This window comes from Camelina sativa, chromosome 3, assembly GCF_030686135.1.
Source record: "Camelina sativa cultivar CO46 ecotype springtype chromosome 3, ASM3068613v1".
NCBI lineage: Eukaryota > Viridiplantae > Streptophyta > Magnoliopsida > Brassicales > Brassicaceae > Camelina > Camelina sativa.
The window spans coordinates 28,129,341-28,198,270 of NC_141882.1; the positions used below are offsets into that span (position 1 = coordinate 28,129,341).

Consider the following 68,930-nt stretch of genomic DNA (forward strand, 5'->3'; position numbering starts at 1 on the left):
TAAAATCAATACTTAACAATATTAGAAACCATTGTAAAAACTAATCAAAAAATATCAAAAAATTATAAAATGTATAAAAACTAAACAAATTCATCAAATCCAATAAAACCCAAGTCTAACAAATCTAACACACATCTATTACAAACAAATTCATCAAATCAATAACAGTCAAATGGAACAAACTTTCAAACTTAATTAATCTATCTTATTCCTAAGAAATCTTAGAGAACTAAGCAAATCTATAAAAAGATAAAAAGAGAACTTATCTTCTTGAAGTTGGAGAGAGTGGTAGGAAAGACTTGCCAGATTGGAAGGAAGTAATTGTTGGAGGTAATACATAGTTGGAGAGAGGATTTGAGAAAGATTTTGAGAAAAATAAAAAAAAAATATGCAGAGAAGAAGATGAGAAAAATAAAAACAATCTGTGGAGAAGAAGATGAAGTGCGTTGGTAATATCGACAGTACCGACAGAATAACCGACAGATAGCTCGTCAGTTATGACTAAAAATTTTCATTTCCCGCGTCTCAAAATTTTTTCTGTATATGGCTCGCGGACGAAAATTTCAATATCCGTCGGTTTTCCGTCGGTAATTTCCGCCAGATTACTGACGGATATCAAAATTTTGTCAATATTACATTCATCGGTTTTTTGTTAGTTATTTTACGGATTACTGATAAATTACTGACAGATTTAAGATTAAAACACTTAACTTCATAATTTTTATTAACAATATGCATATACTATATATTATATACTAACCATGAAGTTGTCAAAAAAAAAAAGATATATATATATATATATATATATACTAACCATGAAATTATTTGTGAAAATAAACATCTATATGATTAAATTAGAGAAAAAATAATTTCAAAGACAAATAGCAAATACTTACCTATAAGATGTAATACCACACCATAAGTACTTTAAGTAAAAAACCTATTTTCTATCAAAAACACAAATTTTACACTATCTACATGTAACCGTCAGTGATCCGTCGATCATTTCTGACGGATTACCGACGGATAAAAAAAGCAGACGGATCACTGACGGATAGAAAAAAAAATCAGACCAAATTTTGACACACCCGACGAAAAGTTAATATCCATCAGTTTTTGTCTGTTATTTCTGACGGATTGCCGACAAATTAAAAAAACACCGACTAAAATTTGACACACGCGAAGAATTAGATATTCGTCAGTAATCCATCAGAAAAACTAACGGATTACCGACGGATTTTGTCCGTCAGTAATTTTCTGACTAATAACCAACAAACTAATCTTCCGTCAAATATTCGTTGGTAAACCGTCGGTAATTACCGACAAATTAGTGCTGTCAATAAATCTGTCAGTTATCGACTTGTTTTCTTGTAGTGTCTTGTTGTGTGCTTGACGGTCCCAAAAATACTACTGTCTTGCTGTGTGCTTGACAGAAACTTCAATATCTCATCTAAAAGACCTTTATTAAGGCTTGGACAATGTCCTGAGAAAGTTCCGTATCTCGGCTAATTTGATGGAGGATAAAAAGTTATTAAAAGGGAAATCTATGTCCGATTAAATGCTCACTGAGCTAAGTCTTGATGTGTGCTTGACGGTCCCAAAAATACTATTGTCTTGTTGTGTGCTTGACAGAAACTTCAATATCTCTGCTAAAAGACCTTCATTAAGGCTTGGACAATGTCCTGAGAAAGTTTAGTATCTCTGCTAATTTGATGGAGGATAAAAAGTTATTAAAAGGGAAATCTATGTCCCATTAAATGCTCACAAGTTAAGTCTTGATGTGTGCTTGACGGTCCCAAAAATACTATTGTCTTATTGTGTGCTTGACAGAAACTTCAATATCTCTGCTAAAAGACCTTCATTAAGGTTTGGACAATAACCTGAGAAAGTTCAATATCTCTGCTAATTTGATGGAGGATAAAAAGTTATTAAAAGGGAAATCTCTGTCCGATTAAATGCTCACTGAGCTAAGTCTTGTTGTGTGCTTGACGGTCCCAAAAATACTAGTGTCTTGCTGTGTGCTTGACAGAAACTTCAATATCTCTGCTAAAGGACCTTTATTAAGGCTTGGACAATGTCCTGAGAAAGTTCAGTATCTCTGCTAATTGGATGGAGGATAAAAAGTTCTTATTAGGGAAAGTAATAAGGGAATGTTCTGTCCGCTGTGCTGGGACAGTTTGACAAAAACTTCAATAACTCTGCTTGGAAAATGTCCTGAGAAAGTTCATTCTCTCTGCTAATTTGATGGAGAATAAAAAGTTCTGATAAGGGAAAGTAATATGGGAATGTTCTCTCAGATTTAAAGATGTCCTTCTGTGTTGGGACAGCTTGACAGAAAATTCAGTATCTCTGCTAAGGCCTTTATTAAGGCTTGGACAATGTTCTGAGAAAATTCAATCTCTCTGTTAGTTTGATGGAGAATAAAAAGTTCTTATAAGGGAATGTTCTGTCCGATTAAAAGATGTCTTGCTGTGCTGGGACAGTTTGACAAAAACTTCAATATCTCTGCTAAGACCTTTATTAAGGCAAGGACAAAGTCCTGAAAAAAATTCAATCTCTCTTCTAATTTGATGGAGAATAAATATATCTAGTAAAAAGATGTCTTGCTGTGCTGGAAAGCTTGACAAAAACTTCAATATCTCTGCTAAGACCTTTATTAAGGCATGAACAATGTCCTGAGAAAATAAGTTCTTATAAGGGAATGTTCTGTCCGATTAAAAGATGTCTTGTTGTGCTGGGACAGTTTGACAAAAACTTCAATATCTTTGCTAAGACCTTTATTAAGGCATGGGTAATGTCCTGAGAAAATTCAATAGCTCTGCTAATTTGATGGAGAATAAAAAGTTCTAATAAAAAGATGTCTTGCTGTGCATGGACAGCTTGACAGAAACTTCAATATCTCTGTTAAGACCTCCTTAAGGCTGGGACTAATGGTGTCCTGAGAACATTCAATCTCTCTGCTTAAACTATAAGATTCAATATTCTGCAAATTTAGCGGAGAATAAAAGTCCTTAATAGGGCTTGTTTAATGGCTCAACTAAGGAGATTTCTGCACAACCTCTATACAGTACTTTGTAAGTTCCTTTTTACTTTTATATACATCTCTTATAAATCTTATATTATTAGAAGAGTAAATTAGTCTTTACTTGCCTTATTGTGCTCTAACCACATCTTTTTGGTGATTCGTTCTTAACCGGGAAATATAGGTATTGCAGAAGATCCAAGGTGAAGACTGCATCTTTCCCTTCTTTTGATTAGGTAATTGTCTTCCCTCTTTTAACACAAGGTATGATCTTCACTTACCATTTGCATAATCAAATTTTGAAATTGTTAATGTCGGTCTTCACATATACACTATCTTTTGCTTAACGAATATATGATTTTATTTGCAGAAAACATATTGAAGTTGTGTCGTGTATGTGGGTATAATACTGAACTTTGAAAGTCAAGCATGTAAGTATTTGATTCTTGCAAGTTTTATTTAAGTCAATGACTCTTGATTCTACATCTGATTAGTTTTCAAATAAGGCATATTTGGTGGTGGTTGTGTGTACATCATTATTCATTACATGAATGATCTAGTCTTAGCAATATGTTCGTTTTCTCTTTTAATATTATAGTGTTATAACTTAATCAAGGTTGTGTGATTCATATAATGTTATGTAGATGCAAAGTTCAGAATTTATGATTTTCAACATTCTGTGATTTCTTTTGTCTTACCATACTCATTTAAGGTATATTTTAAACTTGCAGGAACAGAGGAACTATCGTCTATTGGTTATTATCTCTCCAAGTCCATGCCACGGTAAACTTCTGACTTTGTCATCCAGTTATTGTCTAAATAAAACCTCATTCACTTCTTTTAAACCAAAGGTATACCCTATAAACATCTCGTACAGTTTTAGAGACTTTGATATTTTTAAGCACACAGCTTTACTCTTTGATTCTTTTATCAGAGCAATGGGTTGAGCTTCTGTGGTGCACGTCGTCTTCAAAACTCCTCTTTCCAATTAGATCAGCTAGGTATCAGGTATGCATTCTTTTAAAAGTTTTGGAATTGTTGGCTTCAATTTCTCTCTCTTTTGGCTTTCACTTTGAGTACTTGTCTGACTTGCATGTGTTTTAAGTTTGTGACAGGTCGCATGAGGTTCCCACATTTTTAGTGCTAACACCGATACAAACTCATTACATGAACACATACACATATACACAAACGTAACTTCTATGTTCACGGTGAAACAAACATATACGCATGACACGCACACATACGCTAAAACGTAACAATAATTTTTGTGCTCACAAACACGAACGCTAATATTAATTAAGAAGTTTTAAAAGTTTTAAAATGGAAGATTTGATGTCTCACTTTCTCTTCTTGTTCTATATAAACACAAGTCGCACACTATTCTCTAAAGTCTTCTTCTTCTTCTTCTCTTATTCTTATTGTCTTAAGCCTCAAAACTCTTTTTTTTTACTTTTCTAAATGAGACAAAAGGGTCACAGACATGGACGAACAGTATCGCCCTGTGCCGGGTGTAAGCTTCTCCGGCGGAAGTGTGTGAAAGATTGCGTCTTTGCTCCATATTTTCCCTCTAAAGAACCTTAAAAATTTGCCATTGTCCACAAAATTTTTGGTGCTAGTAATGTCAATAAGATGTTGCAGGAGAATATTCACTTCTCTAGCCAATTTTTTTTATAAAAAAATTAAGGTGTAAAAGGCTTGTGAATTCTGATTATGATCTCTTCTTGATTCAATTGTATCATTGTGTGATGTTAACCCGCAATTTTGTTATTATAGTCGTGTAAGCTATAGGGAGAAAGGGGGTTGTATAATCTTCTTACCTAAATGTTCAAGTTGTTAAATTATGTAGTTTGTTTTTGATTTTTGCAATTTAACGTTTTAAACGATTAGGGTTTTTCGATCTTTTCAGTGTGATGACATTGCTTTTTTAAAAAAAAATTGTTATTTTTGGAAAATATCGAAACCGCGTGTAAGAATATTGTAGGAAGTCTCTTTCAAGTTTGATATAAAAAGTCTACATTGCACGTTAACGTGATATAAAATGTCACGTTAAAATGCCGAATCGTGACATTTATATCTTATAATTTGTTATCTTATGACAAAGTATGACGCGGTGAATAATTGATCCATGTCTAAAAGCGACTTCTTACTATTTTCCACTATTGAATATTACTATGATATCATTGACAAAATCATTACAAACAATTAATGAAACAACAAATTCAAACATACGTAAAATTATTATTATTTGATTGTCACTAAAACTTCCAAAAAAATAAAAGAGTGAAAGTAAATATTACAAATATCCTAATTAAGTTTATTAATTCAACGATCGTAGGAGCTATCGGAGAACCAACGAGGGGACGCCCTGAATTCTTTGGTGTAGGCCAACGCGAGGGTGCTAGATCCAGTGTACGGATGTGGAGGGACAATTTCTTCATTACAAAGGCAACTCGAGGCTCTCCAAACTCAGCTCGCTTTTGCTCAGGCCGAGTTGACTCATATAAGGACGCTCTGCCGTATTGACACCAAACCTTCTTCGTACACAGCGAGCACTGTTACTTTCCCGACGAACAAAGACTTCTCGAGTGACGTCGACATGGCTTTTGTGTATGAGGATGGTTCCGGAGACTCCCTTTCGTCGTGCTAGCTTTTCAATTAAGTACTATATCTTTGCATTAGTTATAAATAAATAAATTATAAGATGTGTATATGAACATCAAGGTGGATTTGATAACCCTAAAGTTTGAGTGGGCTCGGTTTGCACGGGTCTGTGTGGAGGTGGACTTGCGACGACCCTTGAAGGGTACGGTGTTGGTAAATGGGGAGCGATAGTATGTATCATTCGAAGGTTTAGCCACCATCTGTTCTAAGTGTGGATTGTATGGACATTTAATCCACACATGTCCTCTCACGCTGACGGTCCAGGAACGACGGTTGGTTGCAGTGTCGGAGACGGTGGGTGTAGATTCTAGTGATAACAGGATGAACGATGATGGTTGCACGGCGGTTCGGCAACGCGGGAGAGTCGCTAAACCTGGGGTGGTTCAGAAGAACCGAGATGGGAATCAAGGACGTAATCTTCGGGACATCCCGATTAGGAAGATTTTTGATAATATTACCACCTCTAATAAATTTGGTACTTTGGAGACTGATATGGGATCATGTAAAGAAGGAAGGATCGGAGATTCAATGGATAGTAATAAGAAAAATGGTAGATCCTAATAAGGGGAAGGTTGTTGTACAAGCAAAGGAGAATATCTTTGGGGATAATTTTGAACAAGTATCGGGCAAATTTAAATGTGTTTTTCAGGAAAAACAGGTGGAGAAAAAAAGGATTGAGGTCTAATGGGCCTAAGCCCAAACAGAAACCGATTCGACCTTCAAGGGGTCTGGTTTATGGGCCGAGTAAGGATGATGTCGAATTATCTGCCTCAGGAAACGATTACGCATCAAGGATCAGGGAGCTTGTCGACCAGGCGGTGTGTTTTTGACTGACGGTGAGACAGCGACGGTGCAGATTCATGGGCGATCTGTCGAGAGTGTTGAAATGGTTCATCCTCGTCATCTGGCTGGTGTTACAGAGAACCAGGATATTATTGTGGAGACTGTTCTGTCAGCGGTATGGCGGAGAGTGGGAGCGCATAACAGACTGAACTGGTAGTTCGTGCTATTCTTTTAACCATGATAATGAATTGTTTGCTTTGGAATTTCCAGGGGGCAGATAAACCAAACTTTTGCCGATCAATTAGATATGTTCTGAAGAAATTTACAATCGATGTTCTTGCTCTGTTTGAGACACATGTCGGGGGGGGGGGGGGGGGGGGTAGAGCACAACGTATTTGCCATAGTTGTGGTTGTTATGGATGTCATGAATTGGTGCGGTGGCGATAGTTAACTCGTCGGACCAATTTATTCATGCTAAGCTTGTTGTCGTCGCAGTGGTCTTTGGAGTTTGCTTAGGGATGAAATACAGGGTATTACTGAACCACTTATTGTAGGTGGAGATTTCAATACAATTGTACAGATTGATGAGCGTGACAGTGTTAATGGCAGGTTCTCAGCGAACTCACTTGCTTTCGGTGACTGGATCAATGAGTTGTTTCTCATTGATATGGGTTTTAAGAGTAGTCGGTTTACTTGGCGACGAGGGCGCCTGAGGGATAATTATGTGGCCAAACGACTGGATAGAGTGCTTTGTTCTGCATCCACACGGTTGAATGGCAAGAAGCTTCCGTGACTCGCCTACCCTTCTTGCCCTATGATCATACACCGCTATATATCCATCTGAGCCCAGAGATTCAGGCTGATCCAAGTAGGAGCTTTTTTGTTTTGAGGCGGCTTGGCTGCAACATTCAAGTTTTAAAGAGTTTCCGATAAATTCTTGGAACCGTGAGCTTTCTACTCCGCAGGCGTTGGATGGACTGCGAGTAACATTAAAGCGTTGGAATAAAGAAGTCTTTGGGGATCCAACAGAGGAAAGAGAAACTTGTGAATGAGATCAAGGTAGTGCAGGATCTTATGGAGGTAAGTCAGACTGATGATCTTTTAAGTAAGAAGGAGAGCTTGATAAAGGATTTTGATGCAGTGTTGGAGCAGGAAGAAATGCTATGGTTCCAGAAATCAAGAGAGAAATGGGTGGTCTTTGGGGATCGTAACACGCAGTATTGTCATTCCTCGACTGTTATTTGAAAACGGAGGAATAAAGTTGAAATGTTGAAAGATAACAACGTAGGTGGGTCTCTGATATGGTATAATTGGAGAACTTGGCAAAGAGTTATTATAATCGCCTTTACTCTTTGGAGGATGTGGAAGATGTAGATGAGGTTCTACCTCTTCTGGGATTTCCTTGTCTTGCTCGCGGTGAGTTAACCGATCTTAGTTTGTCGTTTGTTTGCATGGATGTGGAGATGTCAATCAGGAGCATGGGTAGGTGTAAAGCCCCAGGGCCTGATGGGTTTCACCCATCTTTTATCAAGATTGTTGGGACACGGTGGGAGAATCTGTGACTCTTTTGGTCCTTCAGTTTTTGAGACAAGACAGCTTCTGAGTGGTTTAAATGATGTACTAGTCCCTGTGATTCCGAAGGTGGAGAAGCCTGAGACAATAACTCAATTCTGACCTATAAGTTTTTGCAATGTTCTATTTAAAATAATCACGAAGATGATGGTCATGCGTTTAAAGAAGGTGATATCAAACTTGATTGGTGCATCTCAATCCAGCTTTATTCCTGGCAGATTGAGTACGGACAATATTGTTGTTGTTCAATAAGTTGTCCACTCAATGAGGCGTAAAAAGGGTAGGAAGGGGTGGATTTTGTTGAAACTTGATCTCGAGAAAGCCTATGATCGTATTCGGTGGGACTTTCTTTAAGAAACGCTGAGAGCAGTACGACTTCTGGAAGAGTGGATAAGGAGGATCATGCAGTGTGTAACGGGCCCTTCGATGACTGTGTTGTGGAATGGTGAGAAGACAAGTGAGTTTAAGCCTTCTCGAGGTCTTCACCAAGGAGACCCTCTATCTCCCTATTTATTTGTGCTTTGTATGGAGAGGTTGTGTCACCAAATTGATAGAGCCGTGGGTGCTAAAGAGTGGAATCCTATCAAACTATCATAGAGAGGGCCTCAACTTTCCCATATATGCTTTGCTAATGATCTCATTCTCTTTGCTGAAGCTTCTGTCACTCAGATTTTGGTGATCCGTGGAGTGCCGGAGAAATTCTGCTCTGCATCGGGACAGAAAATAAGTTTAGAAAAGTCTAAAATCTTCTTCTCTGGTAATGTGAACCGTGATTTGGAGAGACTGATAACAGATGTGAGTGGAATAAAGTCAACACGAGACCTGAGGAAGTATCTTGGTATGCCATTTTTACATAAAAGGATTAATAAATATACCTTTGGGGAGACTTTGGCCAGAGTGTCATCGAGGTTAGCGGGTTGGAGGGTACACGTCTTAAGTCTTGCTGGACGGGTGACGTTAACTAAAGCGGTTCTGTCCTCAATTCCAGTTCATGCTATGAGCACAATTGCTCTACCAAATTTTGTCATGGATGGTTTAGAGAAGGTTTCGCGTTCTTTTTTGTGGGGAGGGACTCCTGAGAAGCGTAAACTGCATTTGCTGGGTTGGGAGAAGGTTTGTAGACTGAAGTATGAAGGGGGTTTGGGGATCCATTCTGCACGGGTGATGAATAAAGCACTGTTGGCTAAAGTAGGTTGGAGATTGTTGAGTGATCACACTAGTTTGTGGGCGAGAGTGTTGCAGAGCAAGTATAAAGTTGCTGATATTTGGGATCCCTCTTGGCTCATTCCTAAGAACATGTGGTCCTCTACCTGGAGGAGTGTGGCCTCATGTGTCGCCGAAGTGATTCGTCCGAGAATGAGTTGAGTACTGGGTGATGGGAACAGTATTCGCTTTTGGTATGACAAATGGTTGTTGAATATACCGCTTCGCGACTGTGCTACGGTTGTGCTTCCGCCTGGTTTTGAATCCTTGAGGGTGTTAGACATGTGGCATAGTAGTAAAGGATGGAACTGGAGCGGTATTTATCCATATGTTCTAGAGCATATCATATTACACTTGAAAGTTGTGGTAGTTGACAATGTCAATGGGGGCATGATAGGATCTCTTGGAGTGAGGATCTAAATGGGCAATTCTCAGTTCGAACGGCGTATCACTTTCTTATGCGGGATGATACGCCAAGACAGAACTTGAAGCTTATGTATGATCGTTTATGGGGGGGTTGTGGCTACTGAAAGGATAAAAAAAATTATTTGGCTGAAAATGCATAGGTGGTAATGACGAACGTGGAGCGTAGACGATGACACCTTTGTGAGAGTGGACTTTGCCAGGTTTGTAAGAATGGTGAAGAGTCCCTACTTCATGTACTATGAGACTGTCCTGCTATACAAAATGTTCTTTTGGTAGTCCATGGGCCACGTAGTTTGTGATGGCGGTGTGGTAGGGTTGGAAATGGAGATGTGGCAATGTCTTTGGGGTGCAAGGTAAGTGTCGGGATAGGGTGCAGTTTCTAAAGGATCAGGCACATGAGATCTTTAAAGCGCATAATAAAATGCGGATTGTTGGAGCAGACGTACGCAGGGAGGATAGACTGATCTCTCGGCACAAACTGAGTGTGGGTTGGGTGAAGTTAAATATTGATGGTGCATCAAGAGGGAATCCTGGTCAGGCAACGGCAGGAGGGGTTCTATGGGATAGTGATGGTGTATGGTGCGGGGGTTTTGCTTTCAATATTGGTATATGTCCGGCGTTGTTAGCAGAATTGTGGGGAGTATACTATGGATTGTGTATGGCTTGGGAATCTAATATGCGATGCGTGGAGTTGGAGGTGGACTCGGAGATGGTTGTTCGTTTTCTCACGACAGGGATAAGTGATTCTCATCCGCTGTCCTTCCTAGTATATTTGTGCTATGGCTTTATTTCAAGGGACTAGAGTCCGTATTACTCTTATCTATAGGGAAGCTATCCGTCTTGCAGATGGTTTAGTCAAGTACAAGTAGCCAACTATGTTTTTTCTTTACCGTTGGATTTTCAGTTTTTTGATGTTTGTTCAGTATGTATTAACGATGAGCTATTAGCGGATGAGACTGGAACTGCGTTTCCACATCGTGTTCGGTGGTAACTCTAGTTTTATTTTTGAATAAATTTAAGGAAACTCAGTCTCCTCTCTTCTACTAAAAAAAATAATAATATTAGTTAAAAAAAACAAGAGATACAGATGGTGATAGAACAACAAAATATATATATATATATATATATATTACAAAATAATAGAATAACTCGAAATTTTATATAGATTCAAATCAATTCAAAAATCAAATATATAAATCTCTCATCAAATAATATATTTATTGTCTATTAACTAATCCAATTAGAGCATCCTTGACATAAGTTCAATGCAATACCAAAAAGCTTTAAAAGATGTTATTGAAGAAAATCCATGTTTTGAGATTTTTTTATACTAAAGACGCACATATATAGTCACAATCAAAGATATTAAGATACATTTACATGGATAATTAGAGGTAAGCTGACACAGACCAACAAATTTAAATTATTTAAATAAATAAATAACTATAATTATTGTAAAATATCTATCCTCTGACAAAATATTGCAAGTATTGTTGAAGTATGCTATCAAAGATTGTGACATCCAAATAACCTGCTCTTCAACTACTGAAATGAAGTACATAATGCATGCCAGCTTGGAAAGTGTTCAAGACCTCTTTATTCATGGTTTAGTTGGTTTTACCCTTTTAAACATTTTTTTTTTCTCAATCTTCGTATCGTTACAACAACTTGCAGAAATTTGTTAAAATAAAGAATTAATTAGAACATTTGAGTGTGATGGAGGTGATGAGTTCACTAACAATGTTTTTCTAAACCATCATGAAACATGTTGATCTCTTGTCCACACACTTCTAATTAAAATATTATTGCAAACGAGGAAAATCATCATCTTACTTAACTAAGCTTATCCATAATGTTTGTAAGTAAACTTCAACACTATTTCTGGTTGTAATTTCCTCAATAATATATATGTTGTCCACTACAACAACTTCAGCTTCATCTATCAATCGATTCAATCCTTATGACATCTTATTTGGGAAACCTTAAAGATGTTTGGTTGTACGTGTTAATCTCTTATCAGGCCCTATATAGAAATGACTAAAATATATTTAAGAAATGACTAAAATATATTTTCTTAGATCTGTTGGCAATATTGTATTGGACTTGCGTCGACATACTGATACAGTGATACTCTTAAGAAAATATCAAAAAGTCCACGTGGTTAGAATTTTCTTGCAACTAAATTAGTATGTGTAGTGTATATATGTATGTTTGTCATCACTTATCACATTTTAAAATTGTAACTTAAAAGAGTATTGCCACATAAAGCAACTCTCATATTTCTTTTTTATGATATTAATCTTGAAAGCAATGTTTGTTCTTTAGGTCATCTCCATTAACATAAATTTCTTAGAATAGAGAGAGAAAAATCTATATATATAAAATTGTTTGAGTTTCTTAAATATGGTTAAAAGTTTTTTGAATAAGAGTTTTTAGAAACTTTGGAGAGAGTTATTGCACTATCTAAGAAATTCATAAAATTAAATAATAATAATTGGATAATTTTCATTGTAAGAAACTTAGGGGGAGGTATTGGTTTAGGATTTAGAAAGAATTTTAATGACTTTATGTTCTTGCTGATTGTTAAAATCATAGAAAATTGAAAGTTAAAAATGAAGGATTCTAAGAGATTGTTTAGGAAGTTTTTTAAAATCTTGATGATTTGTTTTTTCTAATCTTGTAAAATCTTTCTATTTGATGAAAGAGTTTTCATGACTTTTGTTATGAAGGAAATGATATAAAATCCTAAACTAATAACATAAAATTTGAATTCATTAACAATCCAAGATTCTTTTGTTTTACTTGAATAACATAAAACTTTTAATGACTTTATAAAACTCTTAATCCAATAACACTAGATTTATCAAGATTTTAGATAACTTTTTACAAATCCACAACCAATAACACCAAATTTTTAAAGAGTTTTTAAAAATCTTGATTGAATAACAACATATTTTACCTAACTTTTAAAGTCATTAAAATTCTTTCTAAATCTTAAACCAATACCTCCCCTTATATTAATATCCATCTTGCTTTGGATCGGATTTACTTACTTTTCGAGTACTAATTATTGCTTCCCCAGTGAAATATAAGGTTAGACGATATAAGTCGAGTATAAAAATCAAGGATTAGGGCTTTAAAATATCTGAGGACGAATCTCACCACTGAATTATAAGATTCGCTTTAATTTTGTCATTCATTTTTTTCATATCAGAAAATTAATTGGACTATTATCAATTTGTCGTTTTTCTTCTTTTTCTTTGTTTGATACACGACTCCCTGCAGATTTTTTTTTAGTTGATTGGTAGAGTGAGTCTTTAATGGAATTGGAAACATCAAATTCAGACGGTCCTTTTACAACCATTTCGTCCATGTCGGCTCACTATTTCGCACCACAGAAGAATAATCAAATTATTAGAGAAATTTGGACCACTACAAGCACTTGACCTCTCTGGTCGTGTACGTGCACTGAAAAATGTGAGCCCATTTTGGTAATTCTCAGTCGTGTACGTACGTGATGTCGGTGTCACTTTTAGAAACTTCGAAATTATGTTGATAAACCGTGTATCATACACGTCACTTTTTTTTTTTTTGAGTCTCTCTTTATGTCACTTTCTATATATAGTGAATCATGCAACAAATACACATTAAAGAAAAAAACTTGTGTTCTTGTACTTGTAAGGTTAGGTGACAGAAGACTCCCCAAAGCTATGGCGGACAAGGTACTTTTCTGGATCTGAATATTCGAATTACTTCTTATAATCAGATCTTATTCTCTTTAGTAACTGTTAATTACCCTATAATACTTTTTATAGCTGATACGGTTACTAATTAAAGTAATAATGATCAAATTATATGATTTACGAACAGATGGTGGTGATGATGAAGTTAAAAGTGGATCTAAACTGTCCCAAATGCTACAAAAAGGCTAAGAAAGCTATCCGCAAATTCCCTCGTAAATTTCTTCTCTCTTTGATTTTATTTTCTGCTCAATTTAAATCACTGAGGGTTGACAAAAGTCTTGAATCTTGATAAATGGATACGGTTTTTGTGGTATGTGTTGTTTTGCCATAAATATAGAAATAACAGACGAAATGTTTGATGAGAAGTCGAACACGATCCTCATCAAAGTGGTTTGTTACGATCCTGAGAGGCTAATGAACAAACTCTGCTCCAAAGGAGACGGTTCTATCAAGTCCATCGTGATCCTTGAGCCACCCAAACCACCTCAACCCCAGCCTCAGCCCCCTCAGAAGCCCAAAGAAGCTCCAGCACCAGCTCCGGCTCCTGCTCCTGTTCAGGCTCCCGCTCCTGCTCCTGTTCAGGCTCTGGCTCTGACTCCAGTACCTCAACCGATGCCACCGGTGTGGCAGCCGTATCATTGTGGGCCGTATTACGAGGCCCAACAGTACCAATGTTACGGAAGGCCCGTTTACGAGAACTGGGGAGGTGGACGACAATGTTGCCACGAATACACGAACGCTCAAGGATGCTCCATCATGTGAAACACCCGAACCAACGCAATCTTCTACTCATATATAGTATTATTGTATACCAGCAAATGAATTTATACACGAAGTTATTTTTAGTTGTCTTCGTCTTTACCAGTAATTATATTTTGAGGCATCGTCCTTTTTATGTATGTATTTATATATACGCTATAGGGTTTTGTTACTTGTGTATATCTCGTTTTAGTTATAGTATGATACAACTTCTATTTGCTCAATTCTTTTCTTGCTAGCTAGGAATACAAATAGTATAGATTTTTGCATTAAGATATAGTTTTGGTTACAGAGAAATAGCATTGTAATTAGCACAAAAGATGGAAACCTAATCCATGTGTTTGTCATTAAGTTGCATTATAATTGTCGATTTTGTCTATATCTATAACATGAACGTAAGCGTTCGTTGTAATTCCGAAGCAATTGTATTGTCGTAACTTGTTTACCAATTAAGAAACTTGATCAACTAAAGAGAGGGGCCCGGGCACCAGAATCATGATCTTTTTGGGAATGCTAAATTGTAAAGTTATGGCATCAGGAGAGGAGTATCTTCTTCTTCATCTTCAAGAGACATGGCCAAAAGAACTTTATCCATCGCCTAAAACATTATTGAACTTCTTATTTTGGATCTCAGAATCGCCGAAAGAACACAAATATGGCAAAGTGAACAAAGAAAAAATAAGAAGATCGTGTAGAACTCTTGTGGAAGGAAAATAACCGAAGGGAATGAGACAGATGAATTTGAAAAAAAATCCAGACGATGATCACAAACACTTTTGATGGAAAATATTTAAGGAGAAAATGACGAAACCTAGTGGAAAACAGTAAGATTTGACAAAAGAAAAGTGTTTTTCCAATCGAGAAGTTCTCATCTTGATTTAAACAAAGACACAAGTAAAAGAGAAGTTCTTGAATCCAAGAAAGACACAAGTAAATGGACACAAAATATATATTTGATTTAATTACTTAGACCTTCTCTATCAGGAGGTTGTTAGTAGGGCTATTAGAGTTTTGTAAGAAAAAAATAAATTAGAAGAAAAGAGAAAATTGAAGGGAGCTTCTTATATAATAGATTCAACTCGGTTCTAAGGGACGCTACGTGTCCTTATTCCGTTGGGTGAACAGAAAAATACAAAAGGGAAAAAAAAATTGGACGCAGAACATTTATTTCTTTCGTCTCTCTCTCTTTCTCTCGCGATCAAAGTCTCGCTCCGACAAAGGAAGGTCTGGTTTAATCGGTGGTTATAGAATCAGTCTCTTGTTTGGTCGAAGGCGATTTGACATGACTGAGATATTATCGGAGGCGACTGTAGCGGAGGCGATTTGAATCGTTGTGGAGATTGTATCAGAGGCGGTGCAAAGGGAAAGGCGATTCAATCAGAAGTTGACTTCACGCTTCCAACAACCAGGCCTTCATGTGTCTCTACTATGCTCAACATTCGAATGGATGTTCGTGATCGAGAAAAACATAAACGCTTGCAAGATGATTTGATTGAGAATATTTAGGCAAAATTTGGAGCAAATCAGTATTACAATTAATCATTTTCTCCATTTATGAATTGCATTTCTATTGTAATATGTATTAATGTTTTTATTATGTTTTGTAAGTTTAAAAATTAATTAAATGCAATATTTTCTTATTTTTATAAAATCTTAAATGTTTAAACATTTATACTTCTTCTATTCTATTTAAAACTTTTAAATTTCAAAAAATAATTTTTTTCAAAAATAAGAAACCTAAATTTAAAACTTACCATTGGATGAGAAAATATTCTGTAAGAGATCATAAGTTCTTAATTTGAAAACAATACACACTTAATTCATAAAAAAAATGCAAACAGTATGTAACAACCTCAATATATGAACCCCATTAGCCTTCCTCTTATACACTACTAAATAAAATAATAATTTGATTACTTAATGAAATCTTACCTATATTTGTTTATTAAATACTTGTAGAAAATCACATCAGAAAACGTAACACGATTACGAAACAAAAAAAAAAAACGACGCGACGTTGGTTTTTTTAACATTTAAACAACGTGATGGGTAAACTACAGAGAAGGCCTTATCTTCCTCCAAGCCTCTCTACACTATTCGTTTAAGCTTGAACTTAAAATCAATGGCTTCCACTTCCACACTTCTTCTTCAATCTCTCTCTTCTACTAATCTTCACATCACAGTCCCAACAAGAACCTATAGCGTCGTTCGTAGAACATTCAAATTTACAACGAAATGTTCATCAAAACCAGAGCCAAAAGATCAGTTCCTCGATCTCACGCCCGCACCCGAATCAATCAACACAACAAGCGCAGAGAAGTTCCCAATAGAGAAACGAAGAAGATCAGAGATCGTACGAGACAGAACACAAAGAGGGATCGAGAAACCAGAGCCACCAAACTTCGAGATTGGTTGGAAAAGAACAAAAGAGATCAACTTGGAGAAACCTAAAGGCTATGTGATAATGGATTTTTTAGAGAAGTTCGAAGCTTTAATGGCGAGAGATTTCGGATCAAAGGAGCTTTTAGCTATAGCTGGTGAGATAGTCACAGAGAGAGCTAGAGAAGAAGCTGAGGTTTTGAGAGATGAAGGTAAAGTTGAAGAGAGAATGGTCACTGAGCTCTTTAGGGTTTTGAAGTTGATGGAGATGGATTTAGCTATGGTTAAAGCTTCTGTTAAAGAAGAAACTTTGAATGAGAGGATTGAACAAGCTAGAGCTAGGTGTAGACAAGCTATTCTTGTTGCTAATTCTTTCTAATTCCACCTGCAAATTGAGTCAAAGTCTATATAGTTTTACACAAAAACAGAGCTTCATCATCTTTAAAAGATCTTATTTTTTTGGTTCTGTAATCATGCTTTCACAAAGAATCAATACAAAGATTCATGCTTTTACTTTTTTTGAGTAAAAGTTTTTAATTAATTGAGAAAATTTGACTTCCACTAATTTCAGTTTTGAAGATATATCACCAAGTCTCATGCTTTATTGTAAACCACACAATTATAAAAATGCAAACTTTAAAGTTTAAACCATTCAGCGAAAGCTTCACAAGACAGCACAAGACAGAAGCAATGGTGGCACTCAAATTCTACACTGTAGAGATGTCGCTACCATGTTTAAGTCCATGCCCATCATCATCGCCGATTTCACTTTCTTCGTCTTCTCCGAGATACCATCTTCTCAACGCAGCAAACAAGAGACTAGATTCATCCAGAAACTGTAGAACTCTGCGAATCAGTTGTTCATCTTCCTCCACTGTCACTGACCAAACAGAGCAATCCTCTTTCAACGATGCTGAGATGAAACTCATTGACGCTTTGATCGGAATTCAAGGCCGTGGCAAATCCGCTTCTCCTAGACAGCTCAATGTATGATAAAACCTTTTTTACTTTCTTTGATTTCCCTGCATGTTTCTTGATTCAATGTCTGATTTTGAGAAACATATATGTTGTTGTTAGGATGTGGAATCTGCTGTTAAAGTTCTTGAAGGTTTAGAGGGTATTCAGAATCCTGTATGAATGTTTTCTTGTAAAACCCTTTTCATCATCTTCAAATTATCAAAACTCTGTTATGTTTTGTTCTTTGACTGACTCATTTGGTTGTCTTGTGGGGAATGTTTTTAACAATGTTTAGACAGATTCTGACTTAATCGAAGGCCGTTGGCGATTGATGTTCACCACAAGACCTGGAACTGCATCTCCAATCCAAGTCAGTTCTTCATCATCATATTCCCACTTTTTAGATGATTGTAGTTTGTATCATTGTATGTAAGCAGAAGAATCAATCAGAGATTTGATTTGTGTCTGCAGAGAACATTTACAGGAGTAGATGTGTTCACTGTGTTTCAAGATGTATACTTGAAGACAACAAACGATCCTCGTGTTTCAAACATTGTTAGATTCTCTGACATCATTGGAGAGCTAAAAGTTGAGGTGAGCTTCTTCATTCAAGTCTTTTGCATATAAAGACTGAGAAATCAATGCTTGTTTGTTTCATCAACAGGCAGCTGCATCGATCAAAGATGGGAAACGGGTTTTGTTCCGTTTCGATAGAGCTGCTTTCTCTTTAAAGTTCCTTCCGTTCAAAGTTCCATATCCAGTTCCTTTTCGACTTCTTGGTGATGAAGCAAAAGGTTGGTTAGATACTACGTATTTGTCGCCTTCAGGAAACCTTCGGATTTCAAGGGGAAACAAGGTAGATGAGTTTCTTGATTCTGAAAAAAATGAAAAATTATAAGCTTTATAGCGTTTTGATCCATAAGGAGATATATTTGTAGCGCAGGGGACAACGTTTGTTCTTCAGAAAGAAACTGTACCTAGGCAGAAACTGTTAGCCACCATATCCAAAGACAAAGGAGTAGCAGAGGTAATGTGTAATGCCTTTGAGAAACCTGTAAACACAATTGATATTTTGGTTTTGAATGGAGTTAATGGATCAGTTAGTATAACTGCAGGCTATCAATGAGTTTCTTGCGTCTAATTCGAATCCAGCTGAAGATGATTACGAGCTTTTAGAAGGAAGCTGGCAAATGATTTGGAGTTCACAGGTCACTTCTCTGATAACTTCAGTTTTTTTGTCTTGAACAAGCAATTTTATTCGTTTTGATAAGCGATTCGTCGGTTTTTTGTGTATGTAGATGTTTACAGATAGTTGGATTGAAAATGCAGCAAATGGTCTTATGGGAAGACAGGTAAACATTTTGTTAGAATGTCTTAAGTAGTATTCAGTTGCTTCAGCTTGTTGAGGATTTGATTCAGATCATCGACAAGGATGGGAGGATAAAGTTTGAAGTTAACATCATTCCAGCATTTAGATTCTCCATGAAAGGAAAATTCATGTAAGTCTCTCTCTCTGTCTTTTAGTAATTGCTTAACTTTTTTTATTTGTGATCTTGTTTCTTGATTGGTCTCATGAACAATCTGCAGAAAATCAGAAAGCAGTACATATGACTTGAAGATGGACGACGCTGCTATTATAGGCGGTGCATTTGGATATCCGGTCGATATAACAAACAAGATCGAGCTTAAAATTCTGTAAGATCTCTCTATCTTATACATCTACAACTAATGATGATGCATTAAGCAAAAACGTTGGTTCTTGCTACTAATACAGAGATGGTTGCTTACTTTGATGTTTTGTAGGTACACAGATGAGAAGATGAGAATCAGTCGAGGATTTGATAACATTATCTTCGTGCACATCCGAGAAATTTAGCTGCGTTACGTTGTTGTTCTATGCTCTTATTTGAAAATGTGAAAAATTTAGCATGTAAGAAACTGTCAAATGTTTGTAACAACAATGTGATTAAGGCGATTGTTTTTTTTTGTTTGTTTTTTTGGATGTATAACAAGAACCAGAAAAAAAAACAAGAAAACTACATGAGAATGATGATGATATATTATGTGTTTCGCTACTAAATGTCTAAATTAAAACAAAAATAAGTAAATAACCTTAAACAAAAAAATATGGAAGTTTTACTTTTTGTTCCAGCTAGTCTTAATCATTAAAAAAAAATGTTCAGTAAATATTTTATTTCTACCGAGAAAATACGAAAATCTCATTAAGAAAGGAAACTTACCACTAACAGCTTCTGGTGACATTTAATTACTCTGTAAATTCCCATTTTCACATCACAGAGAAAACTAGAAATAACAACAAGAAATGGAAACTGTAACATTCTAAAGATTCATTGTTAACAAAAACAACAGAGAAACATAATACTGATTTTTCCAGGATTTGCTCCCTCAAATCTCTCCCTTCAAATACTCTTCCTTATTTTCTTCTATTTCTATTTTGCTTTTTGTTCTTGCGAAGATCTCTCTCTCTTTCTCTGTTTCGTGTCTTTTCTTTTTTTTTTGGGGTCTTTCTTGATTTTGTTTTGTTAATGGATATGGATGAGATGAGCAATGAAGACAAGACAACGACAGAGACTTCGGGCTCAAGTGATTCAGTCTTGCCGCTCATGAAACGCGTGAAACCTACTGTGGTTGTTGAAACGACCACGAAACCTCCTGCCTTGTCTAACACGGTGACAACAACGAAATACAAAGGAGTGGTTCAGCAGGCGAACGGTAATTGGGGTGCTCAGATTTACGCGGACCATCGGAGGATTTGGCTTGGAACTTTCAAATCCGCTGCTGAAGCCGCCGCTTCTTACGACAGCGCATCCATTAAGCTTCGAAGCTTTGATGCCAACTCGCACCGGAACTTCCCTTGGTCTGATTTCACGACCCATGAACCTGATTTTCAAAAGCCCTTTACGACGGAAGCTGTGTTGAACATGATCAAAGAAGGTTCTTATCAGCACAAGTTCAGAGACTTTCTCAAACTCCGATCTCAGATGGTGGCGCGTATCAACATCGGTGGATCAAAACAAGTTCAAGGTGGAGGAGGACGAGGAGAAGCAGAACAAGAATCTGACAAGTGTTTCTCTTACACGGAGCTTTTTCGGAAGGAGTTGACACCGAGCGATGTAGGGAAACTGAATAGGCTTGTGATACCTAAGAAGAACGCAGTGAAGCATCTGCCTTACATAAGCGATGATCACAACGAGAAAGAAGAGGGCGAGACAGTAGGAGCTGTTGAAATAGACTTTTACGACAGAGCAATGAGACAATGGAACTTTAGGTATTGTTACTGGAAAAGTAGCCAGAGCTTTGTCTTCACCAGAGGATGGAATGCATTCGTCAAGGAGAAGAATCTCAAGGAGAAGGATATTATCGTCTTTTACAATTGCGATGTCCCGAGCAATGCCATGACATTAGAAGGCCAAAGCAAGAACTTCAAGATGATCGATGTTCAATACTTTTCAGGCAACGGTTTCATGGTTCCTGAGGAAGTCAATAAGACGGCTGAGGAGAGTTCTGATGAAGAAATGAAGACAGGAAACGTCTTTAGCTCAAAGTTAGAAGATGAAGAACCCAAACCAGAGGAGAAAAAGGGAGGGTTTATGCTGTTTGGTGTTAGGATCCAATAGCAACTTTTGTTTCTTAGGGATTTTAGCACTATGACTTAATTAGAGTTTGGTTTTTGCTTTGTATTTTTACATAGTCTCTTTATTTACAGACTTAGTGCTTTTGATTTTAATATATAACATTACTTAGATTAAACGTCTCTCTTGAGTAGATAAAACAAGAAGTAACGCCAAAAGAGAGGCTTTAATGGCTTCTTTTAAGAGTTTAGACAAAGCCACTGGCACTGCTGCCTAAAAACCTACCATGAACAAAACACTGCTAACGAAGACATTAACTTAATGTCACAAAATGAAGCAGAAATAAGAGTTACAACTCTCTCTCTCTACTCTATATACTCCTTAAGATGAGGTGAGTCTCCGCTTACATCTCCTTCGAGTTCCATCACCCTTGATGTCAGGAGTATCTTCTACAACAGTTTCTTCTTGTACAACCAAACCTCGGTTTCTCGATAGTTTTCTTATTGGTGTCGTCTGAGAATCTTGTGTGAAATCTGCTGAAGCAGAGGGACAAGATGATGAAGCGACTGCAACTTCCCTGTGTGGCATTAGCTCCTCACCCAGTGGAACCACTTCAGACATCAACTGTTCGACATATATCATCCCCAAAAAAAATCAGACACTTTCGGGACATAATTTAACAATCGAGCGCATGATATGAGATTCTATTTTATTACCTTCCAATCTTTGAAATCTAATCTGAACACAAAATGGTTATAAGTGACTTCACCCGACATCACCAGTTCTGCAGCAGGTCCGTTTCTTGGTACTGTTGACAAATTAGAATGATCAAATATTAAGTTAAACAAATCAAATATCAAAACCAGACAGAAGAGAATGGACTTGTGATCTTACAGGCGAAATGTGAACCATTTTTATCCACAATAATCTCAACTCGTCCATCTTTAGCCAAGAAAGATAGAGCGAACAAATTCTCTACAGTCTGTGCAAATGACCGCCTGTTGAGCACCAAATTCTCAAGTCGCACGCGCTTCTTTCGCCCCAAGATGGTAAACATTATTGCCATATTCTTGTCTGTATCAGTCTTCTCTTCTGATTGTGTATCATCTACCTGGTAATTGCAATAAGTACTACAAATCAGCTTATTTATTTGTTATCCAAATCCTAACTACATAACACAGTCAACATGTTTCCGAAAAACCATCACTCATATTTCACAGCAGAAACATTGCAACATAGCCTCTACAAAATCCATACTCGTAAACGCACTAATCAGGCTGAGATAAAAAAGCGCTCAAAGAATCAAGGTAAGGAGATGTGAAAGTTAAAGATGTGCAGTCACGACTCACAAAGGAGTATAGGACTAGACATACTACAAAAGTGGAATCAGTTCAATTATAGCTCATAAATTCAAAAAAAAAATGGAGTCTGCAAAATATTTTATTACCTCATCTGGACGAACGCCTTCACCAAGCTTTGTACGTTTTCTGTTGGCAGCCCTCTTCTTTTGCTTCAGTTCAGTGTCCATAGGTCCCAACCTGGTCGCAAAAAAAGAACTTTGTTTAGTCAAAATATCCTCAGCAGTGGCAAAGCCTTTGCAATAATATAAAGTTACGAGAACTCACATTGTTGAACAACCACATGATACTAAAACAGTAGAACAGACAGCAAACCCAAGATCCTTCCACTTCATAGACACTTGAGCAGTCTCATCAGCATCAATTTCCAAAGAACCCTGACCAAACCCACTGATCAAAGCATTAACAAACTCAGCCGGTGAAACTCCATGAGAAGACTGAGACTTCACATATGTCATTAAAGTGTTTGCTATATCAAGAAGTGCCTCTGCATCAGCAATTTGCTCCCTTGGCTTCCGAACTGCAAGTTGTAACCAAAACCCAAAAAAGGAAGTCTTTTTAGCAAAGACAAAATTGAACTTTTCAATACTAACACAATCAACTTGAAATGAGACTAAAGCTTACCGTGCTGGTGCAAGTTTTCAACTTCATTGATAATTCTAGTGAATTTGTCTGAATCAATCCTCATCAAATCATCTTTAGAATCTGCAAACAAAAAAAAACAAAGAAACGTCAGAGAAATCACCCAATTAAAAAAAAAAAAACCCTAAATTGAAAACGAAATTGGGGGAAACGAATCAATGGACATAAGAGTTGGAAATGTTTACCGCTGATTTTGGTCTGTAGAGCGAGATACTGAGATCTGAGAATTCTCCGATCAGAAATCCCTTGTTCTTCTTCCTCCTGAGTCGGAGGAGGTTCGTCGATACGTACGGAGCCATCCCCAGTTTTTCTCTGTTTCTCCTTCTTCACAGACCTCAATCGCTCGGGCTCTTCGTCGTCGGCTTCTCTTCCGCCACCGCTGTTTCCGGTGGGTTCCCTTTCTCTCTTCACCGTCCTCTTCATGGTGATTTCAGAATTATCGATTAAAGGAGAAGCGAAACGAAGAAGAAGAAGAAGAAGAAGAAGTGGAAAAAAATGAAATTGAAAACCCTAACGGTAGATTGAATTTGGGGATTTTTGTTTTTTTTTATATTTTTGAGGGAAGAAAGAGAAAATTTCGATGATTTTTTTCCCGCCGAGTCCATAAAGTCATTTATTTTTTTTATTTTTTTTAGTAAAACAAAATTTAACAAAAGCTTTTCCAATCCAATGAACTCACTCGTGTTCATGAAGCTTGGGTAGACCGTAGGGCCGAAGCAATTACGGAAGTTTATTTATTTTTATTTTGGTTCATAAGATGTAAAACTTTTTTTTATTATTGTTTAAAACTTTACAAAATAATTTTGGGCGAATCAACCAAAAAATTGAAAATAATGGATTTGATTAGAGAATGTTTTGATTATTTTAATTTTTAAAATATACATATAATTAAAATAAAAAACATTATAATAATGTATACACTTTTTCCTGCATATATATTTTAATTCAAATCTGAAAAAAAGAACGAGTTATAAGTTTTGATTCTTTTATAATTTACCTAGGAAAAACGCATTAATTTATTTTTTTGTTAAATTTGTCAAACATAATTCTAGAAATTTTTAAAGAATGAAAATATAAAATAATTTAGTTTTAGTAATAAAAGATCTTATTTCTACGAACTAAAAAATAACTTTTTTAGATAATTTTTCTATTTTAGAGTTACAGATTTAACTGATACAAAAAGGAACAAGAAGAAGTCAGTTGAATCAAAAAAAATTAAAAGGGAACAAGAAGTCAAGAACCATACCAAACAAATATATTTTGGTAACAAGAACTAAAAAGAACCTTTATTATATTTAACTGTACATGTTGATGTATCTATCTTCCAACAACTGTAATCTCGTATATATGATGTCATATCTAACGGTGGAGAGATTCAAACATCAACTCAAACCGGCTACTATTGTTGTTGTTCCCTTGTATAATAGTTAGTTGAACTATATGCTTGAGATGTCACGTAAGTCTTCACTGTTTCATTTATTTCTATTCAAATGCATCTATTTTTGATGAGTATGAGTTTTAAAGCTGAAGGTCATGCTTTGATTTTCTAACACCAATAAATAAGCTTTAAGCTGATGGGTCATATATAGACATGAGCTTAATGATCATGATATGCTCCTCTTCATAAATTCAAATCCGGATAGACCAATCGGTTGTTGGCGAAATCATAAGGTTTTATATAGCTTCATTAACATGTAATTTGGATGATGTTCCATATGCAAAAATATCAGGATCTCTAGTACTTATGTCTGGTAAGTTGTAACACATATAGTAAAATCACAAAATTTCTTAGAGTATCTCAGAAAACTAAATCTCTGAAGCAAGAATTGAACCCTAAACAATGAACATGAACTACCGAAGGGACATCGTTTAAAGTAGTTAAGAGTAAGGGTGTCAATCGGGCTGGCCCGGCCAGGCCCGGCTCAAAACCCGTAAAACCCGCATATGTTTGAGCCCAGCCTTAACAGGGTTTTTTGGATTTTTGGGTTTTTTCGGGCTTATTTTACAGATCAATAATTCAAACTTATAAGTCTTAAAAAGTAGTGTTTAAAGATGCACTATAAAACAAATCAATCAAAATTTTAATAAATCATCTATATTCACTACAACCAACTTAATTTAAAAGAAAAAGTCTAATACTAAATAAAATCTTATACTTTAACCAAATAAAACAATATATAATTCATATAAAATATCATTGATAAAATTTTTAAAAGTATTAAGCAAGGTTATTAAGTAAATATGAAAACTAGAATTAGAGTTTTAAATTTTATTAACAATAAATCATTAATCAAATAAAAATGTTAACAAAATAGTACAAATATATTTGTTACGAAAAACCCTATAGCCCCAACGGACTGAACCCAAAAGACCTGATTTTTTCTAGAAATATATAATTAAGTTCGAGCCCGGTAATTTCCTGGGCCAGGCCGGGCCAGCCCGCGGGCTTTGGCTCTAATTGACATGTCTAGTTAAGAGGAATGTTTCCCCCATAGAAAGAGCATCAGCATAAAGTAGCATATTCGTATCATTTCAGATTTGTTCTCTATAAGCATTTATTGGGCCTTCTGTTGTATCTAGTTGTTGGGCTATCTTTCAAAGATTGAACCTGAGCTTGATCTTTATCGAAATGCATATATAAACTAGGTTTTGCCCCTGGTATACCACGGGTCTATTATTTTGTTAATATGATACTGTAATAGTTTAGTAGTGTTTGTAGTCGATGGTGAATTGCATCTATATATATATATATATTGTTAATGGTTGTAGATAGGTTTTGTATAAACTCTTGATTCGCAAGTTGAGAATATACATTTTATGATTTGGTTAGTTATGATTTAGAAATGAATGATATGACATATTCTTATTTTGATTCTCAATTGATATTATTGGATTAATAGTGTACATTTAAAGCTAATAAGAACTTAGCAAATATGTAATCGTTTATTAAACGCAAATTAGATATTTCCTAAGATGTATTCATCTTGAATTAGTTGTTATATTATAGGGATGTGATTACAGAATTTGTGTCATATAGATATACTTGTTTGGTTATAAATATCTTAAGAAAAATTTTAAAATATATATCCGTTTATAAAAATTCAAATCACATCATATGCTGAAAAAAATCTAAAATTTTATTAACTTTATGTATTAAATAGTAATTAAAATAATTAAATATAAGATTAAATAAAAGTGCAAGGAGAATTATATTTTAATCTAACATATTGATTTAAATTAGATAAATAGTTTTTAGGAAATTAATATTATCAAATAAGGAATTGATTGTGTTTGGTTGTAAGGATCGTAAAGAATTTATTTATGACTTGTTTGAATATAAAGATAAGAGAGGATGATAGTAAAATGTACTTCAAAAATATTAAGATAGATGTAAAGGAGGGGAAATGGGGAAGGCTGCTCCGTATGGTTCTTGCACTACCACTTAATTATTTACGAATGTTTTGATATATACTACTATACTAGTAGTTTTTTTTGTCGCCTATATAAGTGTCACCTTATATAAATGTTTTTCGTAAAAATCTACTTACAATTTTGTATTTCGACATACAATCTGCATAATAAATTGATAGATAAACCAAACGTAAAAACTGTAAACCTACAAACAATATTTTGTGATCTCTATTCTATGACTATGAAATATCCGAATTTTAAAAAAGAATCGTAAATGCTTACGTGTCTATGTGATAATGTGAAAAGGAGAATTAGATAATGAACATGTCCGAGCATTTTAGAAGGACACATTAATATGTATGCGCATTATCGATTTTGTTGGAATCATATCGTAATAACTTTTGACCTAACGAACCTTTTTGGTATATTTAGCTGATGATTAACACTTGTAACCTTAAGAAGAATTATTTTACAAAATCTTGTCACCCACACAACTTAGTGCACCTTCACATGACTGCCTAAAAAGAGCAAAGAAAAATAACAACAAAGACATGGTCCCCAACCACAACACTACTAATTAGTGTTGGGCAAGATTGTGCCCATCTTTTTTGTTTGTTCTTGTTTCGGACAAGACTTATGGAGTGTGTGCTTCGTAGGGTCGGTTTAAAACAAAAGTAGAAAATAAAATATTATAGATTTTGCTCATAATTATCAATATAACTGTTTTTTCCCCTGGCATCATTTTAAACACATGATATGTTATCAACTATATAACAAAATAAGTTTCAACTATATATATATATATATATTGTTAAAAGGCTTAATATATAGAAATGAAACTGTCTATAATTTTTGGGCAAGTAACAAAGATATGGACCATGGTAGTTGATGATGATCCTAGCAAAAGAAAATAACTAATTACCCTGATTATTCATGAGTTACAACAATAAAAGAAGCTTCTCATTGTACATCACTTCTGCTTTTTTTTCTTTTTTTGGGGTTGTAAGAACAAAATAGAATAGCTTTGGAGTTCGGACCATTACACAAACTTACTTTCTTCCCTACCAAAAAAAAGGGTTCCAACTTTACAAAACCCTTTTCACCACCATCCACCATATTTAGCTCTGTTCATGATCTCTTCTCTACTTTGCTATCTTCGACTTTTCTCCAAAGGCCGAACCGATACTTCTATGCACATATCCCTCCATGGCTAGCACTCGCGCACACTGAGGAATTTTAGTTTCATGCACTAGAGCATCTACATCTTGCCCGATTCTCTTCGAGCGCCTGACCAAAAAATTCAAATTTTCGGTTTTATATAGAATGATGAACGAAGGGATTCAAGAGATATAATTAGTGTGCAATACGAAGCTAGAATGTTACCTTCACTTGATCTTGCAGGTCCTTGATGTACTGAACCGCAAGATCCAGCATGTCTGCTGTGTTTGTTTGCTGCATATTAATTGAAGATGATAAATACACTAAGCAAAAACGAAACGTGAACGCATGAATACGAAAAAGGAAGATCGATCAATCTAACCGTGTCCATGTTGGGAACAAGGTCTTGCAGCTTCCTCATTCTTTCACTGATCTTGGTTCTTCTCACCTGTTCCACAACATTTTGTAAACATAAATAATCTTTAGAGAGAGAGTACTATATATTTTTTCATGAAATTTTAATGTCATCGAGAAAAATAGCAAGGGAAGGATTTACCCTCTCGGCAATGCTCCGAGGATGAGTGGCGCAACCACGCTTGGCTCTGATCTTACACGGGATAGAATCTGAGAGTAACTGTTCAATATCTGATAAAGACTTGGGCAGACTCATGTGATGCGCCAAAGGAGGACGTCTACTAGCTGAATCTTCATCCTGTTAAGTTCAATTCCATCGGTACAACTCAGTCAAACAAGAACAGAAACAGAACGAATTCACAGCAAATCAAAGAACATCTCTCAATATGATGAGCTCATTCATATCATACCTTGGTTTTGTATTGATCTAGACCTCCAGATTGGGTCCTCGCAATGGCCGAAAGCTTAGAGGAAGCAGACCCTTCATTCCCAAACGAACGATTAAACCCACCAGAAAGTGTCCGAGGCGGCAATCTAGACGAAAAAGCAGGCTTAACATCAACCTCAGAGATGGGACTCATCGCTCTAGAAACCGGAGGAAGAAGCTTGCTTCTAGGAGTAAGAGACGAAGCATCAGTAGTATTGCTTGTATTCATCACATTACCCCCACCAAAACCTCCCATACTTTTCATTACAGCCGCATACGCTGCAAATACACAATAAAAACAGAACAAAATGTTTAAACTACAACTACTTGCTAATTATAGTATCCAATCTACAGTGACATATTGAAATCCCAAAAATACAAAGCAAGTTGCTTATTATACAGTCCTATCAAATCGTAAGCATATTCTCAAAAAAGTTAAACCAAATTTAAAAAGTTTCCAGATAAGGAAATAATTTCCCCTTTTAAAATTAGAAAGAAAAAAAAGATTCAAACCTGTTTCAACGTCAATGGATGAAAACAATCCGGCCGGCGAACTATTATGACGAGCTAGATTACTCGCCGGAGGAGGAGTCCGATCATCTCTAGGTCTCTTCTTATTCTGACTCAAATTCCTCGAAACCGAAGCGTACCCAATCGAATCAGAACCCACCGGAATCTCAACCTCCATCGCCGTCACCGGAATCTCAGTCTCTTCCTCCTCCTCCTTCTCTGTTTTAACCTCAGGAGGAGGTTTTTTCTCAGTTCCGTCGCTGTTAAAAGCATGGTGAAGAAAGCTGTCGACGTTGTTGCTAGTGTCGGTGGTTTGTAAAAAGCCAGATAAGATTCGCTCAGTCTCGGGACTCGTGGGTCGATCTAAGAACTCTTCGATCGATTCGCCGAAGCTGGAGAAATAAGAACTCGGTGCTGATTGGTAACGAATCAATCCTGAGTTTCTTGGTCTTTGGTGTTGGTGATCGTGTTGCTGGTGGTGGATTAGGAAGTGCTGCTGCTGGAATTCTGACTCCATCTTAGTAGCTTTTGAGTTTCTCTCTTCTTGATGAGTTATTTCTCCGGGAAGTATCTCTCGCCGGCGTGATGTGTTTTTTTTTCTCCGGCGAGTTAAATGGAAAACAAAAAAAGAGAACGTGAGAGAGAGGAGGAAGGAGGAGGAGGAGAAGAAGAAACAAACAACAGAGGGCAGGTAGAGATTGGGATTTATTTGTGATTTGACTAAAATACCCTTTGTGGTTTCTTTTTATTACGAGTGGAAACCTCGATGCTGACACGTGGGGACCACGTTTTAATTTGTTTATTAGTATAATGTTATAGTATAACAGTAAAATCTTTTTTTTTTCTTTTTCTTGGAAATGAAAAAAAAAAATAATAATAATTTGGGATGTAAAAAGAAACTTTTTTTTGGTTTGATGTTATAATGGTATACTTCCAAGTAGTGTAAGATTTTATAATAATGGCTATTAAATCGTTTTTTTCTCGTTTCGCGTAAAAACAAATCCAGCAGCTTTTTTAATGTGTTTTTTTTTGGACTTTATCTTCTTTTTTTTTTTAATTTGATTTTTAAAATCCGCAATTATTGACATGATACAGAAATTTCTTTAAAAAACAAAGAAGAGAACAGTGATATTTTAATAAAACGAAGACTATAGAGAGTATTGTGGGATTTAAAGCTGTTGACTTATAAGCTATAAAAATGGCTGAGAAAGAGGACATTTGTCGATATGACGCTTATTGAAATGACGGAAAACTTTGAAAAAGGAAAACAAATATATATGTTTTGTAATAAAACTGGAAAAAATAATAAAATACACTTACTTCATAAATTAACATACTATAAAAAGATAAATTATATGGAAAATAGTTGGAGAATCAGACAGGTGTTGCTGATATACCATTCTCGGGCTCCAAATTTTAGGGAACCTTTCAAGCGACTGAATCCAACTATTCACGCTTCAACACGTATGTACCCTTCGTTTAAAATATAGGACACGTAATGTACTTACGTTTTTTTTGTACTAGTATAATATACCAAGTCTATGATAAGATAGTAATTCTAATTAAGAACACAAGTAATTATTAAATCGATAAATTAAAGATAATAATGCATACAAGTAGACAACTAGTAATACTTATCCGAACTCATATTTCAATAACTACGTTATATTGCTTGTTTTGGAAAACAACTTAAAAAATCCAATACAGGGCGGATCTAGGAAAATTGTATGATAGATTCTAAATAGATTAACTCATAATTTGGTTGTGTTCAAACTGATTTATACTGAAAAAATTAGTATAAACTAAAAGAATTTTAAAATTTTATTGGTGTTAAATGTCATCCGTAACCGTCAATGTGCCTCCGCCACTGGTCCAATAGCCCTGAACTTTTTACACTATTCCAAGAAATTACAAATGCTATATAGTGGAATAGATTTGAACATTCTATCTATTCAAAGAAGTACCTCATACGAATGATACGACACATGTACACGATAGTGGTTTTCAAACCGGTTTGATTGGTTAATCAGACTGGTTGATGTGATCTAGTAAATAATAGTTTAATCGTGATTTGGACAAAAAATTATGTATTAAAAATTTTAAAATCCCCTTTTTGATTTGTTTTGTAACATGTACATTTCATTATTGAATTATCAAATATGTTCATCATGGAGAATGCTTACACTGCTTTTGGAACATTGAAGTGAGACACGAAATCACCATTAAGTGGAATTTGAGTTTTTGACAAATAGTATGCTGCTTTGTGATATTTAAAAATACATTTTTATTATCTAAAGTAAATTAATAAAATTTTCTTAGTGGTTAAAATGAACTTATGAACTCCAATTACATTTAAGTTAGAGAAAATTATGTTCATGTGAGAAAGTAATTTTTCTTCTTATATGCGGACATTTATTTTTTTTTACTAAATGATTCATGGTTCAAAAATTTAACTCGATAAGCCTATAAGACTGGTTAGTGTGCACTTTTAAATGCCGTAAAAATTAACAGTTGTCGTAGTTTTTATTTCAATCAGATTTTTGGCTTTCAATCAATTCTCATAACTAATTTTAAAATCTTCACAATCTTATTGTACGTTTCTTGCAAACCTGCAGATTTAAAAATAAGGAAAATAAAAACCAACTTCCCATAAAATAATTGATCAATCCATTAAGTACAAATTTCAGTTAATTGAAAATTGATTTTTTTATCGCATTCTTCAGCAATAAAAAAAAAAAAAAAATCAGAGTATTATTGTTTCCGTTCTCTTTATCTCTGAAACTGACAAAAACATCATAATGGGTGGGTTGAAGAGGAAGATTATTGATATAAGAAAGAAGATAGAGAAGAAAGATCCACGAGCAGTTGCTTTCTCAAAACGTCGTAAGGGTCTTTACAGCAAAGCCTCAAAGCTTTGTCTTCTCTCCAGCGCTCAGATTGCGATTCTACCGACTCTGGTTTCTTTTAATTTACACGCCGCTTTCTACACTTTTGGCCACTCCTCTATTGATAGTTTTGTTGCAGCTTTCCTCGCGGATTAGACTTCTCCTCGGGATGATGATGAAAGGTTAGGGTTTTGGTGGGAAGATGAGAGTCTCGCCGATTCAGAGAATCCAGAGGATTTGAGTGCCGCAATTGATTCAATAACGAAGATGTTACACGATTTAAAGGAGTTGGAAAAGAAGCAAAGAGATTGTGTGGACATAACTCATCAGCAACAAAACCCTAAATCATCAACCATGTTTATCAAGTATGTGCGTTGAAGTAGATGATGTATCTGTGAACGTCCAAGGGTTTCAAGTCAAGAACAATGAAGAACAACAAACCCTAGCGGTTTCTGCCTACAATAACAATTTAGTTGGGAGTTTCATTGAAGAGCTTGATGTTGATGATCAAAATTTTTATAGTGAGATGAACTCTGAAGTACTATGGAACAATTTGGAGTTGGATGATTTAAGTGTGAATGTCCAAGGGTTTCAAAACAATACTGATGAAGAAAAAACCCTAGCGAACGACGACGGTTTACTTAGGAGCTTCGATGGGTGCAATCAAGAATTTGATCTTGATCAATTATTTGATTTTGTGACGAAATCTTAATATCTATGGAAGGATATGGAGATGTATGATGATTGTCTCTATTGATTTGGGATATTGATCGAACTCAAACCTTAGCATTATTTTGTTTGTATGTTTGGAATGTTTTTTAACAATTTCGCTTGTCTTGTCTGTCTGTATAACATTTTTTTCGTATCTATCTAACTATATAAAGTTTCATTCATTAGAAAAAAAAAATTGATTTTTTCTTCTAATCTTTTTATGAGTTATTTCTCCATGTAAAAGAGAAAAAACAAATATTGAATTTGATGAAAAGATGAACAAATCTGATAAATATGTAATTCGACTCATAACATCTATGTTAGCTTTTGTTTATGTTTGGGTAGTTCCACAAAAGATTTTGCTATCTGATCGGACGAAGTACAAAAATTCATTGAAGTTCAATAAACTAATCTTTAGATTTTTTTTATAACTATCTAATTTTTAATTAATAGAAAATTATATGTTAATTGCATAAGTTTTTAATTTAAATATAACATACATCTTGACAATTTGTGTAAATTTGTCATTATTGCATTGTCTAGAATTAAATTAAGTATAATTTAATCTTAACTAATGTCAAAATTCATATGACTTAATTCTTTGTAATCAAAATCCGTACAGCCAAAAGCATTATATGTAAAATTCGTTGTCATTACTATTCAAGTGAAGTGAAAAATAAAATAAAAAGAGTACACGAGTCAACAAATAAGAGGTAAATATGAAAGAGTAATTCTTTTAATATGAAATGATAAGATAAGGTGTTCTATAAAATATGTAAGTAATCTGTTAGTGAGAGTTATCTCTACATAACTAAGGATCTTATAATTTTTTTTTCTTTATTATTTTCTTCTTTTCATTTAGGTCGTATTCTCTTTCCATATTTTTGTTTGTAAAAAATCATTTATCCTTGGTTAACATATAAATAATTATAAATTAACTAGAAACAAAAGAATTAACATGTCTCTTATATATGATAATTAATGTAGATTTTATGGCCTTATCATGACATTTCTTCAATAGCCCCTTTCTTATATCTTAAATTTGATAAGCGCTATTGTCAGATGCGTCATCTGTTTCTCACTGATTTGAGAGGAACATCTCTTTGTCCATAACAACAATTAAAAACTAACAAAATTTTAATATTTTAAAATATTATGGATAAATTAATTTTTCTTTTTCACTTAGTAAATTAAATTTATATATTTTCTATATATTAATTAATATAAGTTTTTCCATACTTAACTTAAAGTCAAACTTTGGAAACGCTTGAATTTTTTCAAATGGCCATCACAAATTAACTAGTTATATATACGACAGGGTTACTTAATATATAAATTACTAAGTTTCAGCTAAAGATTGTTTTCTAACATTTTCTTCGTAAGAAGATATTGTGGTGTCAAGAAAGTAGTTGTTACTTAAGAACAAAGAAAATAACAATATCCATAAATATAAGATAAGGTTTATGAGAATGTGAGAATCGAGGTGGGATACAACAGAAGAATCACAATCTCACGTGGAACTTAGGCGTGAAGATCCTCTTCCTAGAATTAGTAAGCCACCTATTTAGATTCTTTCCCACTTTCTTAGTTTTTATCTTCTTAAAAATGCATTCGAAGGTCCTTTTGGTTGTTTGCACTTTTATTAGTCCCCTTTTCTTAAATACTAACTAGATTAATGATTCATCAGTGATTATGTGGCTTCAGAAGAAAAATAATTGTCAATTAATTAACAAGAGTTTACAAACAGGTAATGAAAGATTGAGAGGTCTTTAACATGTCTACCACGTGTGAGAATCCGAGACCACCCGGTTTACAAAGCCGGTCTTTGGTCTTAACATTGTTGTTGTTTATGTGGCTTCGGCCTATTCTTCTAGGGTTTATTGTACGGCCCATTTGAAGCCCAAAAAGTAAAAACAACAAAAAAAAAAAAAGCTGTCTCGTTCCCCATCGACTGAGAAGAACCGAATTCGAAATTCTCACGCTGCTCTGATCTCTCTCAGCTTGATCTTTTGATTTGATTATCTCTCTCGTCTATCGCCGGAGAAGACGGAAGAATGCAGTTCTTCGGTGGATCCGAGATAAGTCCGTCGCCGCCGGTTCCGACGGCGAGTGGAAACAACGCGCACATGATGTATGTTTTCAACCGTAACGGTGTGTGTCTTCTCTACAAAGAATGGAATCGGCCTCTTCATACGCTTAATCCTCAGCAAGATCACAAGCTCATGTTTGGTCTTCTCTTCTCTCTCAAATCACTCACCGCAAAGATGGATCCAGTCAAGTTAGATTTTCTCACTATTCATTTAGCTAGATTTGACCATTTCGATTTGATCGGAATTTGAATGGCTGTGATTTGTGTGCATCGTTTCGATTTGATTTGGCTGATTAGTTTGATTCCAAGTAATTTATGTTTGTGTTTGTGAGCTTTGATGATTTCATTGATTTAGTAGATCTTATGATTTTGTGATTTTTGCAGTGCGGATAAGGGAAATCTAGGGGTTCCACAGTTGCCAGGACAAGGTTGCTCTTTCCACAGTTTCCGTACCAACACTTACAAGCTAAGCTTCATGGAGACTCCCTCTGGTATTAAGGTTAGCTTCTTTGCTCTTAGATATGATAAGTCTAGATTCTTTGGAACCTCGCTAATTTTTTAGGGATTCTGAATGAATGATAAGAACTGTGGTCGCAAATTCAGTATCTTAGTGTATATGTTAGGGACTTTGAGAGTTTTAGGAGAGTCTATATAGAAGGAGTGTTGGGAACTAGGGAGAGGAGGAGTATGTAACGAGAAAATTTACTAGTGTATTCAGACATGTTGTCGTGTAGCAGCAATAGGAATAGTAAGTTGTTTTCTCAGAGTAAAACAATCTGAGCTAAGTTATGTCTCAAAAGACATTACTATGTTTGAACAAGTTTAAGGAGATGGTTCATGAATGGTCATTGTTTCTCATTTTAGATTTTAAATCATGTGAAAATTATGGTCAGCTGTAACAACATAACATTAGGAGTCGCGTCACAATAGATAAGCAATAGGATAGAACACTATTTTTGCACTGTATGGTTAGTTCTTCCCCTGGGGGCATAATAATTGTTGATACAGAACTTAGATGGTTCTTACAGCGTCGGTCCCGATTTGTGGGCTAAACATTCTAATAGTTGAAACCAAGGGAGAAACTGATATTGGCTGCCTTGATTCATTTATATGGGTCTACATACATAGATGGAGTCTTCAAGAAAATATATTAGCTGGAAGCAAACTTTGCTTGCAGACATGAGTGAAGATTCCAGAGTTGTATAACCACAATACTAAATAAACATCCATTTGCTTAAACCACAACATGTTTCGATTATTTTGCAGATCATCTTAGTAACTCATCCAAAGACTGGAGATTTACGCGAATCCTTGAAGTACATCTACAGTTTATATGTCGAATATGTCGTAAAAAATCCTATATACAGCCCAGGATCTCCAATCAAGTAATCTTCACACACTGTTGCATCTTGACGATACTTCCGATCATAATATCTTATTGCATTGATTAAACCCTGACTATGTTTCATTGGTTATTTTAAGGTCGGAGTTGTTCAACACTGCACTTGACCAGTACGTAAGGAGCATCTCATAGTGTGTGTGCATTACAGGTTTGCCCATTGGAACCTCTCTGCTTCACAGAAATTTCCTCTGAACAATTCGAGAAAATTGCTGTGGAGAGATCAGTCTCGAGTTCGACTGTTTTCTCTGCAAATGTATTTTTTGTATTTACTCTTTTTAAATCACTGTATTGGCTTTTGTTATCAACGATGATGTTTATGGTTAATCAAATCTTGAAATGGGGCATGAAGCACCAAATCGTAATTATAATACATGTAACGTACAACAAAAAGAAGAAGAAAAAGAAGCATGTGGTGTGTTCGTTGTGTAATCGTTATCAAAGTTTGATATCAAAAAACTAACAAGTTTTTAACTAATGAAATAAAATTATTTCAAAGACAATAGTCACAACAATACTAATAATTTTCAATTCCTTAGGTCATCTCCATCGAAGATCCTTAAAAGATATCTTATGAGTATCTTAGCTCAAAAAAAAAAGAAAAAAAAAAATCAAAACTGCCAAATACACTTAGCATCGGCGCTTAGATAAGTGATTTTAGGTCATCTCCATTAAAGTATCTTAACATAAATTTCTTAGAGTAGAGAGAGAAAAATTATTAATATAAAATTGTTTAAGTTTTTTAAATATGATTTAAAGTTTCTTAGATAAGAGGTTTTAGAAACTTTGAAGAAAATTATTACACTATCTAAGAAACTCATCAAATTAAATAATAATAATAGGATAATTTTCATTGTAAGAAACTTATATTAAGATCCATTGATGGAGAAGCCCTTAGCATCCTTTAGAACCAACGACGTGTCAGCATATTGTTGTCTATATTTTTTAACAAAAGAAAAAAATAATTACCCTATCTCATTCTGATCTCTCTCGTCTTTTTCCGCAGTGACAAACTTTTTTGAAGCGGAGGAGGAAGTCTGAGAAGGAAACGGCCTGAAGTTTATGCTTGAGAAATCTGTGAACAAGGGTGATGCTTCTACTGTGTTAAGTTACAGAGGGTTATCAAATTCAACGGCGGAGGTGTGTCCGACTTTTTTTTTTCCTGATTTCAGTTTTGATGGGTTTGATGGATTTGTTTGTGTTGGATCGTGTTTGGATGGGGTTATTGTTAGATGAAATAGATTATTTTGCAAGTTACAGCCACATGATCCATTGAATTGAGCCTAAGATATTAGGAATTGAAGTAACTGATAAATAGAGTGTGAAATTGGGATGAAGGTTTTTTCTCAATGTCAATAAAGTTTAATCGGTTACACTAGCTGGATTAGAGGGTTTTTTGGGTCTCTTAATCGGTTACACTTATACCCATGATCATTGATTTTCTTGTATCTGTTGATTGAAACAGTGGCTCGGTCTAGACAAAGAACTGAAGAAGCTTGTAGTTGACACAACTGCCAATCAAGTAAATTATCTATGATCTATAAATGCGATATCTTTACTTTGGTGTTAAGTGATTGGTTTTTGTTAACATAATCTCTCTGTCGTAAAACATTGTTTTGGTTTAAAATAAGAATCTGGTTTTTTGATAAGTTTGTTATCTTGTTTAGTTTTATATGATTTACACAGAGAGACTATGTGAGGAAGTGTTGAAGTGTTGATTAATTTAAGGCATATCGGTGGAGGTAACTTTTCTACATCCATACGTCTTTGGACATCGTCAAGACACTGTGATTTATATCTTCCCTTATCTTGTTCCCTTTATGAAATGTAATCATTTTGAACTTTGAAGTTTGTTTAAAATTTAGAAATGGTTTGAGAAATGGTTTTGTTCGTTGTTTAATAAGGGTCGTTTTAAATGGCAGTCGGGGACGCAGTTGAGCATCGACACTCCTACTAAATCTACAGGGAACACAGACAATGGACTGATGAAGAAGCTGAAAGAGTTTGATGGACTTGCTATGTCTCTAGGAAATGGAAATCCTGAAACTGGTACAGATGAACATAACTTTTCAAAATTAAAATTAATCATTTTGTAATCTATTTTTAATATGCTTTATGTCATGTTTGTTTAAACTTTTATTGAATGCAATATTTTTAAGTTTTTAAAAGTATACAAGTCTTATAAATTTTAACAAAATACAATAATAATTTACAATTACAAAGAAAAATATTTTTAAGAACCTCAAATTTAACAACCTTCAATGGACCTATGAAATGTTAAAGTTTCTTAAGAAGTTCTTAATTTCATTTTTATTCAAAATTAAGAATAAAATATGTTTTAAAATAATTTCATTACAACCTTTGATGGAGGTACTCTTACTAGCTCCATTTGGGGGTTGGGCTGCTGATGGGTTTGGCAGGATACACAACACGTGACGTGGTTTTCTAAGCATTAAATCCTTTTGTCTTTTCTTTTGCTTCCTATAGTTTTGTATTACTATTTCTTCTGTTTTATTTTTCTTCTTTTCAAAATCAAATATTAGTTTTGTCATTTTTGTAAATGTCATAGTCTTTGTCCCCTACTCTCTCCTTCCTTTTTATCATCTCACTACTAAAAAAGTATGATCAAGTGAGTCAATGGTGGATGTGTCACTCTAAAATCTAAAAAATCAAGTGAGCCCCTAAAAAAGAGGGTTGAATTAATCTAATCAATCCTTGTTGAGTGTCGACCAATTAATCTTCTGAAGAATACAACAAACTTTCCTGACTAACCTCTAATTATCTAAAATAACAGTCATCATAATTTTTTTTTCTTTTGTAATCTTCAAATGATATAATATGTTTATAAAATTCGTTTTTTTGTTTCACATAAAGAGAATCTAGCTCGTAGCCTCGTACATGTGTGTGTGTCTGGGTGTGGGAGTGTATCTCACTTGTGAATTCATATTTGGCCGAACAACTTATTGAAGGACAACCATATTTGAAACAAAACCTTATAAAGGTTTTTAGCTTGTAGGTTTGTTCTTAATATTGCCAAGATTTCATCTTACCCGTGACTTGCTCATATGCACCCAAACCTTTTCGCCCATATTTCAACATACTATATTGTCAACCTATATCTCTATATAAAAAAAGTAGGAGGAATATTGATTGATCCATTGTAGCCAGATTGTAGCCACACATCGACGTATCAAGTTTTCCTCCGATGAGATCATTTAAGCATCTAGTATTAAACTTACAGATTGCTAATATAAAAAATGAGCTCAGGATTCTCTTTTTCGTCCAGAGTCTTTCCTTACCCCTGCGTCGGTGGGTTATCTAGCCGGAAAACAAATCTTTGTGCCGGAATATTGCTTAATCGTATCGAGGATTTTTCGGGATATCACAAAATTCACAAAATCTTCCCTTTTCTATGGATATTCCACGAATATTACCAAAATGTTCACCTTCCAAATTCAAATTTGTTCGCCCTTATGGTTTCTCCGCCGCTTTTGCTATTCGCTGATATCCGAGCAAGGGTTTTGGGAACAGATCTGGGTATTTTTCTTTTGCTGATGGAGGCGATTCTGGGTAAGGCTTTGGAGACAATATCAATTGTGGATGAGAGTCCTATCGTTCTCACGGAGGAGGGCGACTTTGGGTCTGCGGTGGAATGTAGGTTGAGTGTTTTGGGACGTCTGTTGAATCCAGCGTGTCAGAACATGGGGAAGATGATTATGAAGATGCGTAGAGTGTGGGGTGTGTATGAAAGAGTGCGGGGCATAGCTCTATCCAGAGACACCTTTCAGTTTATCTTCCAATTGGAAAGTGATTTGGAGAGAGTTGTGAAGACTGGCTTATGGACCTTTGATGAATGGGGTATGATTTTGGCACGTTGCACTGAAACTCCACCAGCTTCCTTCTTGTCTACCTTTCCGGTGTGGATAAGGATAAGTAACATCCCGCCTAACTTCCTCTCTGTGAAAACCATTGATACTATTGCTGGCAGAATAGGGCAAGTCAAGGAAATTGCCTTTGACCCAGAGAGATCCCAGTACAACGCTTTTGTACGTGTGAAGATAATCTTTGATGTATCCAACCCCTTGTGTCAAAGTTAAATCTATCCAGCTTCCTAAAGGTATCTTAGGTACTGTTGGTATTGAATATGAAAGAGTTTGGAAGAGTTGCTTTCACTGCTATCGTTTAACCCATGAGAAGCAGCATTTTCGTTCCTCCGAAAGGATTCTTTAGAGAAGGTGAATCGTTCTAATCAGACTACAGCTGCGGGAACAAATGCCCGAAGTTCGACGAGGGATAACAGGTTTCCCACTGACCTAGCGGGTACAATACTCCCTCTTCTTTCCCAATTAATACCACCGGGGTTTCCCCCGAAATCGAATGTGGTGGTTCCAGATGTCCTAGCAGAGATGAGGAAATATCTCTATTTGGGGGATCCGGACTTACTGGACAGCGAGAGCAGATGTTGCGCATGACTTTGGAGTCCATTGCTAAGGATACACGAGCACATAATTCTATGTTGCGGCTTGAACCTCCTCCTGTTCTTACTGCAAATTTGCACAAAGGGAAAGGCCCTGTTTTTGAGTATGCTCAGAAAGACAGCACTGATACTCCTGCCATCAATAACTCAGTCACAAACTGGAGTCACCAGAATACGCTCTGTGGAGAACAACAGACTGGTCGACAAGAATGTGTTGCGAATGAGTCTGGTGAGAAACAGTCTTTGATGGCAGGACAAGATGGATATGCTCTGGAAGTAGCGGCGGCGAATGGTTTCTGCACAGGTGTTACTGAGCACATTGGAGCAAATATGACACAAGGGAGGAACCAAGCTTCAACGAAGGTCGGTTCTTGGAAGAGAAAAGCCAAAAATGGTAATAAAGGGGTCCAGAAAAATCAAGGTTTGGTCTTGGAGGAGACAGATGTGGAGGAACATGGGAATTTAGTTACTAAAAGAAAAGCAGAGGGTGATCGTGAGTTCCTTCCTAAGGTTCTGAAGCGAGATGTGTCTCCAAATATTGAGGGGATACCAGTAACAAGTGAGGATCTAGTTGCTAGTGTTGGTCATGGGGATGGTGTGGAGACTTTAAACTCGCATGCTCAACAAGGTGGTTTGGTGGTTTTCCAGAAACCACCCAATTTTTCAATGAGTGTAACGAGTTGGAACTGCCAAGGATTGGGGAGCACCTCGGCAGTTCGACGTCTGAAGGAAATGCGTTGTGAGCATTTTTCTGATTTTGTGTTCCTCCTGGAGACTAAAAACTCCAGTGATCACGTGTTAGGTGTTAAGGAATTGTTGGGGTATGAACAAGTACATATCGTCGATCCGAATGGACTGAGTGGAGGTTTAGCTCTATTCTGGAAAGACCTGTATGTGGTGGAGATAGTGCATTCTGACTCAAAAATGATTGATACTAAAATCACCAAAGAGAATCTTACCTTTTTCATTACATTCGTATATGGAGACCCAGCTCGCCATTTAAGACAGGAGGTATGGGAGAGATTAACAAGGATTGGTATTCAACGAGATGAGCCTTGGTTGCTTACTGGTGATTTTAATGAGATTATGGATAACTCTAAAAAGTTGGGAGGTCCGAGGAGACCAAAGCGCTCTTTCTACCCATTCCGTACAATGGCAAGGAGTTGCAGAATTAAAGAGATACCGTCTTTTGGGAATCTCTTGTCATGGGGTGGTAGAAGAGATCAAGTTTGGGTCCAGTGTCGGCTGGATAGAAGGTTTGGTAACAGTGAGTGGTTCACTCTGTTCCCTCGAGTGAACACATAATATTTGGATCTCCTAGGCTCGGACCATAGACCTATAATAACTAGATTGGTTGAGGATGACACTAGATATAAAGGGAGGTTTATCTTTGATAAACGCTGGATCAATAAGCCGGAGACGGAGAGTATTATCAAAGAGCATTGGAGAGAGGGGGGGAGAGTGGTTCCAGAAGATGTGTTACTGAGTGTTTGTCTACTTGTAGACGTGCCTTATCATGGTGGAAACGTAGGAACCCGACGAATTCTTCACAGCAGATCCAACTACTTCGAAGAGATTTGGAAGCGGAGTCAACAAAGTTGTTCCCTAACTACCAAAAGCTTCGTCAGATCAAGTGGGGGGGTTAACAATGGCCTTTCGAGAAGAGGAAGTTTATTGGAGACTCAGAAGCAGAGAATCTTGGCTTCAAGCAGGCGATAAGAATACTGCCTATTTCCATGGCAGTGTTAAATACAAACGCTTGAAAAACCGTTTGATATCTCTAGTTGATAAGAATGGCAATGAATGCTTTGAGGAGGGTTCTAAAGGTAATGTGGCGGTGGAATATTTCTCTGAGCTCTTTCAATCCTCAAACCCGACTGGCTTTGACAATTTGCTAGAGGGAATGGAGATGAGAGTGACAGAAGATATGAATACTCTCTTGATTGCCCCAGTCATGGGACAATAAATCAAACAAGCAGCTTTTAACATTAAAGGGGACAGGGCCCCTGGTGCAGATGGTTGGACTGGTGCATTCTTTCGACGATATTGGTCTACTGTTGGTCCGGACATTATCACGGAGGTACAAGAGTTCTTTAGCTCTGGTACGTTCCCACAAGATTGGAATCATACTCAACTGTGTCTGATTCCTAAGAAGCCGAATGCCAACAATATGTCTGACATGCGACCAATTAGTTTATGCTCTGTTCTTTACAAGATCGTCTCTAAGGTCTTGTGTACACGCTTAAAAAGGTGCTTACCGGCTCTGGTCTCTGAAACTCAGGGTGCTTTTGTAGCCGGCCGTTTAATATCAGACAACATCTTGATTGCTCACGAGATTGTTCATGCTCTCCAGACTAATGCAAAGTTCAATGAGAGTTTTATTGCAATCAAGACTGATATGTCCAAGGCTTATGATAGAGTGGAGTGGGACTTTCTGGAGCATCTCTTCTGCAAGATGGGTTTTCATAGCCAATGGGTACAGTGGATCATGGTGTGTGTACGTTCTGTGACTTTCTCGGTTCTCATTAATGACAGTGATTATGGTTTCATTAAACCGGGAAGAGGAATAAGACAAGGAGATCTCCTCTCTCCTTTTCTTTTCATTTTATGTGTTGAGGCCCTGGTTCATGTTATGCAGAGAAGTCAGCTGCAAAATCGCTTAACAGGTTTCAGTTTTAATAACTCATGTTCTGTGGTGCAACATCTGTTATTTGGTGACGACAGCCTACTCATTAGTCGAGCCACAAAGGAGGAGTGTGAGGAGATTATTCATTGCCTTCATATGTATGGGAATGCGTCTGGTCAGTTAATTAATTTCTCTAAATCGGCTGTAACATTTGGGAAGAAAACAACGGAGGAGGTGAAACAAATGGTTAAGGAAACTTTAAATATATTTGAGGAAGGTGGCTCAGGTTCATATCTAGGACTCCCGGAATGCTTCAGTGGATCTAAGCAAGCTCTGTTGGGTTTTATTCGTGATAAACTGCAGAAACGGCTTCAAGGGTGGTTTGCTAAATCATTGTCTCTGGGTGGTAAGGAGGTCCTTCTGAAGGTAGTGGCGATGACACTCCCGGTTTATGCCATGTCTTGTTTTCGTTTGAGTAAGAACCTCTGCAGGAAGCTTACTAGTGCTATGTGTGAATTATGGTGGAGCAACTATCAGGGGAAGCGTAAGATTACTTGGGTGGCGTGGAAGAACATGTGCAAATCCAAGTCATAAGGTGGACTAGGGTTTAAGGATCTTGGTGATTTTAATCAGGCACTGCTAGCCAAGCAAGCCTGGCGAATTTTGAATAAACCGGAATCTTTGCTTGCAAGATTCTATAAAAGCCAGTATTTCCGTAAATCGTTGATCCTGGATTATGGTAAAGGCTCAAGACCTTCGTATGCATGGAGGAGTATAATAAATGGTGGTGAATTGCTCAAACAAGGATTATTGAAGACCATTGGTGATGGATGTGATACATTGGTTTGGTTGGACAAGTGGATTTTTGATCAGCATCCCCGAGCTCCTTATAGGTTTCAAATGGTCTTTCAAGTTAATCTAAGGGTGTCAGAACTTCGGGAGCCTGATCAGTCTCAATGGGACAGGGAGAAAGTTCAACATATTTTCCCTCCGGCAGATGCCAGCCAAATCTTGGCAATGCCTCTAAAGGTTGGAAGTAGAGACCGCTATATCTGGCCATATACCAAGTCTAGCTCTTATTCTGTCTAGAGCGGGCATTAATTGAAGCAAACATTGCCAGTCCTATATGAACCCCGTGATGATGGTTTGGTTAAGCTAAATGAGCTTAAGGCGAATGTTTGGAAGGTAAAGACGACCCCAAAATAGAAATCCTTCTTGTGGCGAATGCTTTCAAGTGCTTTAGCTGTCACTGATCGACTAGCATCATGTGGATGTGGAGGGGACTTACGATGCCAAAGCTGTGGATTTCAGACAGAAACAATATGCCATATGCTCTTTGTCTGTCCTGTCGCTAGACAGGTTTTTGCTCTGGCTAATATACCTCCTCCTAGGGGAGGCTTTTCTCATGATGATGTTGATCAAAATTGGGAACACTTGTGGTCTGTTATTCAAGATAACGAGACTCCAGAAGAGGTGTGTCTTGTTATATCTTGGTTGCTCTGGGGGATTTGGAAGCATCGCAATACGTTGGTGTTCCAAGGGAAGCATGGTGATTTACGGAAACTAGTTATGACGGCTCAGGACAATTCTTCTCAATGGCACGCGGTACAGTCCTTGCCATCATATGCAGATCCTCCTAGGCGTATACAACAAGGTAAACTGGAGGTTAAATGGTGTAAGCCCCCGATGGGATTTGTTAAGTGCAATGTGGGCTCGTCGTGGCGTAATAATTCCTGTTTGTCTGGGGTGCGTGGATAGTGAGAGATTATCAAGGCCAAGTTTTATACCACACTAGGCATGCTCTTACTGCCTCTGATTCACGGTTTCATGCGGCTTTAAGGGCTTTTCTGTGGGCAATAGAAGCGGTTTTGATTCTACAGGTGCCTAAAGTGGAGTTTGTAATGGATAATGCTATGGTCATCGAGGATGTTAATAACCCCACAGATAGGCCACGATTTCATCTGGTTTTGAATGAGATTCACCTGACTCTGTCTAAATTTCCTGCGTGGAGATGTTACTCAGCTGCGAGCACTGCCAATAAGGTCGCAATGGTGATTACATCAAGTGTTACAAGAAATGGTCGGTTTCAGTCTTACCTTTCACTTGGAAGGCCTTCTTGGCTTCATGATCAAGTGAGAGACGAGGCGTTCTAGTTGATTATGTTTTTTCTTGTTTTTGTTTTTGTTTCTAACACTTCTCAAACAATTGTTATTTAGTTTCTATCTGATGACAAAAAAAAAAAAAAAAAAATCATTTAAACATCTTATACGAATGATGTAATGGGGAAAACGATGAAATTTACGATTAACAATTTGGGATTTACTAAAATTATGTACGGCTTATATAGAAAAGTTAAAAATAATAATAATAAGAATTGTATAGAAAGCCGTCGTTATGAAACATTTTCAATCAATTACACCAATTATCTATCATATATAACAGCTCCAAAATATCGTTTTATCATTTTTCATAGACGAGTGTAACAAATTCACATATTCAAAAAACCGTCCAAATCAAAAATATATGGAGTCACGGGATCGGAAACAACCATGTGAATCTCCAAACTATTGTCTTATTACTAATCTAAATAAACTTCAGCTCGTGAACAACTTTTACTACATTCTCACATTTCTAAAAATTTCTATCTTCTCTTCATTAAAAAGAAAAAACAACAAATATATTTTCTTAGATATTGATTACTATTAGATGAACATATATGTAAGTCAGCAACTTTATATATCATCGAAAATATATTTCCCATCAATGTTGTTGTTGACGACTTAGAAACCAATTGCTTAATTGTGTCGCTTTTATTTTACTTCTTAGTTCTTTCATCTTTTATTTTTGCTACTTTTTTCCCAATCATTAGTACCACCTACAAGGAGTACGTATTCTCACCACTGTCCTTTTGAAACAACATAAAATCACATTCGTTATGGATCGTTTAAACATAGTACGTAGTAATTATCAACTACCATTCTTTACGAAACAATTACACAGTGTGGGTTATGTTCCACAGTCCTTTTCTATTTTCTTTCCCCTTAAGTTATTTGGATTATTGATTTCTTTATTACGGATAATTTTTTATATACTATATCATCACTTTTTATATTTTCATGATTCTAGTTCTAACAAATTATTTTTTTATACACATCAAAATCAGAAACTGCTATTAAAACAAAAAAAAAAGTATTAAACGTGTGTTAGATTCTCGCACGCGTGGATCAGAAATCAACAAAGGGATTGTTTTCAGAGCACTCGTGCGTTAACGGTAACGGCGGCGGCGTTCTCAGTTTCTCGAAACATTCCTTTACACCTAACCCACTTTCTGCCGTTACTTTTCCCGTCAATTCTCCTCCGTCATCTCTTAACGGAATAAACGGTGGTCTCAACACCTCCGTTAACAAATCCCACCTCACTCCTATAAAAAAAGCATGCTCCTTTATCTCCGCCGCGCCTCGCCGGTAACCTAACCGTTTCATCGGATCTTTAACCAGCAACCGACGTATCAGATCGGTTAAATCCGACGGTTTTCCTGCGAGTTCGGGTTCCTTCATCAACACGTTACGAAAAGTTTCCTTCTTGCACCTTCCTTTGAACGGTGTCTCGCCATACATCATCTCGTACGTTAAAACTCCGAGCGCACACCAGTCGACGGCGAAGTCGTGTCCGTCGCCGCGGATCACCTCCGGGGAGATATACTCATCGGTTCCAACGAACGAATTCGATCTTTCTCCGCCGGAAAAACTCAGTCCCCGGCGTGTTATCGGGTTAACCCTAGCTGATTTCGTCTTCTTCTTCCTCTTCTTCTGCCGGAACAAACTCAGACTTCTCTTATAACTCGGATCCGGTTCCGGGTCGGATAGATAGAATTCGGGTCGGGTGGGTTTAGTGAGACTACAAGAGAGATCAAAGTCGGTTAACGTGACGTGACCCGATTCTTGAAGGAGTATGTTCTCAGGTTTCAAGTCTCTGTAAGCGATGCCCATTGTATGAAGGTGGTCAAGCGCACAGACGATCTCAGCTAAGTAGAATTTAATAACGGAGGAGCTGAAACCGCCGTCGTTTTGACGTTGACGGAGGACGTTTAAATCGCCACCGGAGCAGTAAGGCAAAGCCCATGCGATGAAGTCAGGGGATTCAGAGGAGTCTAAGAGTTTTGGGAGAAATGGGTTTGTGTTTTTGTCAACGGAGAGACGTCGGAGGATCTGGATTTCCCAACGTGCACGGCGGAGAGAAGAGGAGGAGGAGGATTTGTCGACGAGTTTAAGTGCGAATGGTGAAGAAACAGAGGAGTCGGAAACAGAGTCGTGGACTAGGAAGACTGTTCCGGTTGCGCCTTTTCCGAGGAGTTTAAGAGCTTTGAGTCTGTCGAGATCAAGATTCGTCGCCGGTGAAAGAGACGACGATGAAGAAGATGGTCGTGTCTCCATTGCAAGACGAGATAGAGAGAGATAATAAAAGGAAGGAGACGAGTGGGTCTGAAACGTTACGTTTATGTCTCCCCGTGTGTCCCATTTATATATAGAGACTAGAGAGGGTATACGATTGTTTTGCTTTTTAAAATACCTTATCTTTATCACTATGCAAATAATGAGATTGATGTTCGTGCAATATTTTTTAGAATGTGGTAAATCAAATAGAGAGATATATACTACTCTAATTTATAAATATGATAGTGTTATGTATTAGTATAAAGTTTGGAATGATCTTTTAAGGAGGGTTGTGTAAGTAATTTATGACACTCAGAACAAAGTTTTATTGGATAATTTGGATTTATGGATCTATATGCTTATTGTTTATTATTATTGGGATGCAAACCAAACCAACGTTCCAACACTTAATCACACCAAGAAGAAGGCATAATATCATGGGAGCAACTTGCTGGATCGTTGGTATGATGGATACAATAAAGATTATTCAGATTTTTTTTTTTAATTTGTAATGGCTATAAATGATGATATGATAAAATTAGCATATATTGTCCCAAGAAAATGTGTATTAGCACCTACAAATTATACAAACAATTCAATTGAGTTATAGTTTGTGAACTGCAAAATGTTCCTATAGTGATATTATCATTTCTATTTCTAGTATTGAAAGTTTTTTCCCCATAAATGTTATAATAATTTAATTAATTTTCATTTTATGTATTTCGTTTATCATCATATAACAACACTATACAAATTCAAATGAATGTGACTTATATGGAACACGTGCGGTATCATAATGATTAATGGCAATAGAGGGCAATGTGTCGACAAGCCAAACTGGACAGTCGCAAGTCGCAACCACCTTCATTTATATGTAAAGCTGTATCGTTTCTTTGTAAATCTACAAAAGTGTGTTAACCTCTAGCTGCAATTGTTATATATATGTTGATGGATCATGGATGTAACTTTTTTTCTTACATGTGATTTCCTATCGGTGATATCTACTATTAATTACTAGTTAGATATAGTATAGACCTAACCTAACTAATCTAACCAATACTTTTATATGATATCATATTTAGTAAAGCTTTTGCGATCGTTGATAGTGGTAGATCCGGTACTTACTTAATTAACATGATATAGCATTTAACTATAATTTCAAGTTTATAAGTGAAAAGTTAAGGCTTTTATTGTTGAAGGATTTTTCGCCATTAAGTTTTATATCAAAAGAAGAACAAAGATTGTCTACTAGCCAACCATACACACAAAGACCTGAACAAAGATGATTAAATTAGTTAGCCGGAAGGTGATACGAAGTTAAGAACCAACCAATAATTGGCCAACAAGTTTTTAAGTGCGTGTGTGTATATAACTATATATCACTTTAACACTTAAATTTATTGAAACAATAAATTGAGAAGTTAGTGTTTGTTACTTGACGAAATATCGGGGCCCATATATTCAATGATAATATTCTTGTCATCTAAAAAAACAAAGTATTTTGAAAAAATTAAGATTCCATTAGTTTTTACATTTTTTATGACAAATAAAATAGATATGGTCAAATATTATATTATGACTAGCTACTTCAAGTCCATCAGATTTTTGAACTTTACAACATCAAATAGATATGGTCAAATGTTATACTATACTCTTTCAGATTTATATTAAGTGTTTCTATAAACTTCAATTTTGTTGTGTACTTTTCTTTTTAAGGCTATAATATGTATTGTCTACAACGCAGATATTTTATAATTTTCTTTTGAACTTTATTTCTATTATATTATGGATTAATCAATGAAAATAACTTAAGAGTATATTGATGAGGAGTAATATAATAATTTTAATTGATTTTTTAATAAGTGTGAAACAAACGATATTTATCATATAATATTATGGAGAAAATGATATTTAACCAACTCAAATTTAAATTTACAAGAGCAAACGATATATTTATCATACGTAGATCTAGAGTTCAGTTGTGTATCTTGGATCCATCCATATCTAACTAAAGATCTTAAAATCTAGAACAAGAAAAAGGGTTAAGACCTAAGGGGGTGTATTTAACTTAACACGTTTTAAGTGATTTGTGTAAAAGTTACAAATCCTATGTTATTCAATCATGGATTTTAAAAAGTCTCATGAAATCCACGGTTATTCAACTGATGATTTAAAAATCTACTTTGAAATCTACTGTTATTCAAAACAGCTTGTGGATTTGGATTTTAATAAGTTTTAGGGATTCTAGACGATTTTGGAGGATTTTGGAGGATTTGTTTAGTTAAAAATACAAAAATACAAATCTCATGGTTTTAGGTAGGATTTGAAAGAATTTTATCATAAATCATATCAACTCCCCTAAAATCTATCAAAATTCCAAATTTTCTAAATCCTATCAAATCCTCCAAAATCATTGTTTCAATACACCCCCCTAAGACTCAAAGAGATCTAAAGAAAACAAAAGAAATTAGAATATGGAAACTTCCTAGTAGGCCTGGGCATTTTAACCGAATCCGAAACCCGAACCCAACCCAAAATAGGCAGTTCGGTTCGGATTCGGATAGTACTAAATACCCGATCGGATTACCCGAACCCGATCGGATATCCGAACTAACCCGAAATAAATACAAAAATGCATCTAAGTGGGTTTGAACCCAGTACCTTAGGCATTCACAGTGTTCGAAAAAGCTTTCTAGACATCCGCTTCCGCCCTGTCTAGGCGCTATGCGCTATAGCAACGCCTAGACGACCGCTTTGACCGCCTAAAATTATAGTATTATCATTTTAGTGTATTTTTAAAATTTTAATTGCACAAATTTAAAATTTATAAGGTTTATTTCTATAAGCATAATTATAAATGTTTAATATGTTAATTAAAATGAATTAAAATAATATTTTTATCTATTGTTTTGTTTTTGATTTAATATTTTTATTATTCTTATACATATTTTGTATAATTATGTATATAATATCATATATATATTAGTTTATAGTGTAAACGCCTAAACCGCCTAAAATCGCCTAGATTCCGATTAGGCGTTCTAGGCGCTAAGCGTTGGATCAACGCCTAGTTAACGCCTAGCGCTTTCTTGAACATTGGGCATTTACAAGTTTATCATAAACCATTTTGCCACCTTAGTTTTATGTCATAGTATGAAAACGTTAATTATTTATATATATATATATAATTATGTATTCTAAAATTGATTTATTTTTTTCTTTCTCAATCAACAGAACCCATAATTGTTTTATTTTTTTTATTACCCAGATTAATTTTAGTAGAAACATGACAAGCAAATCTACAAAAAAAAAAATATAGTTTGTGGGGTTTGAAGAGTGAGTGAGGTTGGAAGATAAATATGAATCATATCATATAATTTGCTATAAATATTAGATTTGGTAGAGAATTTGAAGGATTTAATTTTTGAAGTAGTGGTCATGGATAAACAAATATAGGGTTTTTTTTTGTTGAAAAAGAGGGATGAAGAAGGAGACAAGAAGAAGAAGATAGAAAGTATATATATTTTTTTTATGACTTTAGGTAACCCAAAATTACCCGAACTCGAAGACACCGATCCGAATCCGACCCGATATTAGAAATTACCCGATCGGGTTTTATATCTCTACATCCGAAAATCCAAAAACCCGAACATCTGAACCCAAATCCGATCGGATACCCGAATACCCAGACCTACTTCCTATGACCCAAGATTGCCACCTCCCGTACATCAGATTAATCGACCAATTAAGTCCACGAGACACGCAAGATTCTCTTGTTCTTGTTCTTATCATAGTTAACATTTCTTCTTAATTATTATTGTCTTTCTAAATTTATTTTCACAAGTTGTTCTCGTTTAGTAATCGCTTTCGTTTTATTATATATGTACTATGTTAGAGAAAGTGAGCGTCGGGGCACGTGGGGTGTCACCGTACGTACCATACAAATACTAATGATATGCTTTTGAAATAATTGAGAGAGGTTAATATAAATTGTAAAAGAGTTATAACTTTAGGGCACATTCTTCTGCCTTTGCCACTACGGTTCTCTCTTATGATGAAGCATTATTATCCCCACAACCCAAAGTATTTTTTCTTTCTTTCTTTTAGATTAGATGTGTGTTAAAATATATATTGATTTACGGGTCAGTGGTTGTCATTATATGATTTTCGAAGTGTGATAATATATGTGAACTGAGAAATTGTTTTTCTAGCAGTCTCGATCCAAGTCTTCTAGTATGTATAGTCTTTTTCCTCATATGCATTTATATGCGTTGGACTTTGATTTCTAGATAACGATCTCACTGCAAAAACACATAAAGCAAGCTATTACTCTTCACCACGATAAAGTGTTATTGAGTTGTAACTTTCATTCAAGAAAGATTCAAAATTTCAAAAGTGAATTTTCCAAATTCCAAAAAGACATTTCAAAAAAGTTCTATCTAAGCTACCAAAAGTAATAAAAAAAGTTGTATGACAAGAAAAGCTTTTTTGGTCACGGAATGAAAGTTAAAATCATAAAATTAAAGAAATATAATAGAGATAATGGCATTATATGAATCACATTCCTCGTCTGATTCCACCCACATTATCAAAGTAAGAAAAGAATATACTTTATAAATTTTATTGGCAAAAGATAAAAAAAGAAGAAGGAGAATTCGATATCATGATGACGCTTCTCTGCCATGATTTCTTCTACAGCCATTTAGCAAAAAAGTGTGAGAAAAAAATGAAAGATAGCCTAAACTTTATTTTTTAAGATGAAATATTTATATGTTAATGGCACAATTTAAGGGAGACAGCAAAGTGAGAAACACTAAGGTTGTAATGGGAACGTATTCATAATCAACCCCACATAGTGTGTGTGGAACAGTAATATGTTTTAGTGTGTCTGATTAGTCACTAGTAAGTAACCAAACAAACAAAACAGTAGTGGACGATCTTTCAAGTGATCATATAGACATAAGACCATTGTTACTATGGTTGCTTTCCCCAAATTTTCTTATTAAAAACTAATAAAAAAATACAAAGGGAGAAAGAAAGAAAGTAACGGTACGAGGATGTAAAATGTCTCGGTCTGGATATTATTTATCCTGTTTAAACATCTAAAGACACAATTACTTTTTTTTTTTTTTTTTTTTAAAGAGATTTCTTTGGGATGACCAATGGAGATGCCCTAACACCCTCGGTTTACTTGTTTTAGAATAAATATTTGTTCACACTAAATTTTGTTCTTTTTTTTTTGTTTTACAAAATAATATATATAAATATTGGAAAGTATCCCTATTAGTTAAAATTAATAAACAAATAATAATAACATGTGTTTATCAAATTACATTTGTTTTTGAAAGATCTATATTGCTAATTTGTTTAAGTATCAGTTTTTTTAAAAAGATTTATATCATCAAAAAATAAAAATAAATATATATCGATACAAATTAAAATCAAGTGACTGTGCGCAAAATATAAAATTAAAATTAAAATTATATTTAATTGAAAGAAAATGAATAAATAATTACATAAGTTTTAACAATCTAAGTTCAACTAATATATTAATTTAACATATAATTTTATCATGATCTAAAATTTATATAATTTTTTTATTTTAATATAAATTAATAAATACATCAATTATTAAGTGAATTAAATTTATATATTTGTATCAATATTTTGAAAGTGATGCAAATGGTTTAGATTTGCATCAGTTATAAAGAAATGATGTCACCACGAGACATTTTTATTTTGCAAATATAGTTATGTTAGATTTTTACAGCTTTTCTAGTTTAATATTAAAGTTATGTAATTTAAATTTCTAATATTTTTTTTAGATTTAACCCAAGTAATTTAATATTAAAGTTATGTCTTTTTAATGATATTGATATTTTTTTTTGTCTTTAGATAACTATAAAGTCTTCAATATTGTAAAATACAATACTAATTAACATGTCTATTATTCTAATATTGGTGATGTTGATAAAATTATAAATTGAGAATTTAAACCCCTATTGTAGCACCATTATGTTTTAAACTTTTTATATTAATGTTAATCTAAACTCGTTCTGCCATATAATCGTTTTCTTGATATTTTAAATATTTTATAACGTTTAAATGCTATTGATGATAATATTTTAAACTACAATATAAAATTTATTATGCCCCATATAATTAAATGAACCGAATAAAAAATTTTAAATTGTGATGCTTGTGAAATTAAAGTTTCTACTAATTCGAAATTGGATTCATTTTGGTTTTATACATAATATGACAAGAAATAATTAGCTAAATATTTTAGTCCATATGGAGAGTTTTAACACACTTTTTAATTACTTTAATAGTTTTTACGTTGAATGACATATGCTACATGAAATGATATGCTAACAATCGGAAAGGAAACTAGAAATTTTTTTTCCATAAAATGTTTGGAATCAGCTACGTTTTGGATGCACCCATAATATTATGATTAATATTGAAAATTGTCAAATAAAATTTAAAATATTTCAGTATCTAAATTAAATTCACAATAACAAAAATTAGAAATCTTATAACTTAAGTGGGATGATTTAAAAATATATATATATATATATATATATTATAAGGTTATAGTTCAACAAACGATACTAATATGTAAAATCTATGATTAAAACAAATAATCTCAGTAAAGTAAACTTAGTGTAGTAGCCAATGATAAATACTTAATGCACAAAGCACTATCCCACCAGGAATGATACTTTACAAACAAACAAATAATCTCAAATTAAACAAATTGGGCTAAAACAAATTATGTAAAATAATCTCAAATTATGAACCTTATGTGAGCCCATTACTCCATTAGACGGCGTAACTCTAGTGTGTGGACAGTTTGGGCCATTGATTTATTCGAAAAAAAAGCAGGCAAACGATCCAATAAAATTATAATCTAAACACAAAACGTAGTGTCATTGGTCATTGAAACAAAACGAAAAATTGTGGGACACCAAACTCCAATATGTAACCAATACCATTTTTTTCTTTCTAAAACACTCGAATGCAAAACATTTTTTTCTGACACATGTTTCTACCACAAGTTCGCGCATTTCGTAAACATTCCAGTAAAGTTTTATATAGTAACATCATCATAATTGCCATTTATATTTTAAAGTGAAAGCCATCTAAAAATTTACACAATCCCACACCCACATTAAGCCAATAAGACCTTAAAACAAACATAAACGCCAAATTAGCAAACATAGGTCAATTTTTTTGTTTTTGTTTTGGGATCATTCAAATAGAGTAGAAGCAAATTAGTTATTTTAGAGTCTATATGGCAACTATGATGCGACATCATGTTTGTTCCAAAGACAAACCCTATAAAACTCTAGTATTAATTGTTCTCAAGACCGCAAGAACAAAAACAAAAACAAAGATACTAAAGCTGATACAATTTGATTAATTGTAAAGAAATGAAAAAGAGGGTCATCTCGAGGCGACACGAGCACTTTTCCGGCGATTCCTCCCACCACACACTACACACCATTGAAACTCTCCAAAGCTTTTCTTTGGATTCCCGTGAACCTCTCTCTCTCTCTTTTGCCTCCCAAGAAATTTCCACCGGTTTTCGTGTTATTCACTTACATTCACATAAAAAATTCGTTAAGTATACTATTTTTAAAAAATGTTGGAGTCATAAAAAATAATACTACGTACGTGATAAACTGTGAACGTATAATACTTTCATCATGGCCTCCCACTTTTATACCATCGGATTAGTTACTTATTTGAAATTAAATCTTGATATATCTGAAACAGATTTGAACTTAACAATCGGTGGTCTTTCTTTGCTTATGCTGATAGTCCTTCTTTAAGTATTCCAAAACATATTTATTTGCATTGCACGACCGAATCCAAAAAAAAAAATCCGATTAATTGGTTGGTTGAAAATTATGTTTTCATAGAGGACACATTGTTTAGAGAGTTTAACTTATGAGACTAAACTAACCAATTGAAGGAATAATAAAACTCTAGTCTGGAAACTAACACTTTTACGTGACAAGAAGTAAACCGGATGAATAGTTTGTACATTAATTAGTATCAATCGATACAATAAAACTACAATGTTTCTCACCATATCATGACATATCAGCCTCAACTCTGAAGCTCTTATTGACACATCAGTTAAAATCATTGATCAATTAAATTAAAACAAATAATACATATCAATTTACAAATTGCCACCGTAGACACATAATTGTCTTCTCTTCATCAATCAATTTCAGAATTTTAACCTAACAAAATTGTTTATCTTCTGCGCATCTCAACTAAAACTCTTATTATTGACAATTCCGACGATCGCATAAACGTTCGGTGATTGTTTTAGTCTGTCTAACTATGATTCTTCTACTCTTTTTTTTCTTCTATTTTTTGTTTCCACTTAACAAAAATCCATTTTATCTCTTAATTTGAGGGATTGTGGAAGATTTCAAAGCTGTAAATGTGTGAATTTGAGATGAATTTTTGAGATAAGCTATGTGTTTGAAACTTGAAATTACTATGAATGTTGGTGAAGAGAAGAGTCAAGAAGTCTCTTCAAGCGGCTTCGGTGTTTTGTTTGCTCTTCTCCTTCACGCGTCTTTGCTTTGAAGGTTGCTCATGTTTTTACTCTTTCATGGTGGTTTGTTTCTTCTTCTTAAGTTTGGTGGCTTCACTTCTGTTGTGACTTTAGCAGTGTGATATATTATCTCTCTGTTTACTTATTTGGGTGTGAAAGAATCTAGAACTTTGCTGGAGAAGACTTGTACGATTTTGAAAGATGGATTGTCTAAAGAAGAAGTGAAGCTTTTGTTGATCGATGAGAACAAATGCAAGACTTTTAAAAACTCTAAAGCATTTGGAACGTCTTTGCAACTTTAGCTTAGTGTATCTACAACTTTAGCTTCAATAACCCTTTTGAGTTTCAACAATATACATTACAATAACCGTTTGTGATAGATTACAATAACCTACAGATTTTCTCGTGATATACCTTTTTAGTGTTTCTGAATTTGTTGTAACTGTTTGTTAATGCAATAATTAAGTCTTTGTTAATGAGAGTTTATAAACCTTGTAGTTGTTGCAAGCTGACTCCGTGGAGGGAAGAGGCAAAGCTGGAGCAAGGATTTGAGAAGAGTGATTTAGTCCGAGGTTATTCGCCGAATCTTCTAGAAACTCTGCAAGATAGAGAGGAGCGATCTCCACAATGATCATAGTTCATGCCCATAAGACCATGAGTAAAGTACAAGATAAATCTCCACAAGTTAAGTGTAAGGGTAATATAAAGAAATAGGAGTAAGTAACAGGTTGAAGTATCAGAAGATAAAACTATGTTTGAAAAAATAGCAAAGCTAAGGCTTACAAAGTAAGTTAATTAATGCTTGATTGGACGTGATGATATGAACAAGAGCATGATAGTAGCAAACTGACAAACAAACAAACACCATAAAGACTTGAAATTATATTAATATGAAAGAAGAAGGTTCTTAACACACTATTGTCTGCTTGACTCTTGCAGCAATATATCATCTTATCGAAAATATATCACAAATTCAATATTGGCACTTAGCAAGGAGAAGGAACACCTGAATTAGTTCTGCGCTCAAAGTGTAAACTCATACTGTTAATAAAAGGAATACGTAGTTACTTTTACAGTTCTACTGAATGTTTATCACACTAACAATCAAACTCAAAAAGAAAAAAAAACTATCAAACTTACACATCCTTTATTGGCTATTGGCTATTGGTAATATGATAATTGTTTGACTGTAATATGACATAGGTTATTGAATTCCATACTACTATAATCGATTGATTTTTATTGTCAAGATTTTTTTATCCATGTTTTCTTTTTTTATATATAATTTGTTCCATCGTTATTTTTTTGACAAAAATTATGAAAAATATTTAAACACACGTACTGTCAGAAGATCCCTGATGTTAATTGGAAAAACAAAAGAAAAGAAACAGAGCTTTCTCTCACTCCAAAAGAAAGAGAGAGTTAAGAGAAAGAAGCTTCTCAGTTTAACAAAACAATTCGATTTTATAATAAAGTTATCTACGAGTTCAGTTCGTTGTTTTTTTCTGGTATTTCCTGATCTTTTTTTTTGTTTGTTCTTTAAATTTTGTAAAAAAGAAATTGAGTACTTAAGTCCCAAGTTAGTTAGATGAAAAGAAAATTTGTTTGATTAAAATAACAAAAAAAATAAAATGATGCAACAAATAATAACTAAAATACAAAAACAAAAAATTACCATTGACCATGATAATTTTTTTTATTAATTATAATAGGGCAATTCTCATAAATACAACTAAAATATGATTTTTCCAAAATTACCACTTTTAGTTTTTTTTTCCAAAAACCCACTAAATTGAGTTTTTTTTCAAAAATACCACAAAATTAAACTAAAGTTTTATATTCAAAACTAAACCCTAAATCGTAAACACTAAATCCTACACTCTAAACACTATAACTTAAATCTAAATTAGTCAACCAAACCTAGAAAAATACATTTTACATAATAAAATTTCAGTTTTTTGTGTTGTGGCATTTTTGGAAAAAAGATGTTGTGGTATTTTTAAAAGAAAAACTTACAATTTTGTATCTTTTGGGAAAAAAACTTAAAATGTGGCATTTTGAGAAATTTCTCATTATAATATTTGATTCCAAACAACATAAAAACAAATATTATTTCAAAAAATACAAAAAATATATATATGAAAACAACCCGCGGTATAGCGCGGGTACTAACCTAGTGTTTATAACAAACCTGATCTCATTTCGAATTTGTGTGATATTTAGTGAGTTTTAGTATATTTCTACTGTGTCGTTCTGTATGTATAATATAGACATCACATGCTGAAATTGATTCATTTAATTTCTTTACCGGCTACGTACCGCATAGAGAGAATAATATAATGTAGATAGTATGGTACTGGTGTAAATGTAATGGTAAAGAGTGAATTTAATGTACATCATTAAATTTAACGATTTGTTCGAGTAAAGTCGACGATTTCAATAAGTGGCATTCTAATACCTAAACCTACTAAAACTGCATAACAACAATATGTGCGTTTAGTATTTCGCTTCGATCAACTTTGTTTCTTTGCACAAGATTTGAAGCATGGAATTCATCAAGGACACAATCTTATACTAGTATGATATGTTCTGGTTAAATAAGAGAAACACGAAACATAAATAATGGACTTTCTATTGTGTTTTTTTGTTATTCAGTCACCCAAGTTGATTAATTACCTCTGTATTCCAATCATGCTAGCTTCCCAAGATTTTTTTGTACTAACTTATTGACTAACTTCTAATTATCTTTTCCAGTACTTTATAACAGTAACTTTAAGGGTATATTGAAGATTAGGATTGTGTTTTTAATTTTTTTTTATCTTATATATGTTCTATGCATTTTTTAAAGTAATATTAATTTTTAAGACCATATATATTTAATATACAAATAAAATGCCATAAAGACATATACATCTATATATATATGGATATATATATATATAGAGTGTATATATATTTACAGATAAAATAAAGGAGTAGATATTGCTTTAAAATGTATAATTTTGATTTTAACTAATGTATAAACTAATGACGGATTTATAGAGATGTACATCAATGGTGGCACGTTGTATATTTTCATTTTACTTGAGAAATTATAAAGGATGAAAACAAGAATATAATGGTGTACACTCCATAATCGTATTTACGTAGCTTTGACATTGATTCACTGTTTTAGACAAGCTAAAACAGAGGCTAAAGTCGATTACTTTAGCTTGAATAAACTTGAACCAAGGATTTCAAGAAACTTTTCTAGGTTTATTTTGAATTAAACACTCAACGAATTCAAAAACACTGCAACATAACCAACACAGAGCAAAGAAAATGAACACCAGAGCACACCTAACAAATATTTACCCAGTTCACTTCCGTTAACGAGGAAGCTACATAAACTGACTCCCGAAATCCATTAGTCATAGAGTTTATTACAAAGAGATCTCTCACCAACTGAACCCCTTACAAGCTCACTCGATTCAATCTTTCTAGTTTCTCTCTGTTTCCCCAAGAACATAAGACACAAGTTTACTCTTTGTTTATGTTCTCTCTTCTTAACCTTATCTCTCTCTCATACATACACTTGCTTAAATAAATGCTTGCTCAATAACCCTAGTTTCTCTGCTTTTACAGGCTCGACGGCAAAATCGGATTGTTGCAGCTTGTGGTCTTGAATGTGAGTCATCACTTGAGCTGGCACTACTTGTCCTCCAAGCTTATTTTGAATTTTGTCTCATTCTTTGTTCACTAATTCCTAACAAAACTCCACCTAGTGAATCAAGAACAACAATAAGAAAACATGTCAAGTGTACTTACCTTTAATGAGAGAGAGATTCTGGTTTGATTAGTCTTTGGATTCCATTCCCGGTTCCTGAGTAGGATTACTCAGTCTTCACACGTAGCAAGTTCAATGCTGCTTGAAACTTGCTAACGGCACAACCTTGGTAAAGATATCTGCAAGATTTACATCCGTGGATATCTTTGTCACTTCCACAACTCCATCTACTATGCAATCTCGGATATTGTGTAACTTGATGTCAATGTGCTTCGTCCTTTCATGGTGCACATTGTTCTTTGAAAGAGCTATGGCGCCTTGAGAGTCACATAAAATCTCAACGGCCTTCTAATCATAGCCAAAGTCCTTCAGCAAACCTTTAAGCCATAATGCCTCTCTTACTGCTTCACTCAAAGACATGTACTCGGCTTCAGTGGAGGACATAGCCACCACTTTTGTAAACGCAACCTCCAGCCGATAGTATTTCCACCAAGGATGAAGACCATGCCACCAATATACCTTCTTCTATCGACATCTCCTGCGTGATCAGAATCACAATAACCTCTAATGAGGAAATCATACTCTTTTCGATAGCACAACTTCATCTTTTGTGTTCCCCTGATGTATCTTAACACCCACTTGACTCCTAACTAGTGTTCTTTGATCGGTTTACTCATAAATCTGCTAATGACACCAACATGATAGGCCAAGTCTGCCCTTGTTCCGATCATAGCATACATAATGCTCCCAACGACATTAGAGTATGGAAATGTCTTCATGTACTCCTTGTCTTTGTGCAGTTTCTCTTCAGTAGCAGCCTGCATCTTTAGGTGAACTCCAAGTGGAGTGTCTTGCTTCTTCGCTTGTTCCATCTTTTACAGTTCCAACACTTTTTCCAGATAATCTTCTTGGGAGAGCTTCAATGTTCCTCTTTCTCGGTCTCTTATGATCTCCATACCGAGTATCTTCTTCGCTGCTCCCAAGTCCTTCATCTCAAATCTTTCATTGAGTTTCTGTTTCAAACTTGAAATTTCACTCATTTTTTTTTTGCTGCCACCAACATGTCATAAACATAGATGAGCAAGTAGATTTTAGAACCATCCTCAAGGGTCTTGATGTAAGCGCAGTTGTCTCTAGCAATCTTCTCAAAACCAATCTCAGTCATGAAACTGTCAAATTTCTGGTTCCACTTTCTTGGTGACTGTTTCAGTCCATATAGTGACTTATTGAGTAGACACACTTGTCCTGGTTGGAACTGAATCTCAAAACCTTCAGGGATCTCCATATAAATATTTTCTTCTAACTCTCTGTGGAGAAATGCAGTCTTGACGTCTAACTGTTCCAATTCATAATTTTCTTATACGACAATGGCTAACAAGATCCTTATGGACACATGTTTTACCACTGGTGCGAAGACTTCAGTGTAATCAACACATTCTCTTTGTGCATACCCTTTAGCAACAAGTCTGGCCTTAAATCTCGGCTTCTCAACTTCAGGAATCCCAGGCCTACGCGTGAAAATCCACTTGCAACCAATGATTCTTTGTCCTTTAGGCGGTATGACTGCAGTCCATGTGTGATTCTTAAGTAAAGAATCCATCTCTTCGAGCATTCCACTTCTCCATAATTCCCAATCAGCATCTCTTAGTGCAGCTTGATAGGTTGCAGGTTCTGTTTTGTCTCCATCAAATGTGGTGACTAGAGCCTCTCCATTAAGTTCATCTTCATCATCCGTTTCTTCTCCAAAGTAGCCTTCCAAATCAAATCTCCTAGGAGAAGTGATGTGTCTCCTTGCTCTGTCGCAAACCAAATGATAACTTTCAAGTGAATCATGTGCATGATCTTCAGGGACTGCATTCACATCTGTTTGGTGACCGTTTTAAACAGGTGAGTGATCTCCCAGAGATTCTGTTTCTTCCAGGAGATCTCCACCCAAGCGTGTATCACCAGTTTCTTCAAGATCAATATCCAGAGAACCTTTTGATGCTTCTTGTTCAGAGTTTTAATTTCCCTGCATCAGATCATTGTAGACTGCATTGTCTTGAAATAATACATTTCTACTTACTGCAACTTTCTTTTCTTCTAGTAACCATACCTTGTACCCTTTCAATCCTTCTGGAACTAGTTTGCCTTCATCCGCATGAACAAAAGTAACACATCCGAAACTCTTTAAATAACTGTAGACTAGAGATTTACCTGTCCATTTCTTGTCAGGGATCTCAAAGTTTAATGGAGACGAGGGTGTTTTGTTGATAAAGATTACTGCTATGTTAGTAGCTTCAGCCCAAAATCTCTTAGGCATTCCAGAATCACTCAACATGCTTCTTACTTTCTCCATAATCATGCGATTCATTCTCTCTGCAACACCGTTCTGTTGGGGTGTGTAAGCACATGTTATGTGTCTCGCTATGCCTCTCTCTTTGCAGAACTCATTGAATAGGTGATTACAGAATTCTAAACCGTTATCGGTCCTTAAGTTCTTGATCTTCGTCTCTGCTTGATTTTCCACCAAAGTGCTTCATTCGATAAAATTTTCAAATGCCTTGTCCTTGTGCTTTAGGAAGTAAACCCATGTCTTTCTCGAGTAGTCATCGATGCATGAGATGAAGTACTGAAATTTTCCCAAATACAGTGGCACTGATGGAGCTCCCCATAAATCTGAATGTACGTAGTCGAGCTTATCTTTGGTACCGTGAGTAGCTAAGACAAAATTGACTCTCTTTGCTTTTCCGTAAATACAGTCTTCACACATCTTTAGAGGTATAATCCTTTTCTTGTCCAGAAAACCTCTCTTTGCCAAGATTTCCATGTTTTTCTGACTTATGTGGTCCAATCTCTGGTGCCATAAGACTGTATCGTCAGGTGACCTCTCAACCGCAAGAGATTGACCAGTTTTGGGTCTTCCTTGAAGAAGATAAAGTTTCTCATGCCTCTTTCCCACCAGAATGGTATGATCTTCTTCTTTTATCTTAAGGATCCCGTTCTTGGATTCAAAACTGCATCCTTGCTCTTCCATTGTTCCCATAGATAGCAGGTTTCTGTCCTTATCAGGAATGTACCTCACATGTGTGAGTAACACTGTTGATCCATCCTCATTTCTGATCCTGATATTGCCGATACCTCTGACATTTGATTTAGTTTTGTTTCCCATCCTCACTGATCCTCCAGCATCTTCGCTTATTTTTTCAAACCAGTCTCTCTTGTGAGTCATGTGGTAACTGCATCTTGTATCCATGATCCACTCATTCTCCAAATTTACTTTTGCAGAATAAAGTGCTTCGGAAACATAAAACCCTGCACCATCAGCTGTGTTTCCTTTCATCATCGCAGTTTCTCCTTTGCTGCCGTTTCCCTGATCCTTCTTGTTTTCTTGCGACTTGCCTTTGTTTGGACATGCGTTTTTGAAATGTCCTTCTTCTCCACAAGTCCATCAACCTTTTCTACTTTTAGACTTAGATCGGGACCTATTCTTGTTTCCCTTCTCCTTCTGCTCAGACCTTTTTATGTTCTCAGTTTTGTCCTTTTCATACAATACTTCAACTTGACCTTTGATAATCTTTTTATTTGACCAAAACTCTAACTCCTTAGAGTATATAGCAGCTAGAACCTCATCTAGAGTTAACCTAGTTCTTCCAGTACTATATTTCAGGGTCTCTCTTAACTGATCAAACTACCTAGGAAGCGACATAAGCAACAATATAGCATGATCCTCATCTGATACTATTACTCCTGTATTCTCTAAATCAGCTATAAGATGACGGAACTCGTCGATATTACCTTCAACAGACATGTTTTCGTTCATTTTGAAACCGTAGAGCTTCTCCTTCAGATAGATGCGGTTAGGAAGAGCTTTAGACATGTACAAGTTGTCTAGAGCTTTGATCATAGAAGCTGCAGTCTTCTCTTTCTTGATCTTCCTCAGTACTTGATCTGAAACGCTCAATACTATGGTGCTCCTTGCCTTTCTTCTTTTCTCCTCTAGAAGCTCGTCTATCTCCTTTGTTTCTTTCCCTTTTTTTTGGTTCCACCTTTGTCACCCTTAGACTCCTCTAGATCTAAGACTGAAACTTGTGTTTCCGAGAGAGCCACCGTTAGACCCAAAATATCCAAGTGAGCCATCAGCTTCTCCTTCCACAGTGTGTAGTCTCCTCGTCCATCAAAATTCTCCACCTCGATCCTTGCCGACGACATGGTTCCTCTGCTTGAGCGGACTTTACAGAACCACCAAACAACACAACCAACATTCTGATACCAATTTGACAAGCTAAAACAGAGGCTAAAGTCGATTACTTTAGCTTGAATAAACTTAAACCAATGATTTCAAGAAACTTGTCTAGGTTTGTTTTGGAATAAACACTCAACAAACTAAAAAAAAACGCAACATAACCAAAATAGAGCAAAAGAAATGAAAAACAGAGCACACCGAACAAATGTTTACCCAATTCACTTCCGTTAACGAGGAAGCTACGTCTGGGCCGGGAACTGACTCCCAAAATCCACTAATCACAGAGTTTACTACAAAGAGATCTCTCACCTACTAAACCCCTTACAAGCTCACTCGATTCAATCTCTCTAGTCTCTCTTTCTTTCCCCAAGAACATAAGACACAAGTTTACTCTTTGTTTATGTTCTCTCTTCTTAACCTTATCTCTCTCTCTTACATACACTTGCTTAAATAGACGTTTGCTCAATAATCCTAGTTCCCCTTCTAGCCGCTTCTACAAGTTGCCTCTTCTTTGGCGTTATTGTAGTGACATCACTCAGTCTCTTTGCAGGGAGTAAATAAGACGAATTCCTCTTTTGCTTTTGCTTTTGCTTTTACAGGCTTAGCGGCAAAATCAGATTGTTGCAGCTTGTGGTCCTGAACGTGAGTCATCACTTAAGCTGACACTACTTGTCCTCCAAATTTCTTTTGAATTTTGTCTCATTCTTTGTTCACTAATTCCTAACAGTTTATTATCCGAAAATCCATATATATCTTAATTTATGAGGTTTTACCGTATATACAATAAGAGATAAAATTTTGCACATCGTTTAATGCATGTATTTAAGATGCATGCATGCGTCCAATATAGTGTATTTATGTAAAATTACTACGTGTAGAACTGGTTCAAAGTATCTACCTGCAGGTGTAATGTTTGAAATCTATATTTTTAAAGAAAATTGATCTTAAATCAATCATATTGTGATGTGTTGGTGGCTTCCGTTTAAAGTGTGAATTCCTTTTGTGAGTTTAAGATAAAGATCGATTTTTTTTCCAAAATAGTTTATATCCACTATAGGGGCGGTCGGATCTATCTTCGTTACCAATATTAATTTCTCTATGTATTTCTTTTGTCAATTTTGTAGAACGCATGCAAAGCCACTAATTGGGAACAGAATATATTTGATCGAATAAATCGACACGTGAGGGTGGACAATAGAATACAAGAATAAGGCAGCAAAATCTGAAATATGGCGGAAAAAAAAACTTAAATGACCGGTGTTAGCCGGTGGCAAAAGTCAGCAAATTGCACCCTCTCTTCTCTCTTATCGACACACATTTCAATTCCTTTAGATTCTTCCCAATTTCTGTGTAAGCTTTTTTCTTTAATTTATTCAGACACGACCAGAAGACTTCGTTTTTTCATATATATTGAACTCGCTTTGATCTTTTGTAATCACTCAATTTCTTTAGTTCTCTCATAAAACTTTTTTCACATTAATTTTATAGTTTCTTCTTTAATTTGTCTGATTCCTACTATCGCCTCACCTTTGTTCCTTTTTGGATAAAATGTTGTTTTTTGCTTTAAAGATCCCCGAACTTGTTTTGATGAGTACTTTACAGAAAATGACATCTATTATCTACAAAAGAACTTCCTAGAAAGCGTCAATGTTCTTGGGCAATTTACAATTTACAATTTTATCATCTGCGTGATTAAGAATTTGTTTTTGGATATTTGAGTTGTCAAGGATAATTACTAATGTTGAATTTAAAATTTTAATTAGATCTTTGAAGTGCTAAACATGCATTTTGGCTTGTTACCTTTCTTCAGTGAAAGTGTCAAACTCACCTTTTTAATATCTTTAATATAGGAAAAATTGTCATTAATTTGGCGGGAAAGTGTCGTAAAATGACAACAGCCAATTTAAACAGGTGCATGATTCCTTTTCTTTGTCTGTTGTTTTACTTAAAAAAAGTTATAAAACTTCTAAAATATTGTGAATCATACGATCACTGTTTCCTTACATATACAATCATATGATCAGTTGATCACTGTTACACTATTTTGCTATTTGATTATTCTTCTTTAGATTCTAGGAGCATTAAATATTTCAGAGGCAGCAGTCTGAACTCTGCATAAGTTCAGTTTGGAAGAAAGCGAAAAAAGGAAACTAATTATTTATTTATCGAAAATTTATAATATAGACATTTCGTTACATCGTTTACTAAAACATCTTTCAAAGTAGATGTTTAAGATAAACTATAGAATCAGAACTTTCTTTGAAATAGACCTATATATATATACTTAACCGGCTACGGTTATAACCCTCTTTTGTTTTTCTGGCAGTGGAAAAAACCTTATATCATATATACTTAACCGGCTACGGTTATAAATGTTACATTGTTTGGAACATATATTGGTTTGTACGTCCGTTCTTTATTAGTTTTACTGTTGATTTTATCATTTGCTCAAAAGAAAGAAGTGTTGATTTGATCAAAACACATAAAAATATAGACACTGGCTATCATTTTTCTCAAACATTGTTCTTTTCTCACTTCTTTTCTTTTGTTAAATATATCACCAATGTCCCATGGTTCACTTAACCATAGTCAAAATCCTTTTTTATATAATGTGATTGTTTCAAACGTTGGTTTGTGCGTTTGCATTTATAGAATAAAAACATTGTAATTATCTATGATCTGTATGTCTAAAAAGCAATAAGAGATATGTTATCTTCTTGTGCCAAATCAAACAGTTTTTTTTTTCTTGACAAAAATTAAAATTTCCTCCTAATATTGAGATCACTATGATAGTAATAATATACGTACAGTTTATATAGTTAATTAGGCATCGATCTAAGAAAGTTTTTTCTTTTGTTCAGTTAAAAATGTGGATTATTCGATACCTACGTAATATTTTGGAATATATATATAAGTGATATTGATCTTATGAAGAATATGGAGAAGAAAACGTTAAAATTAATTTGTACAAAGGAATTAATACTATATTATCTTCACATGGGAACTCGTTTTCTTTTCTTGTTGAAGTGTTTAGTGTTAAATATTGACTGATTCTATCTTACGGTGAATGTACATAAATTCAGATATATTATTATGTCCACATACAATAATAGGAACGGTGTTATGGATGACACAAAGGCATGCGACTAAACAAAGAGCTGGCTCCTAGCACAATACATGCTTCTAGTGTGCATAGGACATAAGTAATTATAGCTTTAACACTTAAGTATTAGGCCATCTTTATTAGTAGTATTGTTTAATTTTAAATCACTAAACAATATCTCTCTTTGACGGGTGCGAAATCCAATTAATCGGTCAACAGATTTTAACTCGGGAAAGCCAAAACAAAATCCCACCCCAATTTTATTTATTTATAATTTCCTTTTTACAGGAGAAAAAAAAGTAAGTATATTCTAACTAAACAATAACGATTAAGGTATTCGAAAACATTTTTTATATTCTTCTCTTAGTACTCGATCATATTCAAATTATTTTGAACGAAGAGTGGCTTTTACTCTTTCCAAATGTGCTTTGTTAATATTTAACTAATTAACTCAGTCTCATTTAATATTGCATGTCCGTACACACATGCAGAAGAGATGAGTGAACTCGGGGATCTACAAATATACTATAGATTAAGAAGATCGATCCAATTGTTGTTTTATCTTATATTATCTTTGACTCATTTTCAATGAGATTGCATGTATGTGTACACGTAGACGGATACGAATACGTAGCCTTGCGCGTTCACATGTATATAATATGAATATGTAAGAACATGTATATAATATGAATATGTAAGAACATGTACTATATATGTAAAGATGAAAGAGAGAGAATGAATGGTCAATGGTGAGAGAGTAAGAGATTATTTGCGGAGTGTGGGAATGCTGGGCTTTGGGGAGTCATTAATCGCATTAAACGAGGGACGTGAGTTCCAATAATCCAAGTGGGGTGATTTTAGAGAGAGAGAGATAGAGGGTGATTTTAATTTTGTATGGTTCTTAGAGAGAGAGTGAGAGACTTAGGTTTGGACTTTTTCAGTTGGAAGCGTAGATTTGTCTTATTTACGACACTCGTGTCCCTATTTATTGCAATATCATATTCAGATCTGCCGAACAGATACGATAGAGTAGAATTTCTATAAATTAATAAATTTTTTAAGTTTTTGGGCCTGTATAAAAAATAATACAATTCAATAAAATAATATTTTTTAAAATTCATTATAAAAATATAGTCCGATCAATATTATAAATTAATAATGATATAAACTAAACATATGTATATATAAATATAAATTTAGTAAAATATAAGTCTATTGGTGTTTGTATATTCTTGAAATTGCATTCTTGTTGGAACCCATCTAAAATATTTCTCATTGCATAAAAAAATGTGTTGTCTTGTCAAATTGCATCTAAAAATTATGAAGTATCTTTCACGCGATAATTGCTTCTTTACGTGTAATTGGTTCTAAAGATACCTTGATATAGTTTTAGACATCATCCTGAAACATAGTAAAATCAATTTCTTTTAAACTCTAAACTTCTAAACATTTATTATTTTCACTTAGATAATCTACTAAACTATTGACATCAACCATTTTACAATAGTTGAAATTATAAATTAAGAAAATTATATGAAAGTGTAGATTATAAAAAAGTATCTTATTATTAATTAAAAATATTCAAAATTATGAAAATGAAATATCTCTTCATAA

General features: G+C 34.9%; 8 protein-coding genes, 1 non-coding gene and 3 pseudogenes across 17 annotated transcripts; 9 read left to right on the forward strand and 3 right to left on the reverse strand.

The window, feature by feature from the left end:
* The first annotated feature begins 4,483 nt into the window (after nt 1-4,483).
* LOC104778020 (LOB domain-containing protein 3-like) lies at nt 4,484-5,672 on the forward strand (annotated as a pseudogene).
* Nucleotides 5,673-13,086: 7,414 nt separating this feature from the next.
* Nucleotides 13,087-14,396, forward strand: LOC104779292 (uncharacterized). The gene is made up of 3 exons (XM_087506954.1): nt 13,087-13,392; nt 13,541-13,625; nt 13,751-14,396. Exons 1-3 carry the CDS (start codon nt 13,276-13,278, stop codon nt 14,173-14,175), a joined length of 627 nt encoding a protein of 208 aa, XP_087363080.1. The 5' UTR covers nt 13,087-13,275; the 3' UTR covers nt 14,176-14,396.
* A 1,695-nt stretch (nt 14,397-16,091) lies between these two features.
* On the forward strand, nt 16,092-17,092 carry LOC104778021 (protein CHLORORESPIRATORY REDUCTION 41, chloroplastic). Its single transcript, XR_015594536.1, has one exon. It is a non-coding gene; the product is annotated as a protein CHLORORESPIRATORY REDUCTION 41, chloroplastic (transcript).
* A 71-nt stretch (nt 17,093-17,163) lies between these two features.
* On the forward strand, nt 17,164-19,502 carry LOC104778022 (putative plastid-lipid-associated protein 12, chloroplastic). 4 transcript variants are annotated; one of them, XM_010502378.3, is made up of 11 exons: nt 17,164-17,538; nt 17,629-17,682; nt 17,804-17,878; nt 17,980-18,102; nt 18,173-18,364; nt 18,452-18,535; nt 18,624-18,716; nt 18,807-18,860; nt 18,928-19,007; nt 19,096-19,203; nt 19,312-19,502. In XM_010502378.3, the coding sequence occupies exons 1-11, from the start codon at nt 17,179-17,181 to the stop codon at nt 19,382-19,384; spliced, it is 1,296 nt and encodes a 431-aa protein (XP_010500680.1). In that variant the 5' UTR covers nt 17,164-17,178; the 3' UTR covers nt 19,385-19,502. The 4 variants fall into 4 exon arrangements, 2 of the variants coding, with proteins under 2 accessions (XP_010500680.1, XP_087363081.1); XR_015594534.1 differs by having other exon boundaries at nt 17,179-17,538; nt 18,447-18,535; XR_015594535.1 differs by lacking the exon at nt 17,629-17,682 and having other exon boundaries at nt 17,172-17,538; nt 18,447-18,535.
* Nucleotides 19,503-19,981: 479 nt separating this feature from the next.
* LOC104778024 (AP2/ERF and B3 domain-containing transcription factor At1g51120-like) lies at nt 19,982-21,277 on the forward strand. The gene has a single exon (XM_010502380.2). The coding sequence runs from the start codon at nt 20,055-20,057 to the stop codon at nt 21,144-21,146; it is 1,092 nt and encodes a 363-aa protein (XP_010500682.2). The 5' UTR covers nt 19,982-20,054; the 3' UTR covers nt 21,147-21,277.
* LOC104778025 (non-structural maintenance of chromosomes element 4 homolog A-like) lies at nt 21,251-23,706 on the reverse strand. Its single transcript, XM_010502381.2, has 7 exons — nt 23,287-23,706; nt 23,084-23,164; nt 22,727-22,979; nt 22,549-22,639; nt 21,996-22,212; nt 21,818-21,909; nt 21,251-21,725 (listed from the first exon to the last, which is right to left on the reverse strand). The coding sequence occupies exons 1-7, from the start codon at nt 23,522-23,524 to the stop codon at nt 21,483-21,485; spliced, it is 1,215 nt and encodes a 404-aa protein (XP_010500683.2). The 5' UTR covers nt 23,525-23,706; the 3' UTR covers nt 21,251-21,482.
* A 3,966-nt stretch (nt 23,707-27,672) lies between these two features.
* On the reverse strand, nt 27,673-29,974 carry LOC104778026 (transcription factor bHLH122). Its single transcript, XM_010502383.3, has 6 exons — nt 29,025-29,974; nt 28,495-28,790; nt 28,227-28,382; nt 28,053-28,118; nt 27,896-27,964; nt 27,673-27,799 (listed from the first exon to the last, which is right to left on the reverse strand). The coding sequence occupies exons 1-6, from the start codon at nt 29,536-29,538 to the stop codon at nt 27,755-27,757; spliced, it is 1,146 nt and encodes a 381-aa protein (XP_010500685.1). The 5' UTR covers nt 29,539-29,974; the 3' UTR covers nt 27,673-27,754.
* A 1,845-nt stretch (nt 29,975-31,819) lies between these two features.
* Nucleotides 31,820-32,663, forward strand: LOC104779293 (agamous-like MADS-box protein AGL97 pseudogene; annotated as a pseudogene).
* A 1,427-nt stretch (nt 32,664-34,090) lies between these two features.
* LOC104778027 (uncharacterized) lies at nt 34,091-36,478 on the forward strand. The gene is made up of 4 exons (XM_010502384.2): nt 34,091-34,895; nt 35,091-35,205; nt 35,973-36,091; nt 36,189-36,478. The coding sequence occupies exons 1-4, from the start codon at nt 34,672-34,674 to the stop codon at nt 36,238-36,240; spliced, it is 510 nt and encodes a 169-aa protein (XP_010500686.1). The 5' UTR covers nt 34,091-34,671; the 3' UTR covers nt 36,241-36,478.
* Nucleotides 36,479-37,001: 523 nt separating this feature from the next.
* On the forward strand, nt 37,002-38,273 carry LOC104778028 (uncharacterized). Of its 5 annotated transcripts, none has more exons than XR_766378.2 (4): nt 37,005-37,245; nt 37,571-37,627; nt 37,773-37,847; nt 38,028-38,273. XR_766378.2 is itself a non-coding variant. In XM_010502385.2 (3 exons), exons 1-3 carry the CDS (start codon nt 37,168-37,170, stop codon nt 38,199-38,201), a joined length of 309 nt encoding a protein of 102 aa, XP_010500687.1. In that variant the 5' UTR covers nt 37,002-37,167; the 3' UTR covers nt 38,202-38,273. The 5 variants fall into 5 exon arrangements, 1 of the variants encoding a protein (XP_010500687.1); XR_766379.2 differs by having other exon boundaries at nt 37,032-37,245; nt 37,792-37,932; XR_766377.2 differs by having other exon boundaries at nt 37,040-37,245; nt 37,773-37,932.
* A 6,159-nt stretch (nt 38,274-44,432) lies between these two features.
* LOC147947791 (uncharacterized) lies at nt 44,433-45,361 on the forward strand. Its single transcript, XM_087507455.1, has 2 exons — nt 44,433-44,862; nt 44,967-45,361. The coding sequence occupies exons 1-2, from the start codon at nt 44,433-44,435 to the stop codon at nt 45,359-45,361; spliced, it is 825 nt and encodes a 274-aa protein (XP_087363581.1).
* Nucleotides 45,362-46,270: 909 nt separating this feature from the next.
* LOC104778029 (serine/threonine-protein kinase UCN pseudogene) lies at nt 46,271-47,916 on the reverse strand (annotated as a pseudogene). The gene has a single exon (XR_015594532.1). The product of XR_015594532.1 is annotated as a serine/threonine-protein kinase UCN pseudogene (transcript).
* Nucleotides 47,917-68,930: the final 21,014 nt, after the last annotated feature.

Excerpts from the sequence above, each read along its gene's own strand:
- LOC104779292 (XM_087506954.1), top strand. The coding sequence starts at position 13,276 with ATGTCACTTTCTATATATAGTGAATCATGCAACAAATACACATTAAAG. Across the intron at positions 13,393-13,540 it reads CCAAAGCTATGGCGGACAAG|ATGGTGGTGATGATGAAGTT; the intron begins GTACTTTTCTGG and ends ATTTACGAACAG. Across the intron at positions 13,626-13,750 it reads AGCTATCCGCAAATTCCCTC|AAATAACAGACGAAATGTTT; the intron begins GTAAATTTCTTC and ends CCATAAATATAG.
- LOC104778022 (XM_010502378.3), top strand. The coding sequence starts at position 17,179 with ATGCAAACTTTAAAGTTTAAACCATTCAGCGAAAGCTTCACAAGACAG. Across the intron at positions 17,879-17,979 it reads GAACTGCATCTCCAATCCAA|AGAACATTTACAGGAGTAGA; the intron begins GTCAGTTCTTCA and ends TTGTGTCTGCAG. Across the intron at positions 18,103-18,172 it reads TTGGAGAGCTAAAAGTTGAG|GCAGCTGCATCGATCAAAGA; the intron begins GTGAGCTTCTTC and ends TTTCATCAACAG.
- LOC104778024 (XM_010502380.2), top strand. The coding sequence starts at position 20,055 with ATGGATATGGATGAGATGAGCAATGAAGACAAGACAACGACAGAGACT.
- LOC104778025 (XM_010502381.2), bottom strand. The coding sequence starts at position 23,524 with ATGAAGAGGACGGTGAAGAGAGAAAGGGAACCCACCGGAAACAGCGGT. Across the intron at positions 22,640-22,726 it reads TCATGTGGTTGTTCAACAAT|GTTGGGACCTATGGACACTG; the intron begins GTGAGTTCTCGT and ends TTTTGCGACCAG. Across the intron at positions 21,910-21,995 it reads AAATGGTTCACATTTCGCCT|TACCAAGAAACGGACCTGCT; the intron begins GTAAGATCACAA and ends ATTTGTCAACAG.
- LOC104778026 (XM_010502383.3), bottom strand. The coding sequence starts at position 29,538 with ATGGAGTCAGAATTCCAGCAGCAGCACTTCCTAATCCACCACCAGCAA. Across the intron at positions 28,791-29,024 it reads ATCCATTGACGTTGAAACAG|CGTATGCGGCTGTAATGAAA; the intron begins GTTTGAATCTTT and ends GTGTATTTGCAG. Across the intron at positions 27,965-28,052 it reads TTGTTCCCAACATGGACACG|CAAACAAACACAGCAGACAT; the intron begins GTTAGATTGATC and ends ATTAATATGCAG.
- LOC104778027 (XM_010502384.2), top strand. The coding sequence starts at position 34,672 with ATGCAGTTCTTCGGTGGATCCGAGATAAGTCCGTCGCCGCCGGTTCCG. Across the intron at positions 34,896-35,090 it reads GCAAAGATGGATCCAGTCAA|TGCGGATAAGGGAAATCTAG; the intron begins GTTAGATTTTCT and ends TGATTTTTGCAG. Across the intron at positions 35,206-35,972 it reads AGACTCCCTCTGGTATTAAG|ATCATCTTAGTAACTCATCC; the intron begins GTTAGCTTCTTT and ends ATTATTTTGCAG.
- LOC104778028 (XM_010502385.2), top strand. The coding sequence starts at position 37,168 with ATGCTTGAGAAATCTGTGAACAAGGGTGATGCTTCTACTGTGTTAAGT. Across the intron at positions 37,246-37,570 it reads TATCAAATTCAACGGCGGAG|TGGCTCGGTCTAGACAAAGA; the intron begins GTGTGTCCGACT and ends TGATTGAAACAG. Across the intron at positions 37,628-38,027 it reads TTGACACAACTGCCAATCAA|TCGGGGACGCAGTTGAGCAT; the intron begins GTAAATTATCTA and ends TTTAAATGGCAG.
- LOC147947791 (XM_087507455.1), top strand. The coding sequence starts at position 44,433 with ATGCTTTCAAGTGCTTTAGCTGTCACTGATCGACTAGCATCATGTGGA. Across the intron at positions 44,863-44,966 it reads TCCTAGGCGTATACAACAAG|TGAGAGATTATCAAGGCCAA; the intron begins GTAAACTGGAGG and ends GTGCGTGGATAG.